Source organism: Gastrolobium bilobum, unplaced genomic scaffold (assembly GCF_033153095.1).
Source record: "Gastrolobium bilobum isolate Gb01-03AN ecotype WA unplaced genomic scaffold, APGP_CSIRO_Gbil_v1 utg23253, whole genome shotgun sequence".
Taxonomy (NCBI): Eukaryota; Viridiplantae; Streptophyta; class Magnoliopsida; order Fabales; family Fabaceae; genus Gastrolobium; species Gastrolobium bilobum.
In genome coordinates, this window is record NW_026896935.1 from 132,960 (window position 1) to 202,127 (window position 69,168).

General features: G+C 34.3%; 3 protein-coding genes and 1 pseudogene across 3 annotated transcripts; 2 read left to right on the forward strand and 2 right to left on the reverse strand.

Annotated features, from left to right (window-relative positions):
- Positions 1 to 13,713: 13,713 nt before the first annotated feature.
- LOC133302840 (uncharacterized) lies at positions 13,714 to 20,032 on the forward strand (annotated as a pseudogene).
- A 177-nt stretch (positions 20,033 to 20,209) lies between these two features.
- LOC133302841 (pentatricopeptide repeat-containing protein At2g33760) lies at positions 20,210 to 22,433 on the forward strand. Its single transcript, XM_061502661.1, has 2 exons — positions 20,210 to 22,214; positions 22,297 to 22,433. Exon 1 carries the CDS (start codon positions 20,210 to 20,212, stop codon positions 22,001 to 22,003), a length of 1,794 nt encoding a protein of 597 aa, XP_061358645.1. The 3' UTR covers positions 22,004 to 22,214; positions 22,297 to 22,433.
- A 1,163-nt stretch (positions 22,434 to 23,596) lies between these two features.
- LOC133302848 (probable ubiquitin-conjugating enzyme E2 24) lies at positions 23,597 to 29,273 on the reverse strand. Its single transcript, XM_061502668.1, has 8 exons — positions 29,144 to 29,273; positions 27,243 to 28,699; positions 26,382 to 26,519; positions 25,769 to 26,203; positions 25,625 to 25,688; positions 24,770 to 24,909; positions 24,247 to 24,558; positions 23,597 to 23,956 (listed from the first exon to the last, which is right to left on the reverse strand). Exons 2-8 carry the CDS (start codon positions 28,686 to 28,688, stop codon positions 23,723 to 23,725), a joined length of 2,769 nt encoding a protein of 922 aa, XP_061358652.1. The 5' UTR covers positions 28,689 to 28,699; positions 29,144 to 29,273; the 3' UTR covers positions 23,597 to 23,722.
- An 18,294-nt stretch (positions 29,274 to 47,567) lies between these two features.
- On the reverse strand, positions 47,568 to 50,193 carry LOC133302851 (large ribosomal subunit protein bL21m). The gene is made up of 5 exons (XM_061502671.1): positions 49,670 to 50,193; positions 49,495 to 49,575; positions 48,731 to 48,832; positions 48,174 to 48,248; positions 47,568 to 48,083 (listed from the first exon to the last, which is right to left on the reverse strand). Exons 1-5 carry the CDS (start codon positions 50,138 to 50,140, stop codon positions 47,964 to 47,966), a joined length of 849 nt encoding a protein of 282 aa, XP_061358655.1. The 5' UTR covers positions 50,141 to 50,193; the 3' UTR covers positions 47,568 to 47,963.
- Between the last annotated feature and the right edge of the window lie 18,975 nt (positions 50,194 to 69,168).

Sequence of the window (69,168 nt, forward strand, 5' to 3'; positions counted from 1 at the left end):
ATTATAAATAGCTGGTATACTTACCAACAAATATACACTTATCACACTTATCACTGTTATTATCTTTTTTTTATTTTATTTGTGTAAGTAGGAAAGAAACACAACAAAACAAACTAGCTACCCATCATCTCGAGCACACCATCGCCTAAAAAATCCCTCAATAACAGGTCTCTGCAACTATCAGCAGGAGATCTATGCCAAACAGTGTTCCAATCAGATCTAGGAGCATGACAAGCCATCCAATCAGCTGCCATGTTACCTTCTCGATGGATATGAGTTACATCCACCTTCCAATTCTTATCAAGCATCTCTTTGATCCTAAGAACTAGAACAGAGCAGGGATGAGAATCAACACATCCATAAAGAATCGAATTTTGAGTATCCATGGAGTCTATTTCAAGAATCACCTGCTAGTAACCTTTTCTCAGGCCCACTCCAAACCAATTATGACTCCCCAAAGCTCAACCATCAAAGCATTTCCATAACCAAGTCTTTTTGAAAAACCAGAAATCCACTCCCCAGAACAGCTTCTAACAACACCCCCACAGCTTAGTCTGGTTCCATTATCAAGACATGATCCATCAGAATTAATTTTGATCCAATTAGGAGGGAGAGGTTTCCATTGAATAATAAGTTCTTTCCTAGCATCAGTATATAGACCAGCTTTCAACAAAAGGTTGTCTGCCACTACAATATTATGCACAAAAGTAATAGCTTGGTGGACAATCTGTATGGGAGATTTCCTAGAATCATTGAAAATCAGATTGTTTCTTTCCTGTCATATCAACCAGTACATAACCCCAAAAAATCTTCTCCAGTCCTTATTATGATTCTTTCTATTTAAGTTTTTATCAATCCAGCATTTAAAGTCACCATTACAGAAGGAACTAAAATCCGTACCTTTGAAGCTTATCCTCTAGATTTGTTGGGACCATTCACACTCCCTGAAGATATGATTAGAATTTTCAACAGGGGCATGACATCTCATACATTTAGCATCTTCACTTAAATTTCTCTATTTCGTTGTTCATTGGTGAGTAAATTTTCACCAATCAGCAGCCAAAGAAAAACTTTCACTCTTTGAGGTCCCTCCCACTCCCAAGCCAATGACCACTTTCTACATTCATTACTAACCAGAGGAGGATTTAAGAAACCATAAGCAGATTTAACTGTGAAAGTACCTGTAGGAGAAAGGCACCAAATAATTTTATCAGCACCTGCTGCATCAGATGGAGGATTCACATTTGCAATGGCCATAACAACCTCAGCATCTAGGAATTGGTCAAATTTAGACCACTGCCAGTTCCTCTCTTGATTTAAACAGTCAACTACATACCAACCATTATCTTCCTCATGAATGAGTCTTATAACCCTATCTATCAGCCTTCCCATCTTAGGGACCCATTTATCCCACCAAAACTTTGTTTTATTCCCATTTTCGATATGAATTATCGAACCATCTTGAATATGTCTCAAGTTTTTACAGACTCCTTTCCTAGTGTTAGAGATATTTCTGTCTTCTTTTAACATAGGTATAAAATCAAAACCCACCTTATACTTGCTACAAAGAATTTTAGCCCAAAGAGTATCTTTATTAGTCATCATACCATAGCCAATCTTCATAGCAAAAGCTTTGTTTATTGTCCTTTGATTTCTTAGCCCAAGACCTCTTTCCTCCTTAGTCCTACACACATTGCTCCAGTTAACAAGATGAACCTTTCTTTTACTTGGATTTGAACCCCAAATGAAGCTTCTGGTCAACTTCTCCACCTTACAAATACTAATAGGAACAACAACTGTTTGCATTATGTATGCATAAAGAGCCTCCAAAATAGCTTTAGCCAACGTGATCCTCCCTACTAAAGACAAATAGGACTAGTTCCAAGAAGAGAGTCTGCTATGAACCCTTTCAACCACATGGTTAAGTGATTTTCTGAAAACTCTTCTATAGTTAAGCTTAACACCAAGATATTTACCCAAATTATTAGTAATTTCAACTCCAATGAAATCACTAATCTCTTTAGCTCTGATGATACCCACATTTCTGGAGAAAAATACTATAGTCTTGTCTCCACTGACTTTTTGACTTGTTGCAACAGAGAACATTTTTAGAACTTGGTTAATGACTTAACCTTCATCCAAAGACGCCTCTACACAAAGAATAATGTTGTCTGCAAAAAATAAATGGGATAAAGGAGGAGCATTCTTGTTTAATACAATAGGCTTCCAAGCCTTAGCATCCATAACTAGTTGGATCAAGTGGGCTAATCTCTCAACACACAACACAAAAAGGTATGGAGATAAAGGATCTTCTTGTCTAATACCTCTTTAAGGGTTAAAATCTCTAGTTAAACCACCATTCCACAATAGATTCATTGTGCTGGTTGATATGCACTTAAATGTTAGATTGGACAAGTTGTAGTGTAGTCCCAAATCATTCAAAGTATCCTTGACAAAATTCTAGCTAAGACGGTCATAAGCCTTCTCCAAATCCACCTTAATCATCATCCACCCTTTTTCCCCTTTCTTCACCTTCATAGAATGGACAACTTCTTGGGCTATGATAATATTTTCTACACTCTGTCTCCCCTTGATGAAACTACATTGATTTGGAGCCACCACCCGAGGCATAAAATCCCTCAGCCTCTCAGCTATGATTTTAGTTACAGCTTTGTAAATTACATTACACAAGCTTATAGGACGAAACTCCTTCATACTTTCTGGGCTCTCTTTCTTAGGGATAAGGCAAACCAACATTTTATTGATCTCCTTAACCTTTTTAGGATCTAGAAAGATTCCAGTGATTAATCTACAAACAGAATCACCAACAATATCCCAATAAGTTTGGAAAAAAATAGCCTGCAGTCCATCAGGCCCAGGTTCTTTGAACTTTCCCATCTTAAATATAAATTTATGAATTTCTTCATAAGAAGGCATTCTAGAAAGAAAATTATTCTCCTTAGCATTAAGAGTTGGAAAACAACCCTTCACCGGATAATCATCAGCCTCTTCATCACTAGAAGCAAACAGATTTTCAAAATATTTCATGGCTATGTTGATGAGTTCTTCCTTGTCAGCTACCCAGTATCCTTTATCGTTTCTGAGAGCAACAACTTTATTATGTCTCCTCCTGGAAATTGTAGACGAATGGAAAAAATTTGTGTTCTTGTCCCCATATTTAAGCCATTGACATCTGAACCTTTGAAACCAGGCTAACTCCTCCCTCACTAAGATCTCCTATAGCTCCTTCCATATACTCCTCTGAAGAATTTCCATATTATGATCATACCAGCTAGACTTGTAATTATCAATGCCACGAAATCTAGCATAGATCTTATTTTTCTTTTTAATATTCTTCTTATAAACATTTTGCTTATAAACATTCTGATGCCAATCTTTAGCCTTCACTTCATAGCTATTTCTGGCTGAAGTCCATTCAGAATGATTGCTCCAGCTCTTCTTCACCATATCCTCAAATCCATCTATTGTCATCCAAGAGGCCAGAAATCTAAATGGTTTCTCCTTCGCCTCAGGTTTGTTAAGTTGATCTTGAATAAGGAGAATAGGCCTATGATCTGAGTTAAAATAAGGCAGGTGATAAAGGAAACTATTAGACCTACTAAGATTCCATGCCTCATTAGAACAAGCTTTGTCTAACCTTTCTTGGAGTTTACCCTTCTTCCAGGTGAAACAAAAAAATAAACATATTAAAAAACTTTAAAAGTTGTGATGGGATCCACAACCCAAACCCAACTAAAGACTAGTAAAAGTCCTAACACCCCTTAGGGTGGACAAATTTTCCTCGAAAGCTTGCTCCTCCTGTAGAGGAGTAAGAGAATTCAACACAACAATGGCATCAATCCCTATAACTTTAAATTTGGCTTGGATGTCCTCCTCAGATACGTTACTCCCTCCAGATGGCACTTCTTTGGCTTTGATTTTATGTTTACCCCTAGTATCAGTACCATCGAAAACAACATTTGGAGGCATATTTTCCAATTCACCCCTCCTGGAACCAGTTGAGACACCTTTATTGTTTTTAGCCCCACTAGTCCCACCTTTTCCTCTGCTTTCTCTTAGAATACCTTTTTTATGCTTATTAGCTTCCAGCCTAGGATTCTTAGGAGTAGATACAGAATTAGAAGCCCCATTACTACCTCCCTTTTTTCTGCTGCACTTCCCACCTTTAGCTCTGCTTTTCTGATAGGCTCAATTTTATTAGTCATTTTCAAGGGAGTTGTTACTAGTAGCAACCTTGATAGCTTCCATACTAATAGCAATCTTCACTGCCATGGGTTTCATCGTATCAGCTATAGATCCTTCTTCCTCTCCAGTAACCTTACTCATCAAAATTGCTTTAAGTTTTCCTCCTCTCTTGGGTCTCTGAACAACCATCTAGGCATCTAGCTACCAAAAGCTTCTCCATCCTTATGGTTATCCCCCGAGAGTCTAGTAGATTTCTCCTCCATTGGTTTCTAGCCAGATGTCTCTTCCTCCATCTGATTCCCCTGGTCCTAGTTTTGGTTATCAACACTTTGATCTTTCCTATGCCCATACATACCACACTTGAAATAAATCAAATGTAGCCCCTCATATCCCACCTGAGAGATTCTATTTTCGATTTTAAACTTCAATAAGAAGCTTTTCTTGAGATCCACTTCAACACAGATTCGGGTAAACTTCGATCTCTCAGTAGTGACATCATCCCCTAAATCATTTCTACGCAGGGAATTCCTGTTTACTTTAAGAGTACGCCCACACAGATTTTCAATTTTCCACAAGTAATGGGCTGTATAGAATTCAATGGGGAGTTCAGGAACTCTTATCCAGACCACCAATTTCTTGAAACCCTCATCATATGGGTCGAAGAATGGACGCCATCTCTTGACCACCACATAGTGATTTGCAACGATCCAAGGTCCCTCCTCCAACACATGCAGGTAGTCCTCGTCATCTTGAAATCGTTGGAGAAGATGTCCATTATCCAGATCTATCAATTCATAAGTTGACACCAGATTCCACAACCTCTGTAACCTTGCCATTAGGAATCAAGTTCCTATTCTTTTCCCTAGCAACTTTATAATTAAGGCTTTCTTCCATTGTTTACATTCTTCCTTATGTTGGCTCTTAGAAGTCAAGGGATGGACACAGAGGATCGTCCTCAGATCCTTGGACGAATTCCTCATCGCAACAATCTTCCTCCTCTTCTCTGTGTTGAATAGCTTTTGATGCGTAAAATCGGCAAGTGCACCGATCGTACCAAGTAATAAAGAGTGAGTAGAGTATCGTCTCCACGAGGATTGAGGCACCTAAGTTGTTATAACTATTCCTCTCTTGTTGGATTAATCAAAATAGGTTGAGAATGATTGTAGTTCATGAAACAAACTAAACTAATTAAAGTAAAAATGTAAATGATTCCAAAAGTGTTTTCAGAATGCAAGAACAAAATATTAAGGATTGGAAAAATATTTGAGAAAATATTGCGGTAAGAGAAACAAACACATTTCTGATCCCCACCTTGCAACTTGGATTACGTTTACATTTACCTATTCAATTGATCGAACAATTCATCATCTTTTATATGATTAGTTAAGCCCTAATCCCTTAGTGATCTTAACCTAGTCAACTCTATTAGAATCCTAATCCCTTAGAAATCCCTTTTCGAGTTAACCCTTAGAATCAATGAACCTTTAACGTTCGCTTTTCATGTAGCCTATCCCTAGTGCGTACATGAACAGTTATCTTATTCTTTGTCAGGAATTAGAATTCCAACATCCCTATCGAAAACCCTAACCCTCGCAATCCTACTAGATTGATCAGTTCCAATAGAATTATAAATGAAGAACAAGAAAAGATAAACTCAATTAAAATAGATAAACGTAAATTTCAACCAAGGTACAAGGGGTTCACATCAAGGGTTGTGACCCTTACCACAATGATGAAACTAGCCAGACATGTTCATGTCTGACAAAATAACAATAAAATAAAGTAGCATTTAAAACCTAGAAGAGAAAGGGAAGATGAAGATCTTCCGTCTTGATCGATCGAATCCTTGAATCTCCGAGAAGCTCCAAGGAATCTCTGCTCTCTTTTTTGTTTTTCTCCTCTTGATTCTCCAAAAGTTCCTTCTTCTTATGTTCCTGATCCTTTTATTAGGTTTTGGGAAAACCTATTTCCCTTTGCACTCCAATTGGGCCTTATTTTAGCTGATTCGCACTTAAAAATATATCGCCTGCGCACGGGGCGCCAAGCCTGGCGCCCTAAACTTGGGAGAAACAGAAGCTGAATCTGTAAACGGCGCCCCGGGCGCCAACTCTGGAGTGCCGTGCGCCAGTCCCGCGCTCCGTGCGCCAACTCCCGCGCTCCGGGCGCCAGGTTGGAGCGTCGTGCGCCACCTCCCGCGCTTCGTGCGCGACCGAAACAGAAGCAAATCGTCGATTTGGCGCCCCGTGCGCCAAGTACCGCGCCCTGTGCGCCAGTTTGGCGCTCCGTGCGCCAACCTCCGCGCGTCGTGCGCCAGCGGGAAATTTGGTTTCTCCGTTTTTGCTCCTTTTTGCGGTGTTTCCTGCTATTTAAACATATAACTTGAGTGAGAACATGATTGAGAAGGAATAATCAATATTTCTTGCATTCAATGACTATTTTCACTCATTTATGATTAATTCCTTGCTTCTTTCAAGTTAGAAAACATCATATGCTAGACGCACATCAAACAATTCCCAGATTTAGATGTTGCTGTCCTCAGCAATAAACAGAATTTAAGCATGGGAAGCAAGGTTCAATCAATCAAGCACAACATTGCACATACAATCATAAAGATCACTATACTAAGCATGAATGATTTCCACGTCAAACTTAAGATGATGCTCATCAACTACATTCAAATATCAGAGTCTAACTTGATTACCCCTCACAAGACATGATATTCACTCATCACTCAGTGTTTGGGGTCATTCATCATCACTCATTTCATCACAGCTGTTGTACTACCATAAGCTTGATCTTTTTCTCAAGTTCCTAAAGATGAGGAACATCAACACATGCCTGATTGATCAAAAGGGCTTCTTAAGGTTATAACTTGGCTTGGCTTAAGGTTAGAATCTTTTGGAGAGTAGCTGAATAATTATTGAGATTGAAACACCATTTTCATTAATACTCAATCATCTCTCAATTCAAATTTCAGTACCACTTTTTATTCGAATTCATGATTCCTTCCTTTTTCTCACTTTTTCCTTCATCATTGCTTGTCAATCTTTGCAATTTATTTTTCTTTCTCTTTATATTCATGTGAGAACTATTCTTTTCTTTTCCTTTTCAACTGCTTAACTTCTAGTGGAGCTTACCTCAATTACTTCTAACTTTTTGATTATTGACATTTCAATCTCAAACAAGGTAAGTTCTGATGGAAGTGGTCTAAACAGTTTAATAAGGTAATTAAAAAAATTGGTCTCAGGCTCAACATGGCTAACAATGGATGATTTCTCAGGTAGCTATTTGGCCATAAGCTTAATAGAACAAAATGCCTCTATCACTTCAATCAACACATGCATTGGAGAGAATTAGATCAAGTTCTAGAGTACCACTGCAGTGAGGACTCTCAAAAAAAAATTAACTGTATAGGCACAAACCTCACAAGCTGTGGTATCAAACTAGACTCTCTTGATTTCATTTCAAGCATCATTATCATAGAAATCAAACAAACGAGCAATCATAATCTCTATTCATGCTCTATGCAATGTCATGACAATCTTGCATATCATGCAATGCTTCCTCATATTCAACCAAGGAATTGACTGAGTAGCACATCTAAATCAGGACTGTGCTTTCACATAGCAGGAAATGAAACTAAAAACACAAAGTTTCTACCAAAATGAAAAATAAAATAAAAATGAAAATAACTAGAAAGGTTAAAATAACTCCCCTGAAGTGGCTATGAATCTGCTGAACCTTTTTCTGTGTGTGATACCTCGATTTCCGTGTATGCGGCCCCAATTCCCAGATTTAGAACATTGCTGTCCTCAGCAATAACTAAAGTAGTCAGAGAAAATACTGCTGCGCAAGTATAAACAACACACATGTGAAATGTCAAACAGAAAATAACATGACCAATGTACTGGAGAATTACAACCCAAAATACCAAAGAGGTTCAAATGACCCTAACATAAACCTAGATGGTCAAACAAAGACAATGAAAATAAAACATCACAATAAAAATTAAACACAGATAAGAGAAAGGAAATAAAATAAAATAAAAATAATAATAAAAACTCATTGGGTTGCCTCCCAAGTAGCGCTTGTTTAACGTCACGAGCCTGACGTACCCCTTGTGATCATGGTGGCTGGTAACTCGGGCTCAGTGATGACACTATACCCTTACTCAGAATTTGTGTCCCGCCATGGTTATACTCATATGCATGTGGATAAGGATGAGGGTTCTCAGAAACTTTAAACTTAGTCCTCACATGCTTTTCCTTACCCTTGGGCTTTTCCATCTTAACCTTTGGCTTGCTTCCTTCATGCCACTGATGGATTTCCTTCTTTGTGGGGTTTAGTCTTCTCTGAGATTGTCTCACATGTTTAACATTGTCTTCCATTAGCATCTTGTGAGTACAGAAAGAATGGTTGATGCCCTTCAAATCAGAAATAGACCACCCAATAGCTGTCTTGTGCTCCTTGAGCACTTTCAACAACTTCTCTTTTTCATCCATAGACAACTCTTTATTGATGATAACGGGATATTGCTCTTTATCTCCCAAGAATGCATATTTCAGCGTTTCAGAAAACTCTTTCAACTCTGTTTTTGGTGCTACTGTAACTAGATCATTTTCTTTCTTTTCTAGCACCTCAAAAACAACTTCTAGCTCTTCTTGTGGAGTAGCTTCATCTTGAGCCTTCAACTCTTCTTCAAGCTCTTGATAATCACTTTTCTCTTCCATAATCACCTCTTCAGACACATCAAGTCTGAAACAATCACTGTGATCAGATGAATTCTTCATAGCATCGAAGACATTGATAGTGATTTTCTCATCATTCATCCTCAACTCGAGCTTTCCTTGTTCTACATCAATCATAGCTCGAGCTGTGGCCAAGAACGGTCTACCCAACAGAAGGGGTATTTCACTCTCCTCCTCCATGTCTAACACGATGAAATCAGCAGGGAAGATGAACTTGTCAACTTTAACAAGAACATCTTCTATGATTCCACTAGGTCTCCTCAAAGAACGGTCAGCAAGCTGTAAAGATACCATGGTTGGCTTCAACTCAGAAATTCCCAATGACTTGCATATTGACAATGGCATCAAGTTGATGCTTGCTCCAAGATCACAAAGTGCCCGGCCAACATTGGTGTTGCCTATCGCAATTGGGATGTTGAAACTTCCCGGATCTCGAAGCTTTGGTGGGAACTTCTTCTGAATAATGGCACTGCACTCCTCAGTAAGTGCTACTGTCTCACAATCCTGCAACTTATGCTTTCTAGACAATAAATCTTTCAAAAATTTAGCATAGTTAGGCATATTAGCTAAAGCTTCAGCAAAAGGAATATTAATATGCAACTTTTTAAACATATCTAAAAACCTGGCATACTGTTGCTTCTGTGCTTGCTGCTTGAACTTCATAGGATAAGGAGGTTTCTCAAAACGAGAAAAATCCATCGGTTTCTTTGGAGCTTCAACAGCTTTCTCTTTTGCGTCTCCTTTGTCTTGCCTTGCAGGTTCTTCTTTCTCAGTTGCAGGCGTTTCTACCTCTTTTTCTTGCTCTGACTCGATCACTGGTTCATCAACCTTCGCTTTCTGAACCCCTTTTTGCTTGTCTTGAGGAGTGATCACAATTCCACTCCTGGTTACAATAGATTTGCAGTCTTCCTTAGGATTCACAATAGTATCTCCAGGAAACTGCCCTTGAGTTCTTTCAGCCAACTGCCTAGACAACTGGCCTATCTGACTCTCCAAGTTCCGGATGGAAGCATCCTGGGTCTTGTGGTAAGCTCTTGTCTCATTAATGTGATCATTAGTGGTCTTTGACAGTTGTATCATTGCTTTCTCCAACTCAGATGGCTCTTTTTGTGGCAGAGGAGGAGGTTGTAGATAGTTGTTGGATTTATAATCCAAGCCACTCCCTTGGTTCCTCCTTTGAAATTTATTTCCTTGGCCGCCATTCTGATTCCTTTGGTAACCTTGAGTATTCTGTGGAGGCCGTGGATCATACCAAAATCCATTGACCTGGAATGGTTCAGCTTTATTGAGTGTAGGGCACTCATTAGTGTCATGCGGCTCCTTGCAATACTCACAGTTAAATATATCAACCTTAGATGTTGAGAGCTGCATCATGTCCAGCTTGGCATTCAAACTGACCAATTGCTGTGAAATCACTTTTTGCTCAGCCAGTGATGCATCATTATTCCCCAATTGTAAAATTCCTTTCTTGGGCTGAACAGATGGGAATGCTGCTGCCATAGACGCATTCTCATTCCTTGCCATTAAATCCAGCAGCTCTAAGGTCTCATCTGCTGTCTTCTTTCCTATGGTGCCACCAGCTGCACCATTGACAATCATTCTGCATTCTGGCGTCATCCCATTATAGAAAACTCTGACCTTCTTTGTATCTGGCAAGTCATATTGTGGACACTTTCTGATCAACTCCTGGTATCGAGTCCAGGCTGCACATAAAGTCTCTCCTGGTTGTTGAGTAAAGTTGGTGATTTCATTCACCAACTTATTGTACTTTTCCATGGAAAAGTGCTCAGCAAAAAATTTAGCCGCCAAATCCTCCCATGTTCTGATGCTGTTGGGAGCTTGTCGATCCAACCATTTGAGAGCTCTCCCGGTCAATGCAAACGGGAACAATCGGAGTCTGATCGCATCGTCTGACACTCCGTTGTGTTTAGTTGTATCACAGATCCTTAAAAATCTGTCTATGAAGTCGTGAGGATCTTCATAGTCCTCTCCACCAAACTGAGTTTTCTCCACCAAGGTGATGAGTGCTGGCTGGATGTCATAATTATTAGCAGCAATCGGTGGTTTGACAATACTCGAGTTTGGCCTTGTGAATTGAGGAGCCAAAACTGATTCCATCAGCTCAGCTGCTGGTGGATTTTCTTCTGCCATCTCTGTTTCTACTTCAAAGTGTGAAGTAGAATTTTCTGCTTCAGAATGTGAAGTGGAAGCCTCTGCTTGCCTCCTCTGCTTGGTATGTTGTCTTATCCTCTTTGCAGTCCTTTCTATCTCTGGATCGTAAATCAAAGTTGCAGGATCAACTGTACCATGCATAAACTAAAGCAAACAGATTAGTAACACAAAGATCCAAGCAAGAAAATCAAAAGTTATAAATAACTTGGCGTAGTCAATCCCCGGCAACGGCGCCAAAAACTTGATGCGTAAAATCGGCAAGTGCACCGATCGTACCAAGTAATAAAGAGTGAGTAGAGTATCGTCTCCACGAGGATTGAGGCACCTAAGTTGTTATAACTATTCCTCTCTTGTTGGATTAATCAAAATAGGTTGAGAATGATTGCAGTTCATGAAACAAACTAAAATAATTAAAGTAAAAATGTAAATGATTCCAAAAGTGTTTTCAGAATGCAAGAACAAAAGATTAAGGATTGGGAAAATATTTGAGAAAATATTGCGGTAAAGAGAAACAAACACCTTTCCGATCCCCACCTTGCAACTTGGATTACGTTTACATTTACCTATTCAATTGATCGAACAATTCATCATCTTTTATATGAGTAGTTAAGCCCTAATCCCTTAGTGACTTTAACCTTGTTAACTCTATTAGAATCCTAATCCCTTAGAAATCCCTTTTCGAGTTAACCCTTAGAATCAATGAACCTTTAACGTTCGTTGTTCATGTAGCCTATCCCTAGTGTGTACATGAACAGTTATCTTATTCTTTGTCAGGAATTAGAATTCCAACATCCCTATTGTAAACCCTAACCCTCGCAACCCTACTAGATTGATCAGTTCCAATAGAATTATAGAATGAAGAACAAGAAAAGATAAATGCAATTAAAATAGATAATCATAAATTTCAACCAAGGTACAAGGGGTTCACATCAAGGGTTGTGACCCTTACCACAATGATAAAACTAGCCAGACATGTTCATGTCTGACAAAATAACAATAAAAGAAAGTAGCATTTAAAACCTAGAAGAGAAAGGGGAAGATGAAGATCTTCCGTCTTGATCGATCGAACCCTTGAATCTCCGAGAAGCTCCAAGGAATCTCTGCTCTATTTGTTGTTTTCCTCCCTTGATTCCCCAAAAGTCCCTTCTCCCTATGTTTCTGATCCTTTTATTAGGTTTTGGGAAAACCTATTTTTCTTTGCACTCCAATTGGGCCTTATTTTAGCTGATTCGCACTTAAAAATATATCGCCCGCGCACGGGGCGCCAAGCCTGGCGCCCCAAACTTGGGAGAAACAGAAGCTGAATCTGTAAACGGCGCCCCGGGCGCCAACTCTGGAGTGTCGTGCGCCAGTCCCGCGCGCCGTGCGCCAACTCCCGCGCGCTGGGCGCCAGGTTGGAGCGTCGTGCGCCACCTCCAGCGCTCCGTGCGCGGCCGAAACAGAAGCAAATCGTCGATAAGGCGCCTCGTGCGCCAGGTACCGAGCCCCGTGCGCCAGTTTGGCGCGTCGTGCGCCAACCTCCGCGCGGCGTGCGCCAGCGGGAAATTTGGTTTCTCCGTTTTTGCTCCTTTTTTGCGGCGTTTCGTGCTATTTAACATATAACTTGAGTGAGAACATGATTGAGAAGGAATAATCAATATTTCTTGCATTTAATGACTATTTTCACTCATTTATGATTAATTCCTTGCTTCTTTCAAGTTAGAAAACATCATATGCTAGACGCACATCATCAGGCCAACTAGGCATCAGTATCGTTTGTCTTTCAATTTGAGGACTGATCTTAGATCAATTGTTGATTCTAATATTTCTGCGAGTGAATTTGATTTTGTTGATTATGACATCATTGAGAAAGAAACATCTGACTTTCCTTATTTAGTGGATAATATAATTTTCCTTACTGTTTTCGTTTTTTAATTTTTGATTTTTGTTTACAAACTCTTTGCTGCCCTTTTTTTTTGTAGACGTGATTGGTTTAATATCAGGAATTGGTGAAGTTTGTGAACGTGTGGTTTCTGGTAGGAAGACGAAAATGGTTATGTTGGAGCTTGACAACCTGAGGCATTGTAAATTTAATATTTAAAAAGATTATTTTTTTCGAGCTCTATTCGCTTATATTTTTCGTGTATTACTGTACGTTCTTGCTGCAACTCATATGAAGGGGTCACAAGCTGGAGTGCACTTCGTGGGAGCATTATATGGATGAGATCCAATCTTTTATGACAACCAGCGACACTCCTCATCACATCATGATAGTCCAGCTAAGAAGGATAAAATGTTTTAGGGGTATGATTTTAACAATCTTTTTTGACAAAACGTTATGCTTATGTGTTCTGTTTAATTCACATTTTTTTTTTGCTTTTCGGTTTTTTTTTTAAATGCTCAATTCGATAGGTAAGGTTGGGTTAACCAATAAAAAATATACAACGAGGGTTGTCATGGATTCGAAAATCCCAGAGATCATTGAGTTCAAAAAACGGTGTGTTTGTTATTCTTGAACTCATTTGACAATTTATTTAGTTAATCATTTACGGTGCATACATTTTCTCTCTATAGTCTTTCGACTGATGGTGTTGAAAGTAGTTTGCGGATGACTCAGTTGTCTACTCAGTCATCCTATTCTTATGAAAATGATTTTCTAAAGGAGACTGAAAAGAAGTCTATCAGTGATGTGAAGCTTTGTGGCGAGGTAAATATAGAATTTTTGTTTTTTCAAATTTCTTGAATTTCTTTAATAATATCAAGTCTGTATGAATGATGTGAATTGTTTGCCTGCGATTGCTATATTTAAGGTTACAACTTGCATCACGTAGGGGACTATAAAATCTATTGAGAGCAAATACAACTGGTGGTACAAGTCTTGCAAAAAATGTCCATTTTATGTTTGTGCGAGGATTTTGAGAAGTGGTACTGTAAGAACTGCCAAAAATATTGGGAAGATTACTATCTGAGGTATTGTTTTTAATCGGTTTTAAAATTGTCTTTAATCTGTATTTTCCAATATTTTTTACTGATATACAATTTTGCAATCGCATAGATTTAGTGTTCAGGTAAGAGTTGTGGATAACACGGATTCCGCATCATTTCTTCTGTTTGATCGCGATTGTGTGTCTTTGTTGGGTATGAGTGCTGCTGAATTGCGCGAGCTGCATTTCAAGAGGGTTTGTATTATCGTTACTATGATATATTCATAATGTATATTTTGACGTAGAGGTTTTAATGTAAGCGCTGTAAGTATATTTTGCTGTATATTGGATGATCGTTTTTTTTTTGTCTAGGGTGCGAATTTGGATCAATTTCCAGAAGAGTTAAATGTTTTGAATGAGAAGTCCATGTTGTTCAAGCTAAATATCAAGCAAAAGGATTTGAACTCATACAACGAGCCCAAGTATCAAGTTTCTAAAATTTGTATAAGCGAAAACATAATCTCAGCGTTCCTTAAGTCTCTTATCTCTGACGTCGATCCAAATGTATGCTGCTTCTCTATTTTTGTTGGGTATCCATTTTTACAAATTCATTTTGTTGACTGTTGTTGGTTATTGTATATCACAGGATGAAGCAAATTTTGAGGATACACGCGAAAATGAAATTGTTTCATCAGAACCGGAAAAGGCTGCGGTAATGCAATATTTTTTTGAAAATTTTTATGTTATGCATAAGTCTATACTTGACGTACCTTTATTTTTATTTTTTACTGAATTATGAATAGGATGTTGAGAGTCAGACCTGTGATAGTGCTGACGTTGGTGATATCTCTCTGACAATGTTGACACCAGTGATCCATTCTCATGATTTCATTGCTGGAGAATTCAATTTTTTCGCTGTTCGGACAGCCAAAAAAATAAAGCATGAAAAAGAGTTACGTATTTTCAAATTTATATTTATAATTCAATCGTGTGGTATGTATATTTTTTTTCTTTTCGTAATATAATGTGCTGATCTGTGTCATAATGTGCTAAATCTCTTTACGTCATTTGCTTATATATTTTTTTCAATGCTGATTATTGTATTTTTTTTCCTTTTTTAAAAATAAATTTGATGCAGAAGCATATGAGAATCCGTAGATTGGTCTACTGTGTCTGAAGAGTGGTTTTTTGTATGTCTTGGAGACAAGATGTTTACTGAAGTGTGCTTTTTTTTGTTGGAGTTACATAGTGTACTGTTTAAATCATTTTATTTATCGTGACTTAATTGAATTCAAAATGTTTTGTGATGTTTTGCTGTGTTTAGTTCAACCAATTATAATGCTTATGGAATGTATGTTGATATATTTTATAAACGCTGTGTTTTGCTGTGTTCCCTTATTTTTTAAATTTCTAGTTTGGATTTTTATTAACCTTTGTTCGTTTTGATTCAAAAAAAGTCTTTTTGATCCAAAAAATAAAATAACTAATTATAACTACGACAAAGAGATTAGGATACAATTTCAATCTAACAAAAATAAGTAGTTTGATTCAAATTTTTGTTTCATATTTTTAATGTAACAAAATGAATAACTTTAATTCAATTTTATGTTTCTTATTTTTAAAATTTCAAGTTTCAAATTTTATTAATCTTCCGACAGCATCTGAAGTGGCTGCTTTGATTGTTGAAGATATAGACAGTGGTATGTGTGATAGGGATATCATTATTGAGACCCAAGATAGAGTACTGCAGCGCATCGACATGAAGCATCCATTATATCTTGGCCTGCAGTAAGTATCCATTGTTATTTCCTTACGGTGAAGACGGTTATCGCGATGATGTCCAGCGTACTATCGTGTCCAGTGGTAGGACTAATGCAAGAGCTGTTATGAGCATGAAGAAATTCTTTTCTGTTCGACTTCATATACGATCAGAAGAGTCAGACATTCTCCTTCGATCAAAGAAACTTTTCCAACAATTCCTGGTTGATGCATATACTATGATTGAGTTTGAACGGCTTAATTTCATTCGATATAACCAAAGTCATCTCAGAGATGAGTTGTACAAAAATATAAAACATTCATTCGACAGAGGTGAAGATGCAGCCGTAAATACTGGAAAACGTATCATTATACTTACTCCATTCACAGGCGGACCTAGATATATGGATGAAAATTGTAAAGATGCTTTTGCAATTTGCCGTTGGGCTGGGTATCCTCGTCTTTTTATAACAATTACCTGCAATCCTAAGTGGCCATAAATCACACGAGTTGTAAGGGCTAGACAGCTTAGCCCTGAAGATAGGCCTGATATTCTACGCAGAGTATTCAAGTTCAAATTGGACGAATTGTTACATGATTTGAGGAAAGATGTTCTTGGCAAAGTTATTGCATGTAAGTATATGCTAAACTTTTTTATTTTTTATTCATAACTTAAATCGAGTTTTAAGGGAATTTATCATGACATGTAAGAAATCTGTCTATAACATTGTTATTTTCTTATCATTATTTCTATTGCATTTTGGTCAATGTAACAGATGTTTGTACAATCGAATTCCAAAAGCGCGGACTACCTCATGCTCATATTCTGCTATTCTTGCACCCTTCAAACAAGCCTGAAAGTGCTCTTGATATTGATAAATTGATTTCAGCGGAAATTCCTGACAAGGATTCCAATCCTTTGTTGTTTCAATCTGTCACAAATTACATGATACATGGTCCATGTGGTCCTGAAAATTACAAATCTCCTTGCATGAAGGACAGACGGTGTTCAAAAAAATTTCCAAAAAACTTCTGCTCTCGTACTTCTATTGATGACGATGGATTCCCTCATTACAAGAGAAGAAATGATGCAAGAGTTGTGAACAAAAATGGTGTTGAACTTAATAATCGTTATGTTGTGCCGTATAATGCACAACTTCTTTTAAAGTATCAGGCTCATATCAATGTTGAATATACTTGCCAGGAAGTGCCATTAAATATCTTTTTAAATACATTCACAAAGGTAATGATAGAGTTACAGCTGCCATACATCATGCAGACGATGAAATCAAAATGTTTTATGAATGCAGGTACTCAAAATTATCTCTGATCTGATTTTGCTTAACCCTAAAATCGACGTATCTTCTTTCAGGATTTTTCAACTTTGTTGTTTTAATTAATTATTTATTATAGGTATGTCTCCGCATGTGAAGCTGCTTGGAGAATTTTTGGATTTGACATTCATTCCAGGTACCCCCTGTTCAGAGATTGCCATTTAACCTGCCCAATGAAAAGAACATTATTTTCAGTGATAATGCTTCGATTTCTGATGTCAAGACAAGGGCGGAGTCTAGACTATCAATTTTTGAGTCTTGGATGGATGCAAATAAAAAATATCCAGAAGGTAGGCATCTAACTTATGCAGAGTACCCGACTGAATTTGTTTACAAAGACCAAACTCATGAATGGAATCCTAGAAAAGTAGGATTTTCAATTGGGAGAATAAATCGTTTTTCCGTCAATAATGGAGAAGATTCCTATCTTCGCACGTTGCTTACTTTTCAAAGGGGGTGTACAAGTTATAAAGATCTTAGAACAATCAATTGCATGCTTTTTCCTACATTTAAGGATGCCTGCTATTCTTTAGGACTTCTAGATGATGACAATGAGTAGATTGATGCAATTAAAGAGGCAAGTTCATGGGATTCTGCTGCTTATCTTAGATCTCTGTTTGCTCTATTGTTATTTGCCAACTCAATGAACAGGCCTGAAAAAGTTTGGGAAGAGTGTTGGAAATTTTTATCCGACGACGTTCTTTATTGGCATAGGACAAGAATAGGGCATCAAGGTATGTGTTATGATAATATTTGACGCATTTATATTTTTTAAAAATCGAAATCAGTATATGTTGCTTTACTGTTTATTTTGCTATTTTTTTACCTGAATTCATCATATGTTGCTTGATTATTTATTTCGGTTTTGTTCTTTCCTTTATACCTTTTCTCTTTGTTAATTTTAACTTTTTTTCCTTTGTATTTAATGTTTTTTTAGATGCGCTTCTTACATAAGAAAGTATAAAAAACATAACACTTGCTGAAATTGATAAGGTGCTGCAGAGCAATGGTTAATGCCTCTCAGATTACCCATCAATGCCTCGCATCAATAGTGAATCGTTGCTTGATATGCAGAATCGATTAGTAGTTGATGAATTAATGTATGACAGATTTTCATTGGGAGAAGAGCATCAAAGACTATTGAATTCCCTCACTGATGAGCAGAGAGTTGTTTATGACAAAATCATTTCGGCAGTTAGAACAGGTAAATGAGGGTTATTCTTCCTATACGGATTCGGTGGTACAGGAAAAACATTTATTTGGTACATGAAATAGTACTTAATGTTGCTTCTAGCGGAATTGCTTCCCTTCTGCTTCTTGGAGGACGAACAACACATTCTAGATTTCGTATTCCTATTCAGATCAATGAAGATTCAACGTGTAATATAAAGCCAAATTCTCCTATAGCTGAGTTGCTGTCAAAAATGAAGTTAATCATTTGGGATGAAGCACCAATGGTGCATAGATTTTGTTTTGAGGCTCTGGATAGAACACATAGAGATGTTCTTAGATTTTCTGACACGAGCTGCGTTGATATGCCATTTGGTGGAAAAATTGTTGTTCTAGGAGGTGACTTTCGACAAATATTACTTGTCATTCTTCATGGCAGCAGACAGGAGATAGTAAATGCAACCATAAATTCTTCTCATCTATGGTCTCATTGTCATTTATTAACTTTGACCAAGAACATGTGTCTTAATTCTGGAAGTACCACTCATGATGTGAAGGAAATAAAAGAATTTTCAGAGTGGCTACTTAAAGTTGGGGATGGTGATCTTGGAGATGATGAAGACGGAGAATCTATGATAACAATTCCAGATGAATTATTGATTACAGAATCAGATGATCCCCTTTCAGATATGGTTAATTTTGTTTATCTGAATCTCTTGGATAATATTTTAGATCCAACATTTTTCAAAGAACGTGCTATTCTAACTCCTAAATTGTCCGATGTTGCTATGTTGAACGAGCACCTGATGTCTATGATTCTTGGTGAAGAAATGACATTCTTGAGTTCTGATAAAATTCTGAAGCAAGATGTGGCTTCCTCCGTTGAGGATGATGAATTCACACCTGAGATCTTAAATACATTATCGTGTTCGAGAATTCCTGATCATAAATTAGCTTTGAAGGTTAAAGTTCCAGTAATGCTATTGAGAAATATTGATCAGTCCAGAGGTTTATGCAATGGCACAAGGCTGCTCATTACAAAATTGGGGAATCATGTTGTTGAGGCAATTGTTCTTACAGGAAGCAATATAGGTGAAACTGTGTTAATCCCTAGAATGACGATGAGCCCATCAAGTCACACATTTCCTATAAATTTCCAAAGAAGACAATTCCCCCTGATTGTTTCATTGCCATGACTATCAATAAGAGCCAAGGACAATCTCTTTCTCATGTTGCAATTTATCTCCCTAAGCCTGTCTTCACTCATGGGCAATTATATGTGGCACTGTTTAGAGTAAAGAGCAAGCATGGATTGAAGATATTGATACTTGATGAAAACAGTTGTGTTACAAATAGTACCCTTAATATAGTTTACAAAGAAGTATTTCAAAGATTAATGTAGTAAATTTCCTTCTGTCTACTATGAGATAACATCACTGCTTGGTACAGGTAAAGACAAAAAAAATGGAATGGCAATGGAATGCTTTTGTACTTATTTTCGTTACCGTTTAGTTTTTTTTAACTGCTACTTTTTTTTCTCATGCAAGAATCGTTTTTCATGCACACGTGGTATGTTGTTAACTGCTATTCTTAAACAAACAATATTCCATGATCATCAATATATGAATGTATTGTTATAACACTTTTTATTTGTACTCACATGTTCATGTGTTTTTTTTACATACTTCATTTGTAATTATTACTCATTCATTTCTAAGAGGATGAAGGATCACAAATGTAGGTTCGACATCTTGCATATGTTGCGTTAATTTTTACGAGATACTAAAATAAATCCACTTTGAATTTAATAAGAATTAGACACTATTGTTTTTTTTTAGAGCCAATTTTTTTGTCAGCCACTAAAAATAGTATTTACTCGAATCTTTAATAAAAAAACGAGGTCCTTTTCTTTTCTTTCATGGAAGCCAAACAATGGGAAGAAAAAGACGAGGGTGAAGTTACAGAAACCCCTTCAAAATCAAAATCAAAATCTGCAGAATACGAAGCTGTGGTACGTGCAGGCCCGCATCTCAGACCCCTTCAACAAGTTCATGCTCATCTCGTGGTCTCAGGTTGTCACCGGAGCCGAGCTCTCCTCACTAAACTCCTCACTTTGTCTTGTGCCGCAGGTTCCATTGCCTACACTCGTCGACTCTTTCGCTCCGTGTTCGACCCAGATTCTTTCCTCTTCAATTCCCTCATCAAAGCTTCCTCCAAGTTCGGTTTCTCTCTTGATGCCATCCATTTCTACTCTCGCATGTTGCTCTCGCGTATTGCACCTTCCAGTTACACCTTCACCTCTGTGATCAAGGCTTGTGCTGATCTTTCGGCCCTCCGAGTTGGCAGGGTTATTCATTCCCATGTTTTGGTTACTGGGTATGGCTCGGATTCATTTGTCCAAGCTGCAATCATTGCGCTTTACGCGAAATCAAGTGCACTAGGTATTGCCCGGAAGGTGTTCGATAAAATGCCTCAAAGAAGTGTTGTTGCTTGGAATTCGATGATTTCTGGTTATGAACAGAACGGGCTTGCCAATGAAGCAGTGGTGCTGTTTCACAAGATGCGTGAGTTGGGGGTCGATCCAGATTCCGCAACTTTTGTTTGTGTGTTATCTGCTTGCTCTCAACTGGGATCACTTGATTTGGGGTGTTGGGTGCATGACTTTATCATTAGCAATGGAATTCGTGTGAATGTGGTTCTTTCTACCTCTTTGATAAGCATGTTTTCACGGTGTGGTAATGTAAGCAGAGCACGTGTGGTTTTTGATTCAATGAACGAGGGGAATGTTATTGCATGGACAGCTATGATATCTGGGTATGGTATGAATGGTTATGGTGTTCAAGCAATGGAGCTTTTCAATCGAATGAAAACATGTGGGCTAGCTCCTAATACTGTCACTTTTGTTGCTGTCTTATCTGCATGTGCTCATGCAGGGCTAATACATGAAGGGCGCCAAGCTTTTGCAAGCATGAGAAAGGAGTATGGTCTGATTCCAGGAGTGGAGCACCATGTTTGTATGGTTGATATGCTTGGGCGTGCAGGGTTGCTCAGTGAAGCATACCAGTTCATCAAAGAACTTAGTCCTGAGGAGCTTGTTCCAGCAGTATGGACTGCAATGCTAGGGGCTTGCAAGATGCATAAGAATTTTGATCTTGGGGTGGAAGTTGCTGAGAATCTCATCTCTGCAGAGCCAGAGAATCCAGCTCATTATGTATTGCTTTCTAACATGTATGCATTGGCAGGAAGGATGGATAGAGTGGAATCGGTTAGAAACATAATGATCCAAAGAGGCCTAAAAAAGCAAGTAGGTTATAGCACCATAGATGTCAACAATAAAACTTACCTTTTTAGCATGGGTGACAAGTCCCTCCCTGAGACTAATGAAATTTATCATTATTTGGATGAATTGATGTCGAGGTGCAAGGAAGCAGGTTATGCACCTGTTCCTGAATCGGCAATGCATGAGTTGGAAGAAGAAGAGAGGGAATATGCCCTCAGATACCATAGTGAGAAGCTTGCAGTAGCATTTGGGCTAATGAAAACTAGCCATGGAATGACTCTCAGGATTGTCAAGAACCTTAGGATGTGTGAAGACTGTCATTCATCAATTAAGTTCATCTCGGTTGTAACAAATAGAGAGATAATCATTCGGGATAAGCTTCGTTTTCATCATTTCAGAGAAGGCTCATGTTCTTGTTTAGATTATTGGTGATAGGATTTATACCGGCGTGAATCTGATTAATTGGAGATTATTTTGAGAACAATTTATGAAGAGAATGGTAGTGTTTCAATTTGCATAATTAAAGTATGCGCGAGGAATAATATAATATGGCATTCAAAACGAAGATGACAGGAATTTTGGTCGTGATTAACATATGAATTCATCAGCATTTTTGAGAGAACCTATGTTTGCACCAAAATCAGTATGGTTTAATTTTGCTTTTCTCTTCTCTCTACATATATTATATATAGCGCCTAATAAAGCTATATGATTCTTATTTGCAGCAAATTGGTGCTGCTTCAACTAGCTGAAGGAGTTTTGTTAAGACTATCTTTTAAGTTTCTTACGTGCAGTGAAAGGCTACTGAAGACTATATAGTGTATATAGTAATAAGGGACAGCGGCTTATCATGTGATATGGCTTCTTTTATGTATGTAATTAATATAAATAGAGCTGATCACAAGATCTGAAACCAAGTTAAGAACATGGCAAAAAAAGGGGATAGAAATAACTTCCATGTTTCGACAGAGGAGGGACAAAGAACAAACGAAAGAGAAAAGACCTTTTTTTTGTGTGTGTGTTGGGGGGGTTTGAAATAGTCATTATTCAATCTATTTCTTTTGGCACTCCTTTTGAAAACTTAAAAGAACTCTTCAAATATAATGCTAACACTACGAGAGCATGTGTAATGATGGGGGTCTAGTTTCAAAGATCAAACTAAATTTGGTTGATTCCATAAGTAGTAAAACGAAACTGAAGCTATAAAATTGAACGATCTGACCAAAGCAAAAGATTGATAGTTTGGGATGCTTCGGTTTAGTTTTTGTTTCCTTAATTGAAAGGGTTATCTACTAATCTTCCAATACATGTTGAGTAATTGGTAAGGAATATATGAATGTTAAAAGAGAGATTGTTCTTCAGAATAATAACGAAACCACGGTAATTCAATGTCATTACTCATAAATATTAGTTGATGGAATGAAGGCCAAAGCAATATCATATTCTAAGGTTTTATACTAATAGTTGTTGAAGGGCAATATTATTGCTTTTATTGCATCTCACTTTTTTTAACCGATTCATTGAAAGGGGCTTTTAGTGTTCTAGCTAGTTGGTTTCATTTAACAATTTGCTCTCTAGAACTTTGTAGAAGAAGAGAAAGAGAAGGTGTTCATTTCTTTTGCACACAAAGAAAAGGAAAGGCTTGCAAAGCTTAACAAATAAGAAAACCAGCTTCTCATAGTCTCTTGGTTAAGGATACTTTTGTGTATATTGCTATTAATATCTCAAGTTGGTTTCTTGTAGTTTCATGGATAATGAATTTATTCCACAAACAGATAGTTTTATCTGAAAGTCACAACAATAGCTACCAAATGACGCCTTCAGGAAACTCTCAAAACACTTCTTTAACATGCCATAAAACATCTATATCAAACAGATTAAAAGACACAAAGAAAATCATTCCAATCACTGTTTTTCTTATTTCATATTTTACATCTACAAGCCATGATGTGATACATATACATACCACAAGCACAAGGTCTGTTGTGTTGGTTACATCCTCACCACTACAGTACAAAACCCAGAGATTGGTGTTTTAATAGGCTTACAATTGATGTCATACAGATACGTGTAAAACATAATGATTTTACGCTTGAAGTTGGAATATATTGGTCGGGAAATATGACAGTTACTTACAACTTAGTAGGAAAGTTATTTTTGTAGCTCAACAAACTGACTGCAATCAATTCCCTTATCAGAAAATGCCTCTACAAGCTTGGGAAAGAGCTTGGCAAGCATAATTTTAAATCCTGTGGAAGTCCCCATCTGGTTTTCATGTTCAGTTTTTCCACATCCAATGGAAGCTCCTCCAAGATATCCCTTACAGGCACCAAGTATATGTTGGGAGCGTTTTCTAAAGTGCTCTTCTACCAGTGCTTCAAAATGCTGCATCAGACATCATTGTCAGTTACAATTCCATTCAAATAACTACATTCAAAGATTCAGATGGAACAATAGAGGTTATCCTCTATTGTTATGCGCTAGCAGTGTCTTATGCCTTTTTATTATTTGTGTGTACCAAGATATACATTTTTGGCATGTTGTACTTAAATCAATGGTCCACATATAACTAACCGGCTATGCCACTCTGAATTCATTGTCTACTATTCCTAGATCATCACTGAATTCAATGTAACAATAGAGGAAAACCATAGTATAGAAAGTAGTAATTTTACCTTGGGTGGCTTCCTTAATAGATATAACATGGATTTGGTTGTGACAAGGAAAGCATTCTCATTGTAACTCACTGAGTTTTTCTCTCCCTCAGCTCTGCCGATTTGTTGGTCATAACCAGCCTCATTGAAATAAGGCTTCTCATTAAGGACAAGGGCTTGCAGTGAGAGAAGAACTTGAAGAATAGTGGAGGCTCCAGGGTTCCACACTTCACTGCCAGAGCCAGTCCAAGTGTTTAGGAGACTCAGACAGATTTTCCCTGACTCATACAAGTTAGGATTTAATCGGAGTCCACCAGAATTGTAGTGCACCATCTGCATGGGATTTCAAAGGCCATGATGATGACAACATGAGAGTTTGTTCAGATATAATAAATATTGAGTTTTTCTCTGAGATCATTGAACATGAGCTGTTTCAATATAGACTGAAATATTTTCTACAAAAAGCACAAACAAGGGGTGCTTTTCTATGAATTATAATTGAAAATAATTAACAAGCATTGCAAACTACATTTAAAAAGCTTACAGGTGGTTCATTAGGATACTCCGGAGGAAAACATATATCAAAGAAAAACAACCCGTCATGATAAGGAGTTCCAGATGCACCAACAATAGCTGCTCGCATGAGATCCATTCTTTCTTCAAAGGCACGAACATAAATAGTTTCTGTTTGGTTCAATAAGGATTGTAAGTGTATTTGCAGAAATTGCTATGAATATTTACAGCACACTTCTATAGATTTCCCTTTGCGTTAGAAAATTAAGCAATCAACATATGGCTTTACTCAAAATTGCATTATAGGCTATTTATTTTCAGCTTGTTTCCATATTAAGTCTTCAATAACCAATGATGCTTACTTACTTACGTTCGAATACAATCAAACTTATGGACTTCCACTTTCAAAACATGGAATTTGAACAGTTTTTCATTTTCTCTTTACAACTACCATCAATTTAGTTTCTATTTTATTTTATTTTGTAATAATTTAGTTTCTATTTTAGAGTAGTCTTCTCAACCTAAGGCTCCTGATCTCCCTAAAATCAAAATTTTGTCTCTAATTTAATCTTTCCTATTTGCCTTCTGAAAATTTGGGATCAATAATGTGAAGAGACTATGCCTAAGGTGACTGTTAGAGATATATAAAACCATTAATGTAACCTCACCTAACCGCTTAAGTTTTTGGGTTGAATTGGTTCTTTACATGGTATCAGAGACTTGGTGTCTCGAGTTCAATCTTCGCTAGGTGTCTCGAGTTCAATCTTCGCTAGTTTAAGCTTTTGAGTTGAATTGGTTCTTTACAGCGACACAAATGTAATTTCCAGTTTGAGTTTAAGCAATATATAACAACGTGGTTCAAAATAAATAAGATACAAGTATGCACCAGGAATATTTTCCTCGAGTATGCTCCATTCTTGCTGAACCCTTTTCACCCAACCTCTTTTTACCTACAAAGGATAGAAAACCATTAGCCTAACAATATATAACTGCAATAGTATGTCACTGTGAGTGATGATCAATTTCTAACCTGAGATATTGACAACCCTTTTCCCTCATCAAAAAAATGGTGGTCAGAGCAATTTTCTATAACATCAAACTGCTTAAACTGGTTTGAACTGTTGCTGTCTGAAGAAAATGGAAAATCATTCTTTTCATGTATTCTAATAACTTCTGGATATGAAGTTCTGTCTTCAGTAGATTGCAACTCAGTCATTGGATGTGATTCAGGGCAGAGGTCACAAGTTTCCAAGTCTTTCTTATCAAGAAAATCAGATCCATTCTCCTTTTCAAATGTAGGTACTGAGGAAAATGTTTCTGAAAGTAAAGATCCACGAAGTGTTTGGAGTATGCTGGTTTTAATGCTGGAGACAAGTTCAAAGGCGGCTCGAGGAAGGGAAAAGGAACTACACTCCACAAGATTCTTTTCACAATTCTCTCTACTACCACCATCATTCAAGAAGTCCTGATCATCAAATGCTATATTCAGTTTATAATTAAACAGTTGCATTTAGTAAGCTCCTAGTCAACAATTAATCATGAAAAATGTAATTTAGGATGGTAATTGATGCCTATGATTTCCACATTAAACTTTTTGTGCACAAAGAGAAATACAGAACATACAGAAAAGATATTGCCCTCACCTTTCCCTTCTGCTCAGAAGGTAGACTTCCATGTTCAATCATCTCTTGAGTTAACCCCTCAACATTAATTTCATTAGGGGTGGGGGTTTCGGTTGAACCTTCGAGTTTCTCAATCCGAAAAATTTCATAAGGCGCAACCTGTTGGGAAGAACAAAAACCATCTATACATTACTTCCTATGGATGAAAAACTACAAATTAATTTATAAATTGCAATAGAAAATCAGAAACAATGCAGGGAAAACTACAAAAGAAAAAAACTTATTGGTAAAAATATTTCCAGTTTAAGAATAATTAACCATTTGAGCAGTTAATAGTTATTGAACTGAAAATATTTTGCCCAAGAATTTCTTTTAGGGACAGGTTATATTTACAAACCACTCTATCTTCTTCCAGGAGAACACTAATCACACATCTTCTCCCGGGAGAACATAGTGCAATTTGCATAAATTTGTAAAAAAAGTTTGTAAACGGATCCTTCCCCTTCCTTTTATTGTAATTCTACCAATAATTTTCTTAAGTGGCCAATATTTCAAGTTCAGTTGTATCATTAAGTATACAATATGCAGGCCAAGTTCAACAGTTGCAAGTTATTTTACCATTACCATCACATCCAAATTTTGCCTATGAATGTGATTTATCTTATATATATTACAAAATAGTAGAAAGGATAATCCTAAACCAATCTTAACTACACAAACTAGCATGTCGAATAAATCAGCTAATAGGATCAATAACTATCTATAAAACTGTTCATATAGACAATGAGATATGGGAAGAACTTCATGAGTTCTCCAACTCCATATATAGCAAGCTGTCTCATTAACTACAACATATTGAGTAGAGAAAATTATATGTCATACCTTGGTTGTGAAACCAGTAGCCCATTTCACCTCCACATCCCCATCTTTGAAACCAGTAACATTGCCAATACAGCCCAGGAAACAGTTATCAGGGAACTCATCCTGATAACACATTTGGTTCCCCTTTTTAAGAGCATTCTCCGCATTCAAGTCAGTCACAGACTTTGCTTTTTCTTTGCCAGCTTGGTAACCAAGCTGTTTTTGAGCCGCCTTGAACATAATATCACCAATAAAACAGGAGTAGTCTGGGTGCTCTACAAGTTCATAGGCACTCACAGTTTCCTCCATTTTATCTCCAGCCAAATTATCTTGGTCGGATATGGAAACAGTTTTCCATTCTACCTTTACAATATGCTCCTTTGCATCCACACATTGGACAACACCCCATCTTTGACTGCTAGGCTTAAGAGGATCAGAAGAAGCACCTTTTTCCATTACAAACTGATGAGGCCAAAATTCATGAGTGTTTATAACATTCACCAGGAGTAAATTCTCTGGATCCAATCCCAAAGTATGCTCACCATTTTGCCACACAATATCAACTTTGGTCTTTATCTTCCCAATTATAAACAATTCACCAATATAGGAGTTAAGGTTTCTTCTCTTATACCCTCTTTCCATACTATGCTCCATAGTAAGACCAGCTGAAGATGCTTGTTGAATAATCTGTTCCTTTAGGTCTGCAACTGAGAGTGTGCACCAGTCACCAAGCTGCCAGTTTAAATGTGAAAAACAAGATAACACAGTCAAGCTTTTGGAATCTTGCCAGCATGGGGGAGCATTCACATTCAAATTGCAACCCATAGGAACAGAGGCAAGCCAGTTAACATTCACCAAACCTGCTTCTATAGCACAAACAGTTCCTTCATCTTGGTAGTCTCTCCAAGTGCCACATAACCATCTAGCTGATTTAGAAGCACTGGAGGGCTTAACCTTTACTCTCTGCCCTGGATAGTATGGATACTGTGAATCTTCAGGAAAATTACGAGTCAGTGGTATAAGCTTCTCTCTTTCCGAAGCAATGATATCACACTTAGCTCCATCATCAAACAATACAGTCACTTTGTCCACAACCCTTTGAACCCGACCAAGCCATGGCCCCCTAATTACATAAGTACCTTCTGAAATGGAGCGAATCTTCGAAAGTTTCTTGGAGTTCACATTTCTTAATACTTTTCCTTGAAGATTTTCCAAATCCACAAACATATCAACACCTGTGACCCTGCCCATCTGTCCAGATGGATCTGACAAGGAGCAGACCACATCCCCATGAACAAATGTTTTCTCAAATGAGAGAAAATCATCAATCTTCCCAATACTTTCCTCTAAACTTGATAATATGCTCTGAGCTTGCCCACCATATAGAAAATCCATTTCCTCTTGATCCTCACTGCTGCTGCTGTCACTGGAAGTCTCCCAGTCTGAATCACTGATGATAGCATCCATAAATTAAGTGCCTGTCATAATATTGTGATAGTGACATCAATTAAATTACAATAAAATCACATGATAACAAAACATCAACATCAACATGATAACACCACAATAGAGAAGAAAAGAGCTGTTAGTCCATGTATTATAGGAATTCCCACCGATTCTGAAATAGATGGAATCAGAATTACTTTGAACTCAATAGTATCCTGAGAATAAAGGATACAACCTGTTAATTAAGATGAAGATTTTTAACCCTGTAAAGAAAATTCTTTAAATGAGAGCTATGCGTGAAAAGGTGGATGTGTGGTTGATGTTGATGTTGAGAGCTATGCATGAAAAGCAATAAATTAGTAATCTATTTTTTGTATTTAGAATTGTTGATATAGATATGTGAAAATTGTTGACAAAATTTTAACATACTCATAAATGAACAATAACACTAAATAGGGATTGAAGAAGATTCTTACCTTAAGGAAATTAAAGGATAAAACCCCAGTGTGTATGTATTGTGATCACAAAGGTGCACTGGCTTCAATGGATAATTGTGTCTAAACAAAATATTTCCACTTCGTGCTGCTTTTTGTCACAGATAGTTAGTCAGTATCTCCAGAAGATTATCTTGATTACTCAATCTGGAGATCTGATGCCAAAGGAGATTTGCCCAATAGGATAATAGGAATCAATCAAGGACTCCAAAATGCCAAAGGAGATTTGCCCAATTCAAACAAAAAAATATCAACTAGCCACAATTTTTTTTTTGGGGTAGCTTACTGGAAGGAAATTTTCTAGCAATTGGAGGAAGCAGACCAAGATAATCAAGATGCCAAAGGAGATTTGCCCAGCAGAAAGGGTGGAGTTCCTAGAGAAATTACTTTTGAATGGTAATATTGTTACAAAAGGAAAAAATTATTTTTCATAAACTTCTACTACCTGGAATCAAACCAAAGAAAATTAAGTAACTTTTGCCAAAGGAGATTTGCCCAATACAGGTGAATCTTCAAACATAAATAAGCTAGAAAGTAAAGAAAATTTCCTCTTCCAAGATTGAAAGTTATATTGCCAAAGGAGATTTGCCCCCACCACAAAGTTTAACACTCTCTCTATCAGGTTTATCTGGTACCAAGGGAGATTGGCTAACATCTAGAACCAACAAAATTTCAGAGTAGCAATCAGGAAAGCTTTTAGCCATTCAGCAGAAATATTTTCTGCTCCTTGATTTACAGCAAGACGATAAATTCGAAACACAATTGCCATTGGCAAAAGGGCTTCAATTACCAGATCCTTTCTTTTGAACCTGCAATAAAATAACTAGTGAATACTTTCTCTAACCTTTTACAATATGAAAAGAAAGCAGATACAACAAAAGAATGAGAATTCAAATAGCTTAGCTAACTATTTTATAATGTAGCATCATAGTTCAGGATGCGAGAGAAAAAGCTGGGGTTGAGATTAAATTAGTGAAATGCTTTTAATAAATGAATATATGTAGTTCAACATCAAATAAATGGAATCTAAAGGAATCCCTGTGAGTCTTGATAAACAAAACTAGAAGTTATAACAAAATGAGAATTAACATTTTCTCAAGGTTCCTTCCATTTTGATAGTCTAGAAAATTATACAATAAGATACATACAAATTAATATCTTGATTTAGTACAAAATCTATTCTAACACGCTTACCAAAAAAAAAAAAAAAACTATTCTAACACACTATATTGTAAGTTAACCATTGCACACAACTCAGGTATTTTGCACCTCAAATTTCATGAATAATAAAAATAAAAAGCAATTGCCTCCTTCTCTAGTTGGTCTGTGAAAAGAGAGAGAGAGAGAGAGAGAAACAACGTGGTACAACTAATTCATAGAAAATAAAGATATTTTAACATCCACGAAACAATCTATAATTTTTTCTAGTCAAATTAATCACAACTATATTGCTTTAATTGGAAGAACAATCCCAAAAACATTCCTTTAGATTTTAAATAGCATTGGAATTCATATGAAACCGCTTCTAACGTAATCACAGCTATAATTTTTGGAAGAACAATCCCAAAAACATAGAAAGTTATAATCTTTTAACCCCAACAAATTAGTAAATCAAAGCTAAAAGTTAAAAGAAAACAGGGTAAATTTGCAGAGCAAGGGACAGAACCATTTGCACCTTTGAGATGGTTGGACCCATATAAGCAATAACAGGCATAGACCTAATAAATCCAATGACTCTAAACACCAAATGAAGGAACTCCACCCAGAAGAACTTAACAAATTGAAAGTAGGAAACTTGGCTTTCAACTTCAAAAAACTATCGTGCTCTCTTCTTCTTCTTAGCTAAGAAATTTTCAGCCTTACTAGAAGAAGGAGAGAAGGGTATTGTTCAGATAGGCTTAGTTCCATGCCAACAATGGAGCTTTGGAACCATTGCAGGGAGATACTCTTTTCTCTCTGTGAAATGTTAAGGCTTTGGTGAAGGTGGGAACTTGTGTTAGTGTAACGAATGGAGCCTTTTTTCTTATATACAAAAAAATGAATAGAGTGACTATTCCAACCAACAGGGAAGAATATACCTGACAGTATAAGACACAAAACACTACATGAAGAGTAAGACAGTTAGTATGTAATTACCTGTTTGCCCTCCGTGTATATTTCACAAAAGTCAAAAACTTTGAAAGTTAATTATGGGGCAAAATTTCATTTTGATCATCCTTATGTCCCCTTTCTTTTCCTTTCTTCTGATGTTGTTTCATAAATAAATCATTGAACCTATTGACCTAATGGAAGGATTGGTGTCACTAAGTCACAATCAACTCTGTTTAAGTCTTATCAAACCTTGATGTGTCATTTTGGATTAGTACCAAAAGTGGTTTGATTTTGTTATCAAAAAAAAAAAAAAAGTGGTTTGATTTTGATTTTGTTTTTTTTTTGTTTTTTTTTTTTGTGGTTTAAATTGCCAGTGTGAGGGTTGTATTAGTGTTATATAACATAATGTAAGTGTTGTTTCCAACTCTCACATTAAAAGGGAGAGAGAGAGTAGAATGACGAAAGAGAAAGAAAAATATGTGGACCCCACCTCTTTAATGTGTGTGTAGGAAAGTGAAGTTATATTATGTTAAATGATAAACATAAAACCCGATAAATCATTAAAAATGTTGAAATATTTTTGGTTAGTTTATTATTATTATTAATTTTGGATATAGTTTATTTTATTAATACTTAATTGTTAAATTGATTTTTTTATACTTACTATATTTTCTTTTTTTGGGTATTTCATAATACAATAAAATATTACAGGCAAGCATAATTTTTAGAATATCATACAACTAATATCTTTTTGTATATAAAAAATAATTTATTTTTTAAAATTAGATTTATTTAAATGCAACAATAATTTATTTATTTTGTTACATAATGCACGTATAATCTAATAATTGTATATGTTTATTATCTTTTTGTTAGGGGTCCAAAGTAGATAGTATATTATTAATCAATCAAGCAATAATTTATCACAATAAGTGAGTTTGTCTTAACCAAAATAAGTGGATTTGTCTTAATCAAAAACATTAAGGTAAGGAGTTCATGAGTATTTCTATTTATATAATTCTCAGTTACACTATTTCTAATCAATATAAAATTATGAGGTAGGATCCTTTGATACCAGTGTCAAATTTAAAATTTAACACCTCATCTGAGAATCATTAAATAAAAAATTATCAATGGTGTCACATGCTTACAAATCAGAGTCGTTGATTTTTTGTGATCTAATAGCTCTCAGATGAGATGTCATCATACCTCTAAAATTATAGTCACACTTTGAATATTAAGAAAAATAAAAGAAAAGAAAAGTTAGTTTGAACAAATTAGTTTATTTTTAGATATATACACTCATAAACAATTTTAAACAAACAATTTTTTTTCCTTCTTTTGGGTAGAGAAGATTTTTGTTTTGTTTGATACTATAAAAATAATTAATTTTATGTATTTACTAAAAAGAAATTATTGAAAAAGCTACTTGATTAAGGACAAAAGCTATTTAGCTCTAAAACTTAAGTCTGAAAATTTCATTTTAAGCGAGAATCAAAATGTTCAAAATGAAGCTATTAGAATTAGTCTAATGATGAAAGGTTTGAGTAAATTGTATTAAGTTATGTGTTCAATTTTTATTTATATAAAAAAGAAGAAGAAGCAAGCTCAAAATGAGTTTTTTGACAGAAGATCAACATTCTTTTTTCTCCTTTCCTGTTTATGAGGTGTTTGGGCGGGTGTTTTGCCGATCCGAAACCCACATCATGTCCAAAATTGAATTTCATCCTCAAACCAACACATTTAGCAAAACTTCATTTAGGATATCTTTAAATCAATTTTAGAGTTAGGGTGGGTTTAATTTGCTAAAAATATAAAATAAAGGACAGTACAGAAAAAAAAATGCTTTGTTTTATTGTTAAATAATATACGTATTTGATAAAATAAAATAAAAAAACTCAAGCATCGTCGTAAATATTTAAGCTTGCATTTGATACATATTAAGCTACAATACAAGCACAACAATATAAAACAATGATATTCATGTATTGTACATTAATTTTTTCTTTAAAAAACGAAGAGGTAAGGATTAGTTTTTTATTTTATTCTTTTTTTCTATAGTCAATGTAGATAAATTATTTACATTGAGCTCAAAACGATGTCGTTTTGAAAATGAATATAGATAACTTATCTACATTCACTCACTGTAGAAACATTAAAGCCTTTTTTATGTGAAAAATATTTAGTAACTTAATTTTGTTGGTAACAAAAAATTAGAGATTTATATTTTTTTTGAGTTACTTTATGCCTGGACTGGAACTTATATTATCTGAATAATAAAATATAGTACACTTTTTTTTTTTTTTTTGTAAATAATATAGTACAATTTTTTGTGTGCTGTATTGTCCTTAATATTTTTAATTAGCAAAACAAACGCATCCTAAATTTTTTTTACCCATTAAACTAGGTCACAAAATCTTGTGCACAGCACAAAAAGAGAAAAACACAAATAACCCATACCTTATTCTAATCCTATTTGCATTGTAAAAAAATAATACACAACACAAAGGATATTATAACGAATTTTGTTATATTGCAACCACAAAGATAATAAAATTCTTAATATGTGCATTAGTCATCAAACAGTAATAAAATTTATCATATAACACAACCAGTTATGTTATCCTAATCAGTTATGTTATCCTAATTTATTTGTAATGTCACTCAATATGCGACAAATAATACCATAGTTAGCGTGCTAAGTGCAAAATAGTTACTATTAACTTGAGTTGGAAACATTTATGGCCAAAGTTAACTGTTTACCTATGCTTCAAAATCAGTAAATCACCCTGGAGATATATAAAAGTATCCAAATATACATCACTCAACTGCAAATTCCCTTTTTGTGCCAAACTAAGTATATTTTATGGAAAGTTCAGTTTATTCAGAATTAACATTCCATAGTATAATTAATACACGCCCATGTAATCATTGCAAGAAAAAAAAATTGTTTTCCTTCTTCTTTTTCGTGTAAAACGCTGTTTTGGAAAATAATTAAACATAACCAAACATACAGTTAATTGGTTATTATTTTGTTAAAATGATTATGCTTATTAATTAAAATTTCCACTCAGGCGTCTTTATTACAACTTTAGCCTTTTCACTGTTTTTTCCCATCGTCTTAGGCCTTTTTCTGTGAAGAAAATGAAAAAAATTATTTCATAATAAATAGGAGATAATTTGAGAGTAAAGCAATAAGTTTCATAGTTATTCTTCTTCTAATTATTTTAAGATCACACTTATTCCTATGAGACTGATTATGTCGGTTTTGATATTTGCAGTGTAGCTATGTACCATCATTTTGTACTGTGCCTTTTCACTAAGCTTCTGGATTTGGTTATTGAGATGACATAATGCACTTTGTAGGAAATATTTTCTATCGTTAGGATCACCCAATAATTTAATATTCTTTTTCACAACATTAATTTTTTCTTTTCTTTTTTATCTCTTTTATTTTTTCTCTTTTCTATTTTTATCCTCCCATTTACTATAAGTCACTACTTAAAAAATGTGGTCTCCGACAATAATAAATGCTCTCCATTTCGTGCATTTATGGTCCATTTGGTACGTGAGATTTTTAAAAATTTTCAGAAAATTAATTTTTTTTTTAATTTTTAATTTTCAGATATTATCATAAACTGAATATAAAAATCATATTTTTAAAAATTGAAATTTCTGAATAAAATTTTTTTTCATCTACCAAACACTCACAATGAACTTTGACACACTATAAATTTGTTATACATAGATTTAAATTGGAAAGAGGAATCAGTGAGGTTCGTGCCTAGTTTCCTCTTATCACTTTTTTCCGCCCCCTGATTTGAAGCTGGCTGACATAAAATGAAACAAGAGCAGTAACACACTAACACTGGTATTCAAGAAACTGATTTGACATAAAATGAATTTTGGGAGGACTTTTACATGTAAATTGACCCACCATACACAAGGAAAAAATTCGTTTATATGATATTTTGTTGATTTTTGTAATTGTGTTCGTGGAACAACAATAAAGAATCTCATACTTCTTACCAGTACGTCATTTAGTTTATTCTTTTTTAATTTGAACAGTTTCTTCAATATTCTTGATTAATTTGAACAGTTTTTTAAGGACAAAGAAGAAAATGGAAAGGCAAGAGAAAAAGAAAAGAATAACGCAAATCTTAGACGAACGAAAACTAAACAAAAAACTAATCCTTACCAATATATATATAAAAAAAAAAAAAAAAACTTTAACTGATTAATTAATCCTCTATCAGTACTGTTCATCATCTTGAGAGTTAACAAAATTAAATCCAAGTGTCATCAAAAGAAATAAAATATCTCTTACATTTTCTCTCTATTGATTGAAGGAGGATATAAACAATGGGAAATACATCCCTCCTTTAACAGCAAAACAAAATCATATTCCTGCTGACCCATCGATAAATATGTAAGCATTTCCTTTGTTTTTTAATTTTTGTTTGACAGTGGAACCCACCAAAACTTGTGTCTGCAGGAATTTTATTTGTTTTGCGGTTAAAGAAGGGATGTATTTCCCATAAACAATATTACATAAAGAATTAATTCAATACAAAAACTTAAATTGATAGATGAAGGTTAGATTATGATTTCATATATTTTATCTCTAACACATTCCTTCGTTCAAAAGCTTTTTGCATTTGAAGCATGGATAATATACATGCCTAACTTTTTGATTTATTTATGCTAATTTTAATTTATGGACTGGGTGGTGATGATGGAAACTTGTGAGTGTGACTATTTAATCACAGTAATATCATGTAAAAAATTCATTAAACCCAAAAATTTAAGTTGTTGAGTGAATATCATATAATGATTTTATATATTATATCTAGGGAAAATATTTTCTCATGTTGCACGAGAATTCAATTCTCATATTGTGATCTTTCGATTTGCGTGCAAAACTTTTCTTTTCTTTTCTTTTTTTAATAAATGTGGAATCCACCCTTAGCTGAGTCACAGTATAAGAATTTAATTCTCGTTGGAGAAAATCAAACCCCTTGTATCTATTACAAGTATCGAACTTCTCTTTCCTAACAAAAGCAAAATGTTCATCCGAATCCCACAAAACGTGTACCATAGAAATTAAGGAGCTTTACAAGAAAGCTTTAATCACTTCATTTCTTTTTGTGGAAACTGTTAACAACATTTGTCAAAAAGTAATTGAAAGTATTTGAAGCCAAGAATAATTGTCACTTATATGCTTTAGTGTACAAGCATTCAATTTGCCGATTATAATTACCAATTTCTAACAATCATGCAAGGTTATCTTAAGTTTATTCTCCTGGATATGCTTGTTTAACATGTTACTTTTCTTGCCAAAACAAAGAATATCCTTGATGCTTCAAAACAGAGTGGGATGGTTTTACATAAAAATGTAGACTTAGCATGATCTAAAGGCAAAAGGACAATTTGTTATGAATGTTTGTAGAGACAAGTGTCAATCTTTTTTTCCTATTACAAGACAGAATATGCTAAGTCGAAAATTTCCTTTACAGACAACAAAAAGAGAGGATATATATTATGAGCCAATCAATTTGGCTCTATAGTATGTATGAACTGAACCACAAAACTAGAAGAATTTCTTTTCTTAGTTGCCAATGTTGGAAGAATGTGATTAAGCACTGACACTGTCTAAATGGAAAGGTAGAACATGCCACTAACTGAAAATGACCAACTCCTAACAACTTTTCTCACTTCCTATTAACATAGTATTTTTTTTAAACCTTTTATTTTGTTTTCCTTTTTGTTGGGTGGATTCCTGATTGGCAGTGCTTTTTGTACTTTGATATGCATGTGCCCAAGATTTGATTCCAAATTCCATTGACCTTTGATGATTGCTCGGGGACCAAGTTATGGAGATATGAAAGTTCTTATTTAATAGTCAAGCATTTAAAAGTAGCACTTCCTGAAATGTTTTGGACTTCTGATGTTTAAGTATAACCCACTTGTTTATGCACAACTTTTCTGGTTCAAATCCTACCTCATAATGCTCTAGTTTTCTTGTTGAACAGCCTAGACAGAAAAACCACTAACTACTTGATTCAATGGAATCCTGCAGGTTTATTGTCAATAAGAAATTCACCACAGGTAGTTCTTGTTTTGTCATTACTTATCTTTGAAGTAATGCTATCTAAGCAAAACACAGTTTACAAGTTAGTTTCCAACGCCAGAACGTGAACATCATTAAGAAACAACAACAACAACAACACTTGGAGTCTTATCAGAGGTTACTGAATTTTAGTTTATGTACATGGTATTAGTCAAATTGAGGTCAGAAATTAGACACGTCTTCATATAAGTATGATGGGTTTATCTTTCAATTTTTTTTTTCGGCAGTAATTAAGGCTTGTACTACCCAAGCATGATACAGCCACGTTAGGCAGAATGGATGATTAAAAATTGCAACTTTAGTTTCATCTGCACCACTTTTGTTCATATGTGCTATTGGCCATAAACTATTTTTTTAAGTGCTCAAGGATCAACAGTGTATGCCATTTGCTAATGGTTTTCATGAATGTTTTCTAACTTTTGCTCTGTTGCATTAAATTATTTGCATAGTGGATCACTTGCATTTAACAATTATAAGGCCAATCTGCACTAGTGCAGGTTCAAAAAAAGCACAAGAAAATTCATATACTCCTTCCTCCTTTTGTATCATACTTTTTTCGGTGCATACAATATAATTCACATAGCAAGAAGTCAATTTTCAAGGCATATGGTGAAAGCTCCACATTGCTAGGCTTTACAGCACGATTTGAGCCACCAGTGCACCATTATAATAATATACTTCTGAAATGGGTGTTTACGTGTCAGTTTTGTTTGTGCATGTTTGTGCGGGTCCCTCATGGAAAACTAGAGATAGATATTAACCGATGAAGGTGCATATGGAATTATTCTACTTCCCAATGTTGTACAACTGAAATGCATAATCACAAGTGAAAGTTATCACAGAAGTGCTTGCACACGTTTTAAAATGACCACATTAAACAATGCATGTGCAGGAAAACATCACCTAAAAGTTCTTCTATTAGAACAATAGAAAAAAAAAAGCATGTATGGGAAGAACAAAAAATGCTCTCTGATTGTGTTGGTTCACTATTGCAGAATAACAACCATGAGCTGATGGCAATGATGGCAAAGGATATACATGAATGAACAAAATACAAAAAATAAATACAATCATGATTTTGTTTTTTGAAAGTCTATGTTCTAAAAATCAAGATTCCCAAACTACATATCATCACCACACGTAGTGCATTAATGACATGGAAAACTGCTATTAAGAAGATATTCTAATGATTGTGTATTGAAGAAGGTTTATGATCAAATTTTAGTGAGGCGAAATAAGGTATCTTTCACAAGACAAGAATAGGGAAAGGACACTTTGTTTGAGAATTTAAGACTCAAGCAAATGTTCTCAATCTATTTTTACTTTTCCAGCGTTTATCAATATCTTTTGTTCTTTTCTCAAACCAAGTAGTTAGTGCATCCACTGTGACTTGCATTTTAAAAGGGAAATTAAGATATTGAGAAATGCAGAGAGAGAGAGGAAATCCACTTGTTAGCAAAATCCTTGTTTATTGCAAAACAAAGGTAGGGTTGTAATTGGTCCTCCACTATTAGTAAAATAATCATTCCAACTGAATTTCAAAACCACTAGCAGGATAGTGCTTCATAATATTCACAACCAAGATGGACCTTTAGACATGTATTTGGTCAGAATTGTCTTCTTCTTTTTTAATCAAAAAAAAAAGAAAAATATTTTTGTTTTTACTGTAGAAGTTTTTTCTACGTCACACTCACATAAAAATAAGTTGGCCCATTTTGAAAAGAATAAAGAAAAAAAATTAATAAGATCTACTCATTTTTATATGAGTGTGAGAAACAAAAAAATTCTATCGCAAAAGCAGAAATATTAAATCTAAAAAAAAACCATTGTGAACAGTATTAGCATTATAAACAATGTACATGAAATTCTAACATGCGAGGGTAGTGGTGAAAAAATTCTTGTATAAACTCTTATCCTTGTACTTTTATTTTATTTTTTAATAATTTCAACATTGTGCAATGCACATTTTCGACTGTTCCAAGCATTATAAAAATAAAATAAAAATTTGTCGCTCATATTTATCTCAATTTAATTTTTGAGAATTAACTCTTTTAAAAATCTTCTAAGATAAATGATTATTTCTCCAAAATCAGCTGATATAGTTGGAAAACAAATGTATTAATCTTGCAGCTATTGGAAATATTCAACCGTAAATAATGACGAAGTCCCGTATTAATTAGAAATGAATCAATTAAGGATGATATAAGCACAAAAAGACACATAATTCTATGGCCTTAAAGTTTTGTGTTGACATGGTATCAAACCATATGTAAAATAATTTTTTATGCATGGAAAAAATGTTACAAAATTATGTAAAAAGGCTATCATATTTATTAATAATTGTTAATTTTCTATAAATTTTATCAACAAAACATAAATATTAATTTATTCCCTTTCTAAAAATAAAATGTTTTAAATTTTACGAATAAATTTACATATTTACAAAAATTATATAAATATTGAATTTTTTATTTGTAATACTCATGCCAAAAAAAAAAATTATCGATTAAAAATGCAATAACTTTTCCCTCAAATGAGGAGTGTTATATTTATCACCTAAAAGTTTTACAATTTTTTATAATTTATTTTTTCACGTTTAATTTTCGTCAATCTAATGATTATAATTTATTAAAAGTTAATAATTAATAATAAATGTGGCACAATAAATCATAACCGTTGAATTCACAGAAATCATATGTGAAAAATAAGTTATAAGAGATTATAAAATTTTTAAGTTGTAAATATAACGCTCCTCTATTAATATATATATTTTTAATCATTATCCATAAGATGTGAATGAAATTGTACCTTATAATAAATAATGAATTTTTTTTTTCTTTTCTGAACATTAAATTCAATTTGTACTCAAGCTGATTAGTCTGTCCTTAGTATTGACTAACTATAAATTAATGAGTAAAATATGCTAATGGTACGCACTCAGAAAGACTTTTAAAAATAAAAAATAAAAAAACATCTCTGGGCAAGATGCATCGGGTACGTGTAGTGCTTGAGGATTGTGTTCTTTTGTTTCTCCGTTTGTTTTTGGATTACTATTACACCTTTTCTTTATTCACCGAAACATAAACTATACAATGGGTTACTATGTGGCCCAAAATCCAATTGCCAAATTATAATATTAATCTTACACTTTGGTCGGCCATTACGACCGGATTATCATGTTAATCCTACACTTTTGTCGGTCATTTTTAGCAGGCTATGTTATATTCTCTCGGAATATTCAAACACGGATCTACGGCTTTTCTCTCTTATGAATACAAGGTTATGTCTTTAGCTACGCACTTTCTAATATTTATATATTTCAGTTCAACTTCTTACTGACTTGAGAGTTAAGGTCTTTGAAGATGCACCACTATCTGTCACTCCCTAGAACCACCACATTAGGAAAAAAAAAACATTTCAGAAACTACTCCACCTATCCGATTTGTAAAGAACTTTGAAATTGAAATGTATTACCTATTACTAAATTGAATACTACTTAGAGACAATAAACAAATAATACATCAAGATTTGTTGTCCTTTCTTTTGGATTGGTCCCTCTGCTTCACACAATTTTTCCCCCCATTTCCCATTACAGGATGAAAATGACACAATCAGTAAATATCATCCAAATATTCACATCACTCCAACAGACCTAGTCAGCTTTTCACGTTGTCATACATAAGCAAGGGTCTTCACCCTTGATCATCGTCTTCAGAGGTATATTCCCGTGCTCACCACACGGCTCCGTACGTAGAGGTATATTTTTAACTCCGCATATTCTATGCCCTACGTATATTGACTTGAGCGTGGGGTATATGCAGATACACTAACCCCTCTTGCACACTAGTGTCGTATTTGGTATGATGTATAAAGCATGATAGTATAAGCTTATAATATATATTATGACATTTTTAGTTATTTGATGTGACCATCATATAGTATAAGTGGTAGAGTAGTTTCCCGCGAAATGGCGCGGAATCGCGCCACTATAGCGCAAGATCGCGCCACAACTCTGGAAATTGGCCTAAGAGAATCTGGCGCGGAATCGCGCCACTATGGCGCCAAAGGTTTCTAATATTGTTGGGTGTTACGATATGTATCTTATCTTAAGTATCTGTTAGGATTGTTTCTGCACCTATTTGATAGGATCCCATCAGATTGTTGCACCAACTTAGGATTAGTTTAGCTGTTAGTATAGCTGTTATTATTTTGCTGATACCGTGCAACAGCCTTCTTTGTACTCTTTGTATCTTCGTGTATATAATATACACTTCATCAATGGAATAGATAACGAGTGATTGATGCCATTTAACAATAAGTTTATACAGTAGAACCCTTTAATACATTAAGGGTATATTTGGTGTGACGTATATATAAGGCATGATAGTATAAGCTTATAATATACGTTATGACATTTTCAGTTGTTTGGTGTGACCATTGTATAGTATAAGCTTATACAGCATAATCCCTTAATACATCAAAACGATGTATAACTTAATCCGGCCTAAGGGTGAGGGATAAGGCCTGATAAGAGATTGATGTATTAACATCGTTGACTAATGTAATTCTCAAAAATTAATATATATATTTTTTTTGGTAAACCAAAAATTATATATTATTTTAATTTTAATCTATTAAAATAAAAATTCATTTTTCAATATATTAATTTTTAAAATATTGAATTTTTTTTATAAAAATTAATTTATATTTTGGACACACTGATCAATAAATTTTTATAAAAATTAATATCATGACATTTTTTGAAAAATTATATAAATTCTTTATTAAAGGATATTTTTATTAAAAATATTTATTTTTATCATATATAGTATTATACAGTGCATTACCAAATATTAGATGATATTATCTTATACAATATATTATTTTATACAATACCGTGCCAAACGCTGGATAATATTAAAATTCAATCAGGTCTTATACAATCAGGCCTTATACTATCAGGTCTTATCCTATACTATGCACCAAACATGCCCTAAAATGATGTATAACTTAATCAGGCCTAAGGGAGTGCGATTAGACCTGATAAGAGGTTGATGTATTAACATTGCTGAACAATGCAATTTTCAAGAATTAATATATTATTTTAATATTAATATATTAAAATAAAAATTAATTTAAAATATTGGAGATTTTTATTTTTCATAAAAATTAATATATTTTTTGGATACACTGATCAATAAATTTTTATAAAAATTAATATTATGTGACATATTTGAAATAATTATATAAATTCTATATTAAAGGGTAGTTTTGTTAAAAATATTTATTTTTATCCTATCTAGTATTATATAGTGCATTATCAAATACTGGATGATATTATCTTACACAATACTATGTCAAATACTGGATAGTGCTAAAATTTAATTAAGTCTTATATAATCAGACCTTATATTATCAGATCTTATATTATCAGATCTTATACTATCAGACCTTATCTTATATTGTACACCAAACATGCCCACACGGAGGAGCCGCATACCCTTGCATGAAAATTTTTAATGATATTATATATCATTTTTTTAAAATATAATATAAAAATTTATTAGTATATAATTACTTAACAACTTAATCTTTAGGAATAATATATTACTTGACAGGTATCAAATATTTTGTAACCAAGAGGTTCAGAATTCAATTATTGTTACTCTTCGTTATTTCAATAATTTTCTAACAAATATTGTAAAATTTCTTTACACATAGGTGAGTCCAACCTTCAAGTTCAATAAGCTATTATCAAGAGAGTATATTAAAGTATAACATAAAGGTAATAATATTTTTTATGTTATAGGAGATATAGAGTTATACTTACCACCAGTTAAACTTATCATATTTACAACCAACCTAATCACCGTTAGATTAGAATTAAATCTAATGGTGATTAATTACACATTATAATCTTAACTTTTTTTCTCACATCTTCTCTCCTTCCTCTCTAGGTTTTCATCCCCTCTCTGTCTTTCTCTAGTTCTTTTTTTTTTTGGCAAACAAAAGGGGCAATGCCCCAAAAACAACAAATCCAAAACAAAAGAGCAAGAAGAAATAAACTAATCAGGTGCAGCAGCCTAAATCTGAGCAGAAGACCACTCCAGATCAGTGAACTGAGTAATAAAAAAATACATTTTTAATAAGATTAATGAACCACTTAACAAATTTTTCATTGTCTTTGACAAACCCAGGCTATTGCAGTATATTCTATTATTCTTAATCTTCATAGGATCCATGGACATTCTCAGTTTGAATAATATATTGCCCAAGTATCCGGATCATTTCTCCTTCAGGGTGTTGGAAGCCTTTACCACAAATGCTTTAGAATTTTTGTTTTATATACTCATCAATTATCCTTCCTTGCCTAAAAGTGGCGAGGCTCTCATGTATGTTTTCTTGAGTTCGATCTCTAAATTGTTGAATCAAGGCTACCATTGATTGAACCTTCCAAATCTAGAGAGAGAAAGAGGCAGACAGAAAGGGGATGTGAGAGAAAAAATTAAGATTATGATGTGTAACTAATCACCGTTAGATTTAATTCTAATCTAACAGTGATTAATTTGGTTGTAAGGGTGATAAATTTAGTTGGTGGTAAGTATATGAAGGTGTGGGGCTTATATTTTCTTTTTCTCTTTCTTCCTTTCACATGGACTTATCTCCTAGTCTCCTACAATATGAGAAATATTAATCTCTAATATAAAATATTAAATTCATTCACAAATTCTTATTAATATTTTATAGTGTTTGATGTTTCACATGTTGCAGGAGATAAAATTATTTTCTATACACATAAAAAAGTGTATAAAGCCTATGTGGGGCCATAGGAAGAGAAGAGAAAAAAAAATATACCGCACATACTTTTATGTGTGTGTAGAACATAAAATTATCTCTTATAACATGAGAGAGATTAAACCTTATTTTATAAAGGATTTAATGTTTCTCATGTTGTAGGAGATAAATTCTATCTCATATATACACATGAAAGTGTGTGGGGCCCATGTAGGCATATGTGAAAAGAAGAGAGAAAGAAAAAATATGAGTCTCACATACTTTTATGTATGTATAGGAGACATGAGAAACTTTAATCCCTAATATAAAATATAAAATTCATTCACAAATTCTTATTAATATTTTATATTGTTTGATGTTTCACATATTGTAAGAGATAAAATTATTTCCTACTTACATAAAAAAATGTATAGGACCTATTTGGGGCCATATGAAGAGAATAGAGGGAAAAAAATATAGACCTTATATAATTTTATGTGTGTATAAGAGATAAAATTATCTATTATGACATGAGAGACATTAAACTCTATATTATAAAGGGTTTAATGTTTCTCATATTATAGGAGATAAATTTTATCTCCTATGCATAAATGAAAATGTGTGAGGCCTACGTGTGTTAATGTAAAGAAAAGAGAGAAAAAGAGAAAATACGAGCCCCGCGTACTTTTATGTATGTATAAGAAATACATTTATCTTTTATAACATAACAAACATTAAAACATTTTATAAAACATTATGCGGTTGGTACGACTTTATTACATGGGTTCGCTTTTTCTGCAGTTACTGCAGATAAGTTATCTACAGTAAGTCCAATACGATGTCGTTTAGGGGCAGAAATCATGGTATTTTTGTAATTTTAATTTATTTCAGGGTTATAATAGTCTTTATATTTATAATTTTTTAAGATTTCAATACCAAAACGACGTCGTTTTGAGAATAAATGCAGATAAGTTATCTGCATTAACTGCAGAAACATTTTTCCCTTATTACATTTCACTATTTAATTTATTTTGATGTATGTACGTGGAAGGAAACTAGATGTTTACCCTCTTTCTCTTATTTGTTGATTAAAAATGAAAACCCTTTCTGATAGTGGGAAAATAATTTGACGGTCCCTCTCTCTCTACTTTCTTCTTTTCTCTCTTCTCTTTCTTTTTTTCTCTCTCTTCACTTTTGTTTTTACCCGAGTCATGTGAGCCGGGAGCGCTAAATAATTGCTCCATGTCTGTCTAATAGATTTAAGAAAAGGGTTGAGAAGCGATACAAGTTAAATCAAAATGAAACTTGCACCATCAAATTTAAAAGCAAGGATATCTGCAGATTGTGCACAGTGAAAACAAAATAGTGGTTACATGTAAAAGCAACTTCATCGCAATCTCAAACAATTACAATAGTAAATCAGATAACCGCAAACTTTTATAGCTTTTTAAAAATATTTTATATATCATTAATAGTGGCAAGAAGTGGAGTAGCTGTTGCAACAAAAAATTCATTAGCATAATCATAATTAAAACGAAAGTGGGAGCTGCGGAAGTGCTTTATTATTAGCCAAGTCATTGTATGTAGTTAAATGAGATTGATAGGTGACCTAGAAAGTTAATCCACTTAGAACCACTTTGTTCTACAAGTTAGTCCGCTTAAAACCACTTTGTTCCATTGAAAGAGATATTCTTCCACTTCTTATTCTCTTTAACCATTTCAACGCCCCACACAACTAGAGGTGACAAACTGGACGGGGCGGGGCTACTCCGCCATTAACTCGCCAAAAAATGAGTCACCCTGTCCCGCCTCGATTTTGAAAGTGGGCTGAAAAACTCAACTCGCCTTGCCCCGCCCCGTTTGGTGGATTGGCCCGCCAACGCAAGCCTATTTTACACTGATCCATCTCGATCCGCTTATGCCCGCCGTCAACCTACCAAAAAATGAGCTTGACTCGCCCCGCTCCACTTTTGAGATGGATTGAAAAACTCAGCTCGTCTCGTCCCGTTTAGCTGATGGGGCGGATTGGTCCGTCGAGCCGAGCCCATTTTGTCGGCTCTACACACAACACACAAAAAAGTTACCCTTGAGTTGGAAATGAGAATGGAAGAGAAAAATCTTTACCATGGACATTTTCAATGTTATTAATATTGATAATTTATATAAAGGTTTTAAAACAATTTATTGACCTCCCCTAGTTTTAAAAATTATAATAACATCCTCAAATTTTCATCAACTATAATTTTTTCTCAACATTTAGGCAAAAATACTCGGATTAACGCATAAGAATTATTTTTTTATGAGAAAGATCAGTGTATTTTATAATACAAATATTTAAGTACATAGAAATAAAAATTATTCAGTTGCCAGACACAAAGCATTAAAAGTGATGATCATGCGTTTGTTTATGTCGGTGGGGGGAGGCAGGGGTCCATCCAGAGTGTACTCACTGATTGAAGCATGTTTACGGGCTTATCATGCCTCATGATGGGAAAGCCTTATGACAGAATTGGTTTTGCGGGGTCTAGCAAATGAGCAAGTAAGTGGTGGAGAGGCCCATCCTAATCAAGTCCAAGGTCAACCATGGTGTGGGAAACTGGGAACACATGTTTGCTCATTCACTTTTGCATTACTCTCTGCAATAATCAAGAACTATATATGTTTGCAGTGAATAGGTTGAATTCTAAGGTTGTCACCGGGAAATTGTGAAAAATATAAAGCTGTCATTGTTTCTATCCAAAGTTTTGTAACAATACCAAGTTTGGATGTAACTTGTCATGGACAATGACACGGGTTTGATTGTTTTGTTGGAAAGGTCAACATTCTGCCTAAACAAAGCCTAGTAAGAGTTTGAATCAGATCGAAACATAGTGTAATCCTTAAGGATTCATCATTCATAAATGGCTTCTTTTGTCTTTCTTCTTACCCACAAGAGCAAAGCATATATGTTTGCCAGCTAACACTTTGTTAAAGGATAACTTCTGAACCGGACATTTCTCTTGTATTCATATATGCAATCTTGATGGGGGCTTCATCCTCTGCAGTCAGAGAACATACCCCTCGACAGAATATTAACACTAGCACAGAAGGGTAACGTAACTAGTTTATCAACCAATCAATTCATATAACAAATTTGACAAATTTTGGGAGAGGAAGGAGATGGGAAAAGTAACTTGACAAGTGGTCTGTTTGGAATATGAACTCCAGATTAAGCAATGTCCAAAGAGAGTTTATGCCAATGCCACTTTTGAGTCTAATAGAAACGTTTTTCAATCCTTTCAGCAAAATATTTCGACAAAGTACACAGTAACACACAAATGCAGACCTGGTATTTTGGTCAAGATATATCAAGATATTGTCTTCAAATAAGAATCACATAAGAATCCTTTTTCACCTTATCTTCAGTTTTTCCCTGCACAGGATGTGAAAGATGAAGTTTGCATACTTTATTTTTGTCAGAAGTCGGTACAATGCATGATATAGTATCATGCTTTCAACTAAATAGAATCCGGGAGTAAATACTAAATTTCTTGAGACCATGAAACCTGTTTAAGAATGAATGAATTCATTTTCAAACATTGAACCACTAAATATAGCATTACAAAGGGAAAGGAAAAATTTTGTGTAATCAATCCTACAAAACCACACCTAGCAGATGGTTGACCATTTCCACCTAACATGAAGTTGCGCACGTAAATGGAGCTTATCAGCAATACAATTATGCTCATTACATAGCATCCAACTGGCAAAACTCATTGAGACATACAGATAGCAATTACTGTCAACGGCCAAGGGTATACATCCTTTTTAAGCAGTAACTGCAACCTTTTCCCGTTCCTTCTTAGCAGCTTTTGAAGGCTTTTCAGCTAATACATTTTTCGGTTTCTCAATTCCTTGAATATCAGTTATCCTTAACTTGGTCAACTCCTGAAGATGATAATCATGCATCAAGCACGTTAAATATCAACAATTTGTTATGAAAACATGGTCTTATTAAATAATTGCTTTTCAACACACCTGGCGATGTCCTTTGGTTCTTCGGTAATTCTTTCTTCTCTTTTTCTTAAAAATAATTACCTTTGCATCAAGTGCCTGGGATAAAGGAAAAATAAGCACACATGAAAGCATATACATGGAAAGGAAAACAAATATACAGTGATTCAAAAAAGAACACGAAATTTCATCATTGCATAACAGATATCAAAAGCTATTAGAAGCAAGACAAATATATGGCATGGATGCAGATAACAGGGGACCAGCCACTGACAATTAAAGTTTACAGGATATCATACTATTAGAGGAAAATCATATGCGTATGCATGAATTAAATTCAATATATAATTCTTTTAATTTTCTCAACTAATTGAAATTATGTCATTTAGTCACAATTCTGATTCCATTATATTATGATTGTAAATGTGTGAATGGAAAGAAAATCAATTGCAACCTCGACGCAAGAAAACACTGAAAGAAGAATGATCATTCTATTCCAAACCTATTCCATTCCAACTCCCATCATAAGAAAGCTGATTCTGCATACCAAATTTAATTGAATTGGGAAGTTCTACACTTACATGTTCCTCAACAACAGCATGAACAGCCGAATCTGGCACTATGGGTCTGCCAATAATTGTCTGACTAGCGGAGCCAAGCAACAAAACTTTGTTTAGAATCAACTGTAATGGGAAAAAAGAATAATGGAATATTCAATTAACTGGCATGAAAGATCCCATAACAAAGAAAATAGCAAATAATTAGTACACAGAAAACAAGCCACTTATTAATATTTGAGAAAATTACTGACATAATTATTATACTGCAATTACACAAACAGAGTGGTTCATCATAGAACTATCAAAGTGGTAAGCTGCGAGGGGGGCAATAAAAAACTGCATTTCACAAAACAAAACAAAAATCCAACGCTAGTTATGAAAAAATATCATTGCCAATGTATATGGGGGAAAAGAAAGGAAGTGTTTGGATTTAACAAAAAATTTAAGATAGAATCTTTTAATCAAGCACTAAAAGAAAGAAAAAATACAATCAGAGATTTCTCGAAACAAATGCAATAATGTTATTGCTCATAATCTAAATCTTAATCATTAGCACAATATCATGTCATTATGAAATCAAATCAACTGAATATATACACAGTGAAGTTATAATAATATAAGTCATACATTGATCCTCGAGAGTCCATCCTTAAGTTAAAGTTTAAACCAATAAATGATCCATAAACACCCCCATTTTGGAAAGAACCCTCTACCTGAAGCCCAATCATACTCAAAACACTAATTTTAGGGTATTATATACAGGTGCAAGCAAAATGGTCACTCACCTTATCATTCACTTCGCAAAATTTCAATCTTTCAGTGAAAATGCTGTCCCCGTTGCTTACTTTAAACTGGTGCGAACCAATCTTAAACCAAAAAAAAAAAAAAACACAATTATTAAAAAGGAGACAAAAAACGAAAAACTGATACACAGAATCACACAAGGTTTGCAAATTGAACCTGAACAACAGCGAAAACAGGCTCGTAGGGCTTAAAAACTTGATCGTTCTTGTTAAGGGGTTCCATTACTTTGTACCCAATTGCCACTGCTTCTGCTTCCTTCTCCTCCGCCGTATACACCTTTTTTCCCCTTGACACCGAAACAAAACCTTCTTCCTCCTCCTCCTCTTCTTCTTCTTCTTCATCGTCATAATCATAATCATCATCATCTTCATCTTCTACTTCTTCATTATTGCCTTTGTTGATGTGATCATCTTGTTTGGTGGAAGAGAAATAGCGTAGGTGAGACCATTGTGCAAAAGCAGAGGTGGGTCTGGAATTGGTGAAAATGGGAAGAAGGGTTGATGAAAGGTTAGGGATAAGAGGTGGGTTTGTAAAAGGGGGCACAGAGAATGATGATGGGTTTGTGAAGAGAAAGTTTGTAGCTTGTGCTTGGCGCGTTAGAGCTTGCAGGCACCTTCTATTCGCCATGGTTGCTTCTGTTGTAGCTTAAGCTAGGTTTTGAAACACTGTCACTCACTCACACTAGTCCCTCACAAAAACCTAAATGGGCCTAAGCCCACAAAACATTTGTTGTTTGACTATGAATGGAACAAGCTCATGAAGCATTTTTGAACATGTAATTTGTTCATCATATTTAAAACCGAAATATCATTTTTTTATTTTTTTTATTGTGTTATATCTACAATTATGTCTTACATCTCTTTGGAAGATAACATATTCTGTAGGATTTCTACTTAGCAATGTAAGAGGGAGAAAGAAAAAAAAAAACCCCGTATTTCCTCAATATGCATAGTCTGTATTTGTTTTGTCTACCAGCTACGTATATATATACATTTACTGTGCACAAAGTTAGGCAAAAAAAATTAATTTATTACTTTTTTAATAAAAAATTACGAATAAGTAGTCATTTTGAAATTAATTACGAAAATATAGCAGTTAAACACGCCCCATAGGGGCGTGACCTGTTGGAGAGAGACACGCCCAATGTTGGGCGTGTTTCACCGGTGCTGCCACGTGGCACAAAAGCCAACAGTTTGACCGTAAAACTTTGGAAGTCCATAACTTTTGACTCGGGTATCCGAATTAGGTAACTTTTTTTTTGAATCTACATAACTTTTCGAGATCTACGTAATGACACCTCATTTGGCATATTTTGTCTCTCACAAAAAAAAAATTGAATTTACAATAATGATACCATAAGAACGTTTAAACAAAAATTAATGGACATAAAACCACTGTTATGATTAGAAACATTCATAATAAAGATCCTTATGATTATGGTAAGTTATGATAAGGTTAATTATGTATGTTATTGAGATATATATTAAAATTTTGAATGAAGAATTTTATGAAATTTATAAGTAATAAAAGTTAACATCTGTCGGTGACAGAATATCGAATAATTTTAAAAAGTTAAGTGAGACCTTTTCGTTTTATTTTTATTTTTAAGTTTTTGTTCATGATTATAAAAATGTTAGATTATTTTTAGTAATAATTATAAGATAACAAAGTCATGTCATTTTTAATAATTATGGTATCATTGTTGTAAATTCAAATTTTTTGTGAGAGATAAAATAGGTCAAATTATGTGTCATTACGTAGATCTCGAAAAGTTATGTGGAATCAAAAAAAATTACCTAATTCGGATACCCGAATCAAAAGTTATGGATTTTCAAAGTTTTACGGTCAAATTATTGACTTTTGTGACACGTGGCAGCACCTGGTGAAACACGCCCAACATTGGGCGTGTCTCTCTCCTCGGTCATGCCCAACATTGGGCGTGTCTCTCACCTCGGTCACGCCCAACATTGGGCGTGTCTCTCTCCAACTTGGTCACGCCCCATGTGGGCGTGAGTCACGCTTAGGTCACGCCCAACATTGGGCGTGTCTCTCTCCAACCGGTCACGCCCCTATGGGGCGGGTTTGACTGTTATATTTTCGTAATTAATTTTAAAACGACTACTTATTCGTAACTTTTATTAAAAAAGCAATAAATTAATTTTTTTCCCCACAAAGTTATTCTTTGAGATTTAAAGCTTTACGAAAGTAATTTTTGCAAATGAAAGTTTAGAGAGTGATAGGGGATTGAATAATCATAATGTTACCGGAATCCTTCATATTTATAAAATCATGAAAGGTCATGATTTTAATGACACCTATTAGGTATTGAAAAGACACACATTTTCAACATCTTATTCAAAACCATAATTAATTTCAAAATTTATTCTATCAATAACTTGGAATTCCTCTTCTTCGCGTTTAGAGAAGACATCTATAACTTTATTCAACTTTTCCACCTAATACACTATATCAAATTCATATCCAAGCAAATTCACTAACCAATTTTATTGGTTTTGGGTTATAATTATGGGGCTATATTTTCTTCAGCCACAGAAGATACCAAATTTTTCTGCACACTCATGAGAAAATGTGTTAATAATTTTTTCTTTTTATTTTATTATATAGTGGGACCCACTTCAAAAAACATGTATCTATTGCATAAGAGATTGATTTTCCTGTTACAGAAAATTATAATTTCCCTATAATTATAAGAGAAAAGATCATCAATGTCTCTGTTTTATTCCAAAATTACCTATGTTTGTGATATTTTTTTACCATGTATGAGAGTAAATTTTTTATCACATATATCCCTAAATCAAACCATAATTATAATCCTTTGCTCCAAGAGATGATGTTTCATACTTTTTTTTATCGATTGTAAACTCGCAGCCTAGGGAGAAGGTATTCTGTGGACCTGGATCACGGTGATCCTTTTTCAAAATAGAAAAAATGAAAGGATGGAGGGAGAAAAAATCAAAAAAAGAGACATAGAAATGAATTTTTTTTTTTTATTTATAGAAAAAAGACTACTGAATAAATGGTGAACCTGAAAGATATTAGATTTTTTCCGGACTAGAAGATATGACTTCCGGTGTTGAATGTCCAGTACTAAGGCCATCAATTCTTTCTCATTGACGGACTTACTTACAGATAACTTATCGAATTAGGTGTTTCTCTTGGGTTAGCAAGATCGACACTGTAGCAGAAGTCACAGCTATCTTAAGGGCATGGAAGACAGCCATTGCAGTAGATGACTCATTGAATTTCCGCTTTGATCAGTCAATGGTTTAACAATTTAACACAATCCTTGACAAAGTATCATGTGAGGTACAGAGACCCACATAAACCCTTTACCAATTGACGGCATGGTAATAGACCAGTTGGCCTATCCAGGTCCAACGATCCGGCCTTCCTTAATATGTTTAATAAAATTGAATAGGCTAATGACTTAAAAAAAAATTTGTTTTTACAATAATAAAATTATTTAAAAAAAAAAATCATAAACCTATTTTTACAAAGGTTAACTTATATCATATTATTTATTTTACATCAAATTATTATTTAAATAATAAAATAATATTATTTTACTAACTACATTCTCCATTCAAACCAAGCGTAGCCTTTCACACCATTAGGCCAAATCTTAGATATGTTGTACTCAAAATCAAGTGGATTTTAAACATATTATTACCAACGAACATTACTATAAGTTTGTGTGAGTTGGTAAAATAATCAAGGGTTTAATATCTCTTATATTGTAAAAGATAATTTTTATTTTCTACACACATGTAAGAATATGAAATATGTGGGACTCATATTTTTTTCTCTCTCTTCTCTTCGGCTCCATATGAACTCCGTACATTTTTATATATATATATATAAGAGATAATTTTATCTATTACAACATGAAAAAATCAAGACCAATAATCAAATATGAGATAGATTTTAAACAGTGACAGAGAGTAGGTTGGAGATGCTTTCTTCAGAGCTTGTTCCGATGATCAAGTGGATGCCACAATTTCTTGTGGAGAAAAAAACCCTTAGCTTGCATGCTATTAGGCCGTAAATTGAGACAACAGTGAAAACCATAGTCATGGCTTTGCTGGCTGAGTCCACTGCCGTTGGGTATTTACCATTTCTGGACATTATGGAATTGCAGTCAAATTCAAACACCCATTTAAAAAAAATCAAGAGCAAATTAGAAAAATTCCACATAGCTCTTAATGCAAAATGTAACCTAATAATAGTCGGAACGTGTTCTTAATGCTATTAGGTACAAATATTAATAAAAAAATTAATTAATTATATACATTACTACTTCAAAGCTTTTCAAATTGATAATAAATTTCAAATTCAAATTCAAATTAAAAAAAAAAAACCATTTTAGATCAAATCATTTGATCTAGGTTGTGAACCTTAAATTAATGAAAAAGTGAGTTTGGTAGGAAAGTTAAGTCATTTGTAAATCACTATACACGATGGGCAATTGAGCCAAATAAGGGATGGTGTGTATAATGTGTGTGCACATTGACATCGAGAGATGGGTTAGATGCATACAAGTGAGGTGAAACTCCCCTAGGAGGTTCGCTGCCTGGAGGTGATTTGGGTTGTACCATTTGCATAGATCCCAAAACCAATATGAATTTATTTTAAAAAAAAAAACTAACATGAATAACAATTAATAGTCATAGAATAATTATGTTAATATAAAATTTTCAAAAGCTATAAATGAAATGAAGAAATAATATAAAAATATATATTAATAAACCATGGTAGCAATATGATAATACAAGTTTTGTTTCCAAAAAAATAATAATACAAGTGATACATTGAAAAAATAATTAATTAGTGTCATTAAAATTATAGATGAGCAATAAATATAATAATTCAAATAAAAAAAACCTATATATATAATTGATAATAATTAAGACATAATAGAAATCTTTGCATTGTATTATTATTCAAAATCAATTTGATATAAAACTGATTTACCAATTAATTGATAGTAACTTAAATAGTAATAAAAAAATTTTTAAGAAAAATGGTAGTTTAGAAAAAAATTATGCCTTTACAATAATGAATAATAAATGAAAATAAGAAATGAAAACCAAAGTGAATTTCAAATGTACCTAACAAGCTTCCGTCACGATATGATAAATATGATAAGCATAAATCAAGTAATAATTAAAAGATGAGCTTTTAAAAATCTAACAGTGGAGCATTTGATCAGATCACCCATTTGGCACCCATCAAAAGTAAGCGCTCTACTATTAATATTCTCTCTGATAACATTTTGAAACAAAAGCAATTGGGAAGATGAGACAAAGAAAGGGGAAAAAAATTGAAGAAGGAGACCGTTGCTTCCTTTCCTGATATTCTTTAAAGCTCCAAAAGGCCATTCAATTACATTTCTCAAGGAAAAGTGCTTATGGTTGAACAACTTCTTTCTTGATCTAGGCTGATTTTGTCTCCTTCTATAGTCATTCAAATGGTAGCGTTTTCCCTTGAATAATGTCAAATAACTATCCTTAGTTGGATATTCAGAATCGACAACATAGAATTTCCATACATGTTGACAAACAAACATATCAAATCATGTAAATTATGATAGAAAATATTGTAACCGATTTGTAAAGATGAAAGAATTTAAACAAAAAAAAGGGGTCAAAATTAGGGTTCATTGTTCAGTTCCCAAAATCAAAATAGGTTTAACTCTTGGTTCACCACTGCATGCAATGGAGACTCTAGGGTTAACTAGGATATAAACAGAGAAAAATATACGGGAGATAAACACGAATCCGTGGGAGATTTTGCAACTTTTTTCATAAAAAATATAACCAAGAGGGAGGGCGAGGGGAAGGAAGAGGAACAATGTTTTGAAGAGATAGGGTCACGGAGAGAAGGAGAGGAGAGGAAAAGAGAAGTTTACATGATGGGTAGAAGACGACCTAGTTGGAAATAAAAGGAGGCAGAGGAGGTGCGTATCAGAGAGTGAAAGAGAAGTGTTTCTCTTTTCGGACCATGAAATAAAAAAGCAGAAAAATTGCTTCTTTTTTTATTTCCCATAACAGAAATTAAATTAATTCATTCCCAGGAACAAAAAAAAAATCGGTTTTGTCAAACATTGTTTCTAACTATTTTTGTTCCCCGGAATAAAAATTTTAAAAAATATATTCTATAAAGATTGTCATTAAAACCCTAAATATATGCATTGGATAAGTATTTTTGACGTGTCGTACGGACAACTCCGACAAAGAAGTGGATGAAAGTGTTGTTCTGGACAATGACTCATCGGACATCGACGTGGAGGGCGATTTCGATTCATGTCCATCTACTGTTGTGTGTCATCTAATTCCTTTCACCGGGCATCGTTGGAATGCACGACCCGCCAATGGCATGTTAGTAACCTGAAATATTCAAAAAAAATTGAATATGATTTTTCACTAGCAAAGTTGATTCACTGCTACATATGCGTTCTTATACAGGAGACAAGAGTGCTCCATTTTGGTCTCAAATAAGTCACTATACGCATATCAATTTGGCACACCCATATCAGGAGTTACTGGCAATGGAAGTTGCGCAAGTACCTAACTGGTAGATAGGTCAAGAGCTGTATAAGAACCAGGTGTTTGACAACAAGCACGATGTGTAGATGGAAATAAAACAATTTTGTATTACAGAGTATCACACAACCGTTGTAGCTAAAAGGGATACCAAAAGATTATTCATGGTATGTGAAAATCACAACGACGATCGTTCGTAGAGGGTGGCACATGTAAAAAAGGGCGGCACTGAATAGATTATCGACAAATGGGTTAACAAACATAACTATGTTAACCATACTCTTTCTCAATATTACAAGCAGCTGGACTCTAATTTCATTTGTACAATGATCCTAGGTATGTAAAATGTCCGCAATTTCCATTAATATTTTTTAAAAGTTATTTATAAATAATTGTTTGACAATGTGCAGAGATGATAAGGGAGGAAGCCAATGTTAAAATTGTTCTAATCTAAGAAAGGATAGCAACAAATCATGGGTTTCATATATCGTACAGGAAGGCATGAAAGACTAAACAAAAGGCAATTGTCAAAATTTATAGGGATTAAGATGAATCTTACGCTTTTCTACTAAGGTAGTTGGATTACATGTTGTTATTTTCAGCACGGGTTGTATATAAGTTGATCTCAATGATCATTTTGTTGACAACCGGCTGGATCAATCTCAGAAGATGTTCAACAAGGTGTTTTGTACTTTCAAGCAATGTGTTGATGCCTTCAATTATTGTAAGTCTGTTATCCAAATAGATGGTACGCATTTATATGGAAAATATCGGGGACCCTATAATTAATTGTTATAACTGTGGATGGAAACAATTACGTGTTGCCTATTGCTTTCACGATTGTAAGAGGGGAGAATCTTGATGATTGGTCGTGGTTTTTAGCCTTGACATAGATGCATGTGACACAAAAAGAAGCCATCTGTCTTATTTCTGACCGACATGCGGCCATATTGTCTATAGTCAACAATGCGGCGCTGGGTTGGCAACCACCGAAAGCATACCATGATGACACATGTCACACATACATGGCCTCAAACAATGTTGTAGCGAGTTGGACGACGTGGTATTTTGACAAAATTTTGCTCTGGGATGACATTCCGGTAAATAGTTACTGTGGCAGAAGGGTCGTTGTCCCTTCTAATCTATCCAAGATGTTATTAATATATATTTTCTGAAGCAAATCTAATCATTATTGTCATCTAATTTTGGACTACTTCTATTTCTAAAGCAAATCTAATCTCTCTGAGGATCTTCCATCAACTCATTGGAAGAACAACATCAATGTTGAGATATTCAAGTGTGATGAGTCCCACATTGGTTGGTAATGAGCTAAGTGAAGAGTATATAAGTGAAAGGACCCATGAACCCAATGCCTTAAGGTTTTGGGTTAAAATATGGTGTCAGATCACTTATTGTGGTTTATCGCTTGGTTCATGGATGTATCCCTTGCAATGGGTTTTGGGCTCCCCCATCTTAACAATGGTATCAGAGCCTGGCCCTGGACCGGTGTGTACAGCAGGGACGCTGTATTCCCAGTGGGGGAGGATGTAATGTCCCACATCGGTTGGAGAGGGGAACGAAGCATGCCTTATAAGGGTGTGGATACTTCTTCTAGTGTGAGGCCTTTTGTGGGGTGTCCCAAGAAACAAAACCGTGAGCCCGAGGGCAAAGCGGACAATATCATGCTACAGGGTTTGGGGCTGTTACATGATCCACTTGCTACGGTTGGTGTAGCCTTAGCTCATTGGTGGTGGTTCCCCGCCACGGGCTTCCCCTGGACCCAATTTGTTCCCTCAAACTCCAATGTCAAGCGGGTCCAGGGGAAGCCCGTGGCGGGGAACCACCACCAATGAGCTAAGGCTACACCAACCGTAGCAAGTGGATCCGACACCATGTCTCAACCCAAAACCTTAAGGCCTTGGGTTCATGGGTCCTTTCACTTATATACTCTTCACTGTGAGTTATATTTCTGCATCTTAAATTTTTCTCTATCAGTGGTATCAAGAGCCAGGTTGAGAGTTAAACACGTGAGGGAATTGAGTTGTGAAAAAAAAAAGTGAAGAGTCATGGCCACAGATTCTAATTTTGTGCAAGCAGCCATTCCACGTTTCGATGGTCATTATGATCATTGGAGCATGTTGATGGAGAATTTCCTTCGATCCAAGGAATATTGGGATGTAGTTACCAATGGTGTTGTTGAACCAGCACTAGCAGAAGGAGCTCAGTTGACAGCAGCACAACGAGCAGCTCATGAAGCAGTAAAGTTGAAGGATTTGAAGGCGAAGAATTATCTCTTCCAGGCCATTGACCGTTCTATCTTGGAAACCATTCTTTCCAAAGAAACTTCCAAGGATATTTGGGACTCCATAAAAAAGAAGTATCAAGGCTCTGCAAGAGCAAAGAGGCAGCAGCTTCAAGCTTTACGCTCGGAATTCGAAACACTTCGAATGAAGTCGGGAGAATCAATTGCAGATTATTTCTCTCGCGTGATGACCATTGTCAATAAAATGAGAATTCATGGAGGCAGGATAGAAGAAATAACTGTCATAGAAAAAATTCTTCGATCATTAACAGCAAAATTTAACTTTGTTGTTTGTGCTATAGAAGAATCTAAAGATATAGATGATTTGTCACTTGATGAATTGCATAGTTCATTGGTGGTGCATGAACAGAAGTTCAAACAGGAAGACACAGATGAGCAAGCATTAAAGGCTTCTACCGATACTCGTTCCAACAATTTTCAAGGAAGGGGTAGAGGCAAAGGTAGAGACAGAGGCAGAGGCAGAGGAAGGTCCACTAATTTCAGAGCCAATAATGATCAATTTCAAGGCAGAGGCAGAGGAGGAGCCCCTGATAAATCCAAGGTAGAATGTTTCAGGTGTCATAAATTTGGTCATTATCAATCTGAATGTTATACTAAGCTGCCAAATAGCAAAGAAAAAGGAGAAAGTTCAAACTTTGCAGAAAAAGAGGAAGGTGAAACCTTATTGATGGTTGCTAAAGATGAAAAGCAAATTGAGCCAGATGTTTGGTATGTGGATACTGGCTGTAGCAACCACATGAGTGGTAGTAAGTCTTCTTTCTCTCATCTGAATGAAAATTTTCAATCTACTGTGAGTTTTGGTGATCATTCTACTGTGAAAGTAATGGGAAAAGGTGACATTAAAATAAAAACCAAGAATGGTTTTGTGGAAACAATATCTAATGTATTGTATGTTCCTGATTTGAAAAGTAATTTATTGAGTGCTGGCCAATTACAAGAAAAGGGTTATGTGATCACTATTAAAAATGGTGTTTGTGAAATATATGATTCTGTTAGAGGTGCTATTGCTGTTATTCAGATGAGTTCAAACAGATTGTTTCCATTAAAGATTGAAGGAATCCAATCTAGTTTAATGGCTGAAATGAAAGATCCTTCATGGTTGTGGCATTTTCGCTATGGCCATTTGAGCTTTGGTGGGTTGAAGACGCTCCAACAGAAAAATATGGTGACAGGCCTCCCTCAAATCACAATTCCTCATTCCTTAGTATGTGAAGAATGTGTTGTTAGCAAACAACATCGTTCTGAATTTGCAAAAGGGAACTCATGGAGAGCAAAGGGAATTTTGCAATTGGTGCATTCAGACATTTGTGGTCCAATAAATCCAATTTCTAATGGAGGTAAAAAATATTTAATTACCTTCATTGATGATTTTTCTAGAAAAACGTGGGTTTATTTTTTACAGGAAAAGTCAGAAGCTTTCTCTACATTTAAAAATTTCAAAGCTCGTGTGGAGAATGAGATAGGAAGGATGATTCAGACACTTCGCACAGATCGTGGTGGTGAATATTGCTCAAAAGAATTTGAAGTTTTTTGTGAAGAACATGGCATCCAAAAAGAGCTTACAACTGCGTATACACCACAACAAAATGGTGTATCAGAGAGGAAGAATAGAACCATCCTCAACATGGTTAGAAGCTTGTTGGTAAGAGGAAGAGTTCCAAAGACGTTTTGGCCAGAAGCAGTAAACTGGTGCATTCATGTCTTGAACAGAAGTCCAACCTTTGCAGTTCGAAATATGACGCCAGAAGAGGCTTGGAGTGGGAGAAAACCAAATGTGGATCACTTTAGAATTTTTGGATGCATTGCATATGCTCATGTCCCGGAACAGAAAAGAAAAAAACTTGATGACAAGGCTGAAAAATGTGTCTTTCTAGGTGTAAGTGATACATCTAAAGCATATAAATTATTTAATCCACTGACGAAAAAAATTGTGGTTAGCAGGGATGTTGTTTTTTATGAAGAAAACACTTGGGATTGGAATATGCAGCAGCCTACCGAAGTTCTTTGTGATATTGATTCTGAACAAGAGCAAATTTCAGCATCTAGTATGCCTGAAAATTCGTCCATTGCAACTTCTTCAGCTAGTCAATCCTCACCAACAGTAGTTGGAGTTAACGAAGAAGAAACTCAATCTCTTCGTCGTGTTAGAAGAAGGCCTGCTTGGATGGAAGATTATGAGGTAACTGGAATTGAAGATCCAATTACTCACTTTGCTTTGTTTTCAGAATGTGATCCCGTGACTTTTGAGAGTGCTGTCAAAGAAGAAAAATGGCGAAAAGCAATGGATGCTGAAATTGATGCAATTGAGAGGAATGATACTTGGGAGTTAACTGATCTTCCAAATGGACACAAAATCATTGGTGTGAAGTGGGTGTTTAAAACAAAGTTAAAGGAAAATGGTGAAATTGACAAGTACAAAGCACGCTTGGTTGTCAAGGGGTACAAGCAACAATATGGGATTGATTATACAGAAGTTTTTTCTCCTGTTGCGAGACATGATACAATCAGGTTGGTGGTTGCATTGGCTGCACAAAATTCTTGGCCTATTTACCAGCTAGATGTCAAATCGGCATTCTTGCATGGGTACTTAGAGGAACAAATTTTTATTGAACAACCTCCTGGTTATGAGAAAGTTGGAAATGAGCATAAAGTTTACAAATTGAAAAAGGCACTTTATGGACTAAAACAAGCCCCTCGAGCTTGGTATAGTCGCATTGAGTCTTATTTTCTTAAGGCTGGTTTTATAAAGTGTCCTTATGAACATACACTCTTTGTTAAGATTGGTGATGAAGGAAAAATGCTTATTGTTTGCTTATATGTAGATGATCTTATATTCACTGGAAATTGTGATGTTATGTTTGAAGAATTTAAAAAGTCTATGATGAATGAGTTTGAAATGACTGATCTTGGTATGATGCATTACTTTCTTGGCATAAGTGTAGCACAATCAAGTGATGGAATTTTTATTTCTCAAAATAAATATATGGAAGATATTCTAGACAGGTTTCAGATGAAGGATTGTAATCCTGTGCACACTCCAGTTGAATGTGGCTTGAAGTTACATAAAGATCATGGAGGAAAGAAGGTTGACAGCACCTTCTACAAACAAATTGTGGGAAGTTTGATGTATCTCACTGCAACAAGACCAGACATAATGTATTCTGTGAGTTTAATTAGCAGGTATATGGAAAATCCTACAGAAATACATTTGTTGGCTGCCAAGAGAATCCTTCGCTACTTGCAAGGAACAAGAACTTTCGGGATATTTTACAAGAAGGGTGTAAAATCTGAGTTAGCTTTTGGGGTAGTTCATCCAAAGGTTCTTATCAAATGATATTGGAGCCTTCCACTATGTCTCCCGGTTGCAATAGAGTGGCGCAGGCGGTGACACCGACATTGCAGTGTTCGCTCGAGGCTAGTAAAAGACTAGCGCAAAGCCAGCCTGCGTGAGCACCGGGGCTGCGGAGCGTAGTGGAATGTTAGGACCCATTTGCAAGGTATGGGTATGAGATTTGAAGTCCCAATTGGTTGTATGGGCAACTAATGTGGGGTTTATAAGACCCTGGACCCGCTTGACATTGGAGTTTGAGGGAACGAATTTCCCAACAATCAATCATATCAATCAATTTTTCTCTGTCTCCCTCACTGTTCACTCTGTTTCTCTTTGTCTCTCAATTAATCTAATGAAACTACAGTTTTATGATATGTTAGCTTTCCATATCAATCGAATTACCTAGTGGTTATATAATAAAATTTATGAAAGCTGAAAGCAATAGAGAATATCATTTGTCACTAATTGCAAGAGCAACATCAATTATATCATAAGAACTAGGAATTTACATGAGGCCCAAGCAAACGCAAAAAATATTGTTTATGTCTGTATATTTAAAGATGGGGATTGCCCCTGAATTTTTTTTGAAAGAAAATTTTGAATGCATTAAAAAACAAAAGATATTATAGCAAATATATATATTCTGTAAATTTCTTTGGACCATGCTGTCACTCTCCCAAACTTTCATTTGGCATGTATTCATACAACTACAAGTTTGAGTTCTCTTAATATTAACATTAAATATTGGGGCCACTTAACATCAACATCAACATCAATTCAAAACAATCCCTCAAACAAAATAGCCATCATTATCTATGAAAATTTTGTTATACAAATCAACTGAATAACTAATATAAGTTAGAAAGAGAAAATCTTCATGAAATTATCACATATTAAATTATTAACAAATAACAATCCATATAAAAGAAATTAACTCAAAATAAGAAGCAAGGGTCAACATCTAAAACTAATACAAGTAGAAGAAGCAATATGGACACTAGATATTTAATATAATCATAGAAGAAAATTTGGGAACCTTGCTTTACCACAAGTCCTAAATATTTACATTTTCTGACTACAAATGAGAAGACCGAGACGTCTCAGATCAGCTTATTGTGCAACAAAGATAGCTTTTACATGGTTGCAGTGATTAAATGAAACAGAGTGAGATTGGAGTGGTACATGATGATGGAAAGGGAGTGCAAGCAGAGATAGATGCAGAGGCAGATAAATGATTAACGCAGATTTAGGTTTATTTCTTGGGGCATTCTCACATATATTATTACCCACTCAATTTATGATATTTATCAAAATATCATTTTATATATAATTTTTTTCCCTTCAAATTTTGGGGGCGGCCGCCACCCCCAATCCCCTAAATTCGCCTCTACCCATAAGAAAACAAATTTTTAGGTAAAAAGAATTTGTGGAAATGACAGAACGACATAAAGAAATTTGGTGAAAGTGGCTTCTCGTGGTATGCATGAATTAGATAAAAAAAAAAAAAAAAAAAAACATTACCCACATTACTACGAGGAATTGGGTTTTACACTAATAATCATTTATTAAAGTGATAAAAAAATTAGTTCTTTTAAAAAGAGATTTTGAGTTTGAAAATGATTTTGGAAAAGTTGCTCATGTATAGGAGATTTATTTCCAGGGTCTTGAACCATGTGGTCCCTTAGTATTATAGGAAGGGTAAAATGGTAAATAAATTAAAAATTAGGGGTAAAATGGGAATTGAATGTGAGAGGGAGCACAAAATCATCCAACAGTCCAAGACCATAAAATTATTTTCCCATGTATAGATGCATGTGAATAGTACAGTTCGAATTTAGTTAATCAAATTTTCGATAAAGCCGTAAAAAGATAATTAAAAAAGAAAAGCATTTTCAATTGATAGTCTTTGTCTCTAAAGCACATACACGCTCTGACACGCGTCCGACACGCGGTTAATATTTTGGGACACGTGGTCAACTCTCCGACACATTTTTTCGACACGTGGTCAACACTCGGACACGTTTGTTTTTTTAGTCTTAATTTTATTTTATTAACTAAAAATAAAAAAACATTTATAAATTAATTTTTTCTGTTATGAAATTTGACATGAAAAATTAACAAGGTACGAAAAATTATTTTTGTTTATATTTATGTTATGAAATTTGAATATTTGATTGGTTATATGACTTATTACAAGCTATTATATGTGTTAAATATAAATTATATTATATATATCAAAAATATTATTTAATATCAAAACGTGTCCTAGCATGTTGAAATATGACATTTTTTAGAATTAACGTGTCGGTGTGTTGTGTCGTGTCGTGTCCCGTGTCCTGTCAGTGTCCGTGCATCATAGGTCTTTGTTCGTTCGCTTACATTTTGGAAACACTTTTATCAAAAGTTGGACAACTTTTATAGTAATTTTTAACTAAACAACAAGAAGCACTATTACTAATTACTTCTATATAAAATAAATTATTTTTATAATCCTTTTACTATAATATAATAATATATGAAAAAAAATATCTATCATTTTAAATGACATAATTTTATGTCATTTTAAATAAAATGACATTATTTTGATGTATATTTGATAATTTTTTACATTTTCCCTTCTCTGTAAAATTAGAAAAAGAGAAAATAAAGAAGAGAAAAAGTAAAAAATATTAATTATGTATCAAAATAAAGTCGTTTCATATAAAATGACGCAAAATTATATCATTTAAAATAACAAATATTTTTACCATAATGTATATTCATATTATAATACTTGTAATTCATGTGAAGCACGAGATGAGGTGTTACATTAATTAACAATAAGCACCCTACTAATCAATCTTTAAGTGATTATCTTGATAGTAATACGTACCTTAGATATATCCATAAATCAATAATGATCCTATTACAATATTCACATAACATTATAGTAAGATTATGCCTTGTAAAAAATTTTCCCCCACTCTCATTTTCCTATGCGAAACTTTCTTATTCCACATACTTTACATTCCCTTTATTGCTTCAAATAACTTCTTATTTATAACGGATATAATTCCGCACAAGAATTTTGACAAACACTAACAAAATGTGACGATCTACTGTTAGGACAAACGATATATATAGATCTACATTTCAGACTCTGTAGAGATGCAATGGGCACATGCAGAGGCGGACCTAGTTGGTCACCTATGTCCTCACTTGAGGACATGAATTTCTGATTTTTTTTATATTTTTTTTTTAAGTATAGTAGTGAAATATGATGTTGGTTAGATTAAGTTTTGATTGGATATATAACGAGGGATGAAATGAAAATGAACAGGATACAGTGGAATGAAATAGAATGACATATATTTTATTGGATATTTTATGATGTCATACAACAAATCAGTTTGATTAAAAAAGAAAACGTATTGGGAATAATTTTTTATTTTAAGTTGAAGTTTTTTTTTTCTTATTTATATTTTTTGTTTTTTAATGCATTTGAAATTTTCTTTAAAAAGAAAATTCGGAGGCGCTGTCCCGAACACCTGTTACTAAATGTGCGGACATAAAAATTATTTCGTGGATGGCACATGTAGCCCAAGACTCTGTAGACTGTAGTTCGTTTGCTTTCTCGTTTTGTTGGTTTGTTTTCCTTTGTCCTCCAAAAAAAAGATGAGTAAAATATGTTCTCAGCAAATTTTACGATGCTCGTTTTAGATTCTAGTAAATAAAAAAATTATTCGTGGTTCTTAAGAAATTCAAAGTAGATCCATTTTAGTCTTTTTGAGCGATTAATGTAGGTCTTTTTTTAATTTGTGAGTATCACGATTTTAATTAAATAGGTCCATTTTAAATTTTTTAAGAACTATGAATAAATTTTTTTTTTTTGGTAAGCGAATAATCGTGAATAACTTTTTATTTATTAAAAACTAAAATGAATATCATAAAATTGGCTGAAGATAGATATTTACTTAAAAAAAATCTACATTTCATTTACGTGTTGTGCCGAAGCACATGTACAACGTGAAGATCGTTTCTTTGTATAATGCTTTGTATAATATCACTGTTCTGCACCGATTTCAACAAGAGCAGTGCATTTGGGCAAATAACATTGCAGGAGAGAAGGACAACGACAAGTCCTGTGGTACGGGGATCAAACAATCAGGCGTTCACATTGCAGTGCATTTTTGACTTGTTTAGACGAGCTTTTTTTAGTTAGAAGTTAATTGTTTTTTTTTCAAAAATAAACATTTTTAATTTAAAGTGCATTTGAATGCTGCTTTTAAAAAAACAGAAGTCATAAAAAAAATTAAAAACTTATTTTTTTCAGAAGCTAAAAATTTTAACTTCTCAAAAAAATAAAAGTCAAAAGCTAATTTTTTTTTCAAAAAATAAATATTTTTAAAAAATCTAAATAGTCTTAACTTTTATAAAATATACTTTTAAAATAAGTAAAGCATAAAAGTAACTTTTTTTAAAGTGAATTCAAACGCACTCTTAATGCTTAAGGTGCAAATGGAACCATGAGAGATAAAGTTATAAGTTGTCTATAAAAATTAGAGAATAACATAAAATATTAAAAAGGCTCTCATTTAAAATTTTAAATAAAAATTAGAGAATAACATAAAATATTAAAAAGGCTCTCATTTAATATTTTAAAATTTTAAATTGAGATAACTTTTTATATAATATCAGAATTTTTTTATCATAAAGTCATAAATCCTTACTGGTTCATCGCCCTCCACTTATAATTAAATAAGCGTAAGGTAAACAAATAAAAAAAAGGATATATTTTTCTTATGTTGTAAGAAAGAAGTTATTTTATGTTGTAGAAATAAAAGTATAAGTGGGACCCACAGGTAAGAGAAGAGAGAAAAAAGAGTGATAAGACTCAACTTCTTTTTATGTGTAGGGAAGTTATTTATCTCATGTAAAATGAGATAAACATAACCCTAAAAAAAAAAAAAAATTGGGTTTATACAATATCCAAGCTTCAAGTTTAAAGGGCTCTTACTTAAAGGAGGTGTGTTATATAATAATATAAATCATTAAAAAAGTCATTATCTAAAATCTTAAAATTTTGGGTTAAAATTATTCTTTACAATAATAGGTTATCAAGTTCAAGTTGAACTCTTCCATATATATATATATGTGTGTGTTGTATGTCTAACATTTAGATGTACGATTAGAAAGATTAAAAACATTTGAAGAGTGTGAAAAAAAAAGTATTGAAACACTTGTTTGAGAAAAAAAAAGAATAGAAATTTGTGAGAAATACAAATAGAAATTAGTGTTATAATATTTTGTTTTTAAGTAAAAAATTTACATAATAAAAGTTATTTTTCTACTGTACTTGATCTGTTCTTGTTATTTTATCTCCAAAATGAGTGAAGCCATCTCAGTAACCACAAGTCAGCCATGAATGCATCACGACATCTCTCATGTCTCACAAGTCCTTGAGTCATTTTTCTTTCTTATGCATGTTCCTCCTTCGCTTCAGTCAAGGGTATTCTTTTCTTTGTAAGTTTTTCTTTCCTTTTTCTTAATTATCATTTGTTTTAAATTTAACTGACAATGGATATTAAAGGCAAGCTATGTACATGCTGTATTTCAATTCCTATGCTTTTTTTATTCTTTGGCAGTTCATATGTTTTAAGTAGAGCCGGCAAAACGGACTCGGCGAGCATAGGCGGGGCGGGACGGGTTGAGTTTTTCAATCCATTTCAAAAGTGGGGCGGGGCGGGGCGGGTTCATTTTTTGGCGAGCATAGGCGGACCGAGGCGGATCAGTGTAAAATAGACTCGGGCTGGCGGGTCAACCCGCCAAATGGAGCTAAACAGGCTGAGTTTTTCAGCTCACTTTCAAAAGTGAAGTGAGATGGACTGACTCATTTTTTAACTAGTTAATAGCAGAGTAGAACAGACCGGGCCGGACCGACCATTTTGTCACATCAAGTTATATGTACATTCACGATGGCAGTTCATACTAGGCTTAGGCTTTTAGGTTCTGTTTCTTTTTTCTTTTTTCTTTTTTCTTTTTTTTTTAAATATAAAGACAACAACAAAAAAATCAAAGTCATGAATGGCAGTAGACTGTAGTATTAGGTTTCGGCAGCTTTTGGTTTTTAGAGCAGGCTAGGTACCTTTTTTTTTTTTTTTTGATACACCTTTTTCTTCATTATGTTAAAGTAATAAAAAAGTTAATAAAAATAATAGGATGAATATATATAAGATTCCTAAAAAATATTTTAATAAGGATATAATTTAGCAAAAGATAAAAATTATTAGTGTATAGAGTCCACATCGGTTAATTAACTATAGCAGTTAATTTTATTTAGTTAGTTAACTATAGCAGTTAGTTAATTCCATGCTTAGTTAGTCTGTTATTACAGTTTATTCAGTTTAGTCTTGATACTGATATATACGTCAGTTACATTGTATTTTGAGATCACTTGATTCAATTCAATTTACTATGAGAATTTTCTTTTACAGCAAAAGCTTTCTGTTTCCTTTTGTAATATGGTATCAGAGCTCATTCTGAGTTCTGGTATTCATTGTCTTCCTTTCTTACATTCGTTTTCTTTCTTCCGTTCTTGTTATTGATCTCTTTGGAAGAAAGCTTCAACATGGAAGCTGCATACCAGAATCCACGTCCCTTACCAGAATATCTGACGAATCCGTCAAGTCCCTACTACCTACACCCGAATGAAAATCCTTCCTTGGTTCTTGTTTCCCCTGTTCTTGATGGGAAAAATTATCATCCCTGGATTAGAGCCATGGAGATGGCATTAAAGTCGAAGAACAAACTGGGTTTTGTTGATGGTTCCATCACTGCTCCGCGAGAAATTGATCCTTTGTTCTATGCATGGGATCGCTGCAACACTACAGTTTTATCTTGGTTGCATCATTCCATTGCAGACTCAATTGTTCAATCCATAGTATGTGCTGAGTTAGCATCAGAAGTATGGAGGGACCTTCATGAGAGGTTTTCCCAATCAGATGTGTTTCGTATTGCAGATCTTCAAGAAGACCTGTTTCATATGTGCCAAGGTGATTGCACTATTTCTCAACATTTTACAAAATTGAAAACATTGTGGGATGAGCTAGACAGTTTACAGCCATTACCAAAATGTAATTGTAACCCAACTTGTCTTTGTGGTAATCAAATGCAAAATCTAGCTCGTGTTTGTAGAGAGAAAGATCATGTAATTCGGTTTTTAAGGGGTCTCAATGAGCAATTCTCACATGTGAGATCACAAATAATGCTTATGGATCCCTTACCGAGCATGAATCGAGCCTTTTCTTTAGTGGCTCAACAAGAAAGGCAGTTCACTGCTGGTGCTGCTGGTGTTAATCTTGATGTGAAGGCTTTTCTGAATACTCATGAGCAGAATTTTAATCGAGGCAACAATGCTCCAATGAACAATCAAGAACAAATCTTTAATCGTGGATATGTC

Excerpts from the sequence above, each read along its gene's own strand:
- LOC133302841 (XM_061502661.1), top strand. The coding sequence starts at position 20,210 with ATGGAAGCCAAACAATGGGAAGAAAAAGACGAGGGTGAAGTTACAGAA.
- LOC133302848 (XM_061502668.1), bottom strand. The coding sequence starts at position 28,688 with ATGGATGCTATCATCAGTGATTCAGACTGGGAGACTTCCAGTGACAGC. Across the intron at positions 26,204-26,381 it reads CTTCTGAGCAGAAGGGAAAG|GACTTCTTGAATGATGGTGG; the intron begins GTGAGGGCAATA and ends TTTGATGATCAG. Across the intron at positions 24,910-25,624 it reads ACTCGAGGAAAATATTCCTG|AAACTATTTATGTTCGTGCC; the intron begins GTGCATACTTGT and ends TGAACCAAACAG.
- LOC133302851 (XM_061502671.1), bottom strand. The coding sequence starts at position 50,140 with ATGGCGAATAGAAGGTGCCTGCAAGCTCTAACGCGCCAAGCACAAGCT. Across the intron at positions 48,833-49,494 it reads TTTGCGAAGTGAATGATAAG|TTGATTCTAAACAAAGTTTT; the intron begins GTGAGTGACCAT and ends TTCCCATTACAG. Across the intron at positions 48,084-48,173 it reads GAACCAAAGGACATCGCCAG|GAGTTGACCAAGTTAAGGAT; the intron begins GTGTGTTGAAAA and ends TATCATCTTCAG.